Source organism: Staurois parvus, unplaced genomic scaffold (genome assembly GCF_062004578.1).
Source record: "Staurois parvus isolate SC_StPar_1 unplaced genomic scaffold, SC_StPar_1.0 ptg000748l, whole genome shotgun sequence".
NCBI classification, from domain to species: Eukaryota; Metazoa; Chordata; class Amphibia; order Anura; family Ranidae; genus Staurois; species Staurois parvus.
Genome location: NW_028318544.1, coordinates 1002162 through 1074250, shown reverse-complemented (window position 1 = coordinate 1074250; position 72089 = coordinate 1002162). Strand labels below are relative to the sequence as shown.

Sequence of the window (72089 nt, the reverse complement as noted above, 5' to 3'; positions counted from 1 at the left end):
ACAACAGGGAGCGGGCCTGCTGCAGAACAAGTAAAAGGGTCCTACTGCAGGACCATAATAAAGGGCACGGCGACAGGAATAAAGGTCCCCGGGCCAGGAGGGAAGGGTCCAGACTCAGAGGGAAAGGCCCCAGAACCAGAAGAAAGGGCCTGGGACCAATGGAAAGGGTCCCAGGACCAGTGGGTCAGGGAGGCCCTTCACAGTTTCTTGCACCAGGGCCCTGAAGGTTCTAGTTATGCCTCTGCCCAAGGTTTACAGCTTTCCTTCTCGCTATCAGCTGGGGAAGGGGGGGTAGGCTGCCTGAGGGAAGCAGAGCCTGAGAGGGAGGCTTGCGCTCCCTTTGTTATTTTCTCAGCTTAAAAGAGTGACATAGACGTTTTGACTGCACCACTCTTTGTTATTTTCCCAATGTGAGAAAGCAACAGAACACCTGCCAAGTTTGTTTTGCTATATGTCTCCCTGCAAAATAAATTGTTTCCCCCACAAAAAGGTAAAGGGAAATTTTCCAATGGAGACAACTTTTCTAGTGACAACTGTCTAAAAAAGAAAATTCCTTTAAAGCGATTGTAAAGTCAAAATGTAACTTTTATGAGTGGCCCATTACCTCCACTTCTGGGGTCCACCACTGGCACTCTCTGCTCCTCCTTTTCTGCATGTGCTGTGTTGGTACACATACAGGCACGCTAACCATCTGGGCTGTGTACGTCCATAGACACACACAGCATAGCTAAAGCCCCCACCCCCTCCTCTCCTCATAGATTTGATTGACAGCAGGAAGAGCCAATGGCTCCTGCTGCTTTCAGTGAAGCCTGTGAGAGCAGGAAAAAAAGAGAGAACAGCTGTAACACTGGACACAGCGCTGGATTGATGTAGGGCTTGGGTAGATGTTTGGGGGGGGGGCAGCTAGTGGAAGGTTTTTTATTTTAATGCATGGACTGGAACCAAATAGGTCTTCCATCTGTTCGTTTTTGGAGAATAGACAGCAATGTATTGCTATGGGCAAACATTTACAAACGATTTTCAATTGCTTCCACTCAGATCCGTTTTTTAAAATGAAACAAATCTGCATTTTTACTCCTTTAAAAAATGGAAGCGGACAAAAGAAGGATGTAAACCGATGGAAAACTGATGTAAATGGATGTACAATGAATCAATATTTATTAGAAAAGCGGAGCGGATGACACCCGGGTGAGAGGGGCCTAACCCTTTAGAAATTTGCTCTCACTCCCTGTTGTGTCTTCAGGATAGGAAGTGAAAGGAGAAATCATGCCAATGGGACACCGACAGGAAAAAATAAACTGATAGTGGCTTTAAGCCTTCCATCATCTATCCAAAACTAAAATAAAAAGTTGACTATACCTATAATGTATTATGTAAGACTGAAATAGATCCTGTAAAAACAGGGAACAGGTTGCTCATACTGTCAACTAGTTATCTAGAGCAGAGACACTATACATTTTTATGTTAAAACTCTAAGGGGTTTATTTACTAAAGCTGGAGAGTGCAAAATCAGACTCACTTCTGCATAGAAACCAATCAGCTTCCAGGTTTCATTGCCAAAGCTTAATTGAACAAGCTGAGGTTAGAAGCCGATTGGTTTCTATGCAGAAGGGAGTCTGATTTTGGACTCTCCAGCTTTAGTAAATAAACCCCTAAATGTCAGTAGTCCATTGGTTAGAAAAAAGGAAATGTCTTCAGTAATACCCAATAGAATAAATGTCATATACTGTACAAATGGCCAGTGCAACCAATTCTAATGTTTCATTTTGGATAGATGCAAGGCAAGATTTCTTTAGAAGAGAATTGTGGGATTTGAAAATAACAAACATTTACACTTAGTACTACTATTTACCTATGCTCTATGCACCCATTATTCAATGCTGCAGCTATCCACCCCCCAGCTCTACATCGAGAAATGAACAACCAAAGACTGCTGATTGATCACTTCTCAGTTTTCAGTGAGCAGAGAGCTGGTGACTGTCAGTCACCAGCTCTCTGCTCTCCACCTCCAGCACTCACTGGAGCGCTTGGCTGTGCAGAAGGTGGGAGCGGCTGGCTCAGGCTCTCAGTGGATCACTGAGAGGCTGGGCCAGCTGCCTGTCAAGCCTCTGGATGGATCCTGACATCATAGTCAGGATCCCTACAGAGCCTGTATCAGCTCTGTGACGTCAGCCGGCAGCAGGTTTTAGCCCACTGTCGAATGAATCTGGGTCACAGGAGTGACCTACAGGAGAAGTATGGCCAAAAGAACTTTGGCCATACTTCTCTTATAACAATCTGGTTATTCTAAAAATGTATTTACAGGGCCTTAGCTGACAGATGTCAAGACTGGAATACTGATTTAATATTTCTGTGCCCATCAGCCAATATCATGGTCTCAAATTGTCAGACTGCCTCCATGTACTTGACCTCTTCATAGCCATTACAGGTTTAAACTTTCAGATTTGTACATATGATCTAGCAAGTCTGTACATGAACTGTACATAAAGAGAGAATTAAATGCAATTTCCGCTTGTAATATGTTTATTGTTCTGTATAGTGACCCATATGCTTTGTCCAAATTTCTTGTGTATAAAATGTAATAAGCTATGTATGTGTAAATTGAAATATCCACAGGTTTATACGTGTCCCTTGTCTGCAACATGCTTCTTTCAAATTCTGCTGTTAAGTTAAATCTTCTCAAGAAGCTTTTGGCATTATTGACATTGTGCTTTTTAGGAATTTCGTATATTTAAGAGAATTGAATTGTCATGCCTGGCTGGAGGGCTGTGCTCTTTCAGTGAAAACATTTGCACTAAATGCATGCAACAATAGGCAAATAGTTTGTCATGTTAAGTGGCCTGTCAGATTGTGGACAATAGTCCCCATTTATCGAAAGTGATTCCCAGTCATTGGGACTTTTTCTTTTCATTTGTGCTCGAACAAAACATGGTAAGAAATATGCAAAAAAAAAAAAAATGTTCCATTGTTTTGTATCTGTAAAACAAATCCCTTATCATGACACTTTTTTCACACTAAATATGCTGTTGACAAATGGATATAAGGGAGAAATATTTAACTGTATTTACTTGAGTAATGCTGCGTGTATAGTTTAACCCCTCCAAGCCAAGTCAGGGAACAGAGGTGATTCAGTCGTATATTGTCTACAAATAAGTTTGCTGTGATGGGAGGATGATGCCAAGCAGTAAGGGACAGTGCCATCCATTTTGCAAAGGACTATGGAAACAGATGAGTGCTCAACTGCCGGAGAGCAGCTTCATGATGCTGGCCATGTTTGGGTTACTGCTGAATGGACTGAATTTTGTGTTGGTCCTGTTGGCACCACCTGGCTTGTCAATTTTTGCTCTAAAAACCTGACCAGAAAATTCAGCAATTTAGATGCAGCTATTGGTTCTGAAAATACAATAGCAGGCAGGGGAAATTCTTCCATCAACGCTATAAAAACCAATGACACTGGCTTCCTGCTTCCTAGCCACCAACGAAGCTGAATTGCCAGACTTGGATGAAATTTTTTTCCGAAATGTGTTTTAAATTTGTGGTTCACTGCAGAAACAAAGCAAAGTATCTGAACATGCATTCATGGACCAGTATTATATTTTCTACTAATTATGAAAGTTCTTCTGCAGTGATGGTTTTTTTTTTCTCCACCACTTGAGCTCCGGAGGATTTTAATTCCTTTGTGACCAGACCATTTTTTGTTATTTAGCACTGAGCTATTTTAACTGGTAATTGCGCAGTCATGCAACACTGTATCCAAACAAAATGTATATGAATTTTTCCACACAAATAGAGCTTTCTTTTCGTGGTATTTGATCACCACTGGGTTTTTATTTTTTGCAATATAAATTAAAAAACACTGACAATTTGGAAAAAAAAACCCAATCTTTGTTACTTTCTGCTACAAAACATATCCAATAAAAAATAAATAAATACATTTAGGCTATAATGCATTCTGCTACGTGTCTTTGATAAAAAAAACAAAATTTCAATAAGTGTTTATTGATTGGTTTGCATGAAAGTTATAGTATGTACAAACTATGGTATATATACTGGATTCGTTTTTATATTACTAATGGCCCTGATCAGCAACTTATAATGGGACTGCAATAGTGCAGCAGGCAATCTGACGCTAACTGATGCTAGGGGCAATAGACTAACTGCCACTGACATCACCAGTGACATTAATACAGTGATGATACTATACACTGTCACTATACTAATGACACTGTCTGGGAAAGGGTTAACATCTAGGGTGATCAATGGGTTAAATGTGTGCCTAACTATGTGTTATGCGTGTAAAGTGTGCTATTTTTACTAATATATTTCTTAGTGTCTCTTCCATGCTTTTCAGGGATGAGAAACAGAGAGATTGTTCCCTCTGTATAGAGCTCTGGGCTGTGATTGGACACAGACGACCAGCAGGTCCCAGACATGAATCTTTGTCTGAGACTTGCTGACAGGCTCCCGCTGTTTACAATCAGAGCGGGTGTCGGTGGGGGAGGGGGCGCATTCACACCTGAAACCCAGAATCAGTCACCGACGTATGGGCATGACGATTGGCCTGTGCGTGCCGCCCGTCTGCAGTACATTGCAAGTGGTTAAGCAGGTTTTGCATTCCTTTACAAGTCTATGGGAATGAAAAACCTGCTTGGAGCAGATAAAATGCATTTTAGAAGCAAAGTCCACTGCAGGACAAGTGAATGATCTCAGAAACACCGCAGGCTACCATCAAAATGATGCCATTTACACGAGCTTAAAGCCCATCTACACAGGTCCTTATAAATACGGAAATTGTTGCACAAAGCGTTTTGGTCTAATGTCAGGTGAATTGGCCACTGAATGACTTAAGGTGGGAATACGCGATTAGAAAATCAACCAATCGGTCATCTGACAACCAAAAGGCGTTCATTCATTGGTCGAAATCGTGGCCCACATTAACCAATCTAACAAAATTGTTTGTTGGGCAATACGTAATGTTGACGTCTTCCGTACAAGTGGAAGTGACGCAGTGTGTGTGTGACCTTGTAGCCATGCCCCTCCAGCCAGAACGAGAGATATACACAACAATTACCAGCAATGAGTATAATATAGTTTATTACAGTAACTATATATATAAATAGTGATACATAAACATATAATCTGCAGAATTCTGGTCTCATTATCTCATTAGGCCAATCTACTTTTAACATTTGGATTTTTCATTTGTGTTTATGAAGATTCCTTGGACATAAACATCTGGGTCATCTTCTGTTTCCGCTCATGCGTGATAGAGCTTGATTGATTTATTTCGTACGACCGTCATACCACCGCATAGAAAATCGGTCGTTCGTATGCAAAACGACAACATTTTTCACTGTTGTTCAACCAGATTTTTTTGTTCACAATATCTTATCGGTTAAAACATCCTGCTCATCAACGAAGAGAAAATCATTCAGTGGTTCCGCAAAATTTTTTATGATTTTCTTATTGTGTGTGCGGGGCATTATAACTAGTCCCCTTACTGTAGTAGGCATTCTTGTTCTACTGCATCCCATCAATATTGTATTAGATTCCAATTCAGTGAACCCATGACCACTGCAGCCTTGGCTTTCTGGTCTTGGCTGACGGGAGTGCACCCCAACGTGGTCTTCCGCTGTTGTAGCCCACCCACCTCAAGGTTCTGCGTGTTCCGCATTCTGAGATGCAGTTGAAAAAGGTGCCTATCTGAGTCACCATCACCTGTCAGCTTGTCTACCGCATCCCGTAGCCTGTCAGCTCTGGCCGTTCTCCTCTGACCTCTCTCATCAACGGCACGCTTCCATCGGCACAACTGGCACTTACTGGATGTTTGTTGTTTTGGCATCTTTGTGAGTAAACTCTAGAGACTGTTGTGTGTGAAAATCCAACAAAATCAGCATTTCATGTTAGATATGCTAAAAACAGTTCATGTTGCCTCCACCAACAATCATGCCATGGCCCAAATTACTGAGATCACCCCCCCCCCCCATTTAGGTGTTTGATGTGAACATTAACTGAATCTCCTGTATCTGCATGATTGTATGCACTGCACTGCTGCCACGTGGCTGGCTGATTGGGAAAGTGCAGAAATAGTCAGGTGTATTGCTGTTCCTAAAGGGCTGCATGGCTTAGTGGTTAGCCTTGCAGCACTGTGGTTCCTGGCTTGTACCCTGGTCAGGGCACTATTCACATGTTGTCCCTGAGCTTGTGTGGGTTTTCTCTGGGAATCCTTTTTTCCTCTCACACTACAAGACATGCTGGTAGGTTCCTTAACCCTATGGTGTGCATCTATGCATGTGAAATAAGGACCTTAGGCTGTAAGCTCCTTGAGGGCAGGGACTGATGTAAAAACATCAGTATGTAAAGTGCTGCGTAATTGCTGGCAACTTTATAAATACCTTAAATAAATAATATATATATCCAATCTCACTGAAACAACATGGCATGTTGGGCATCACAGTGGCTAAATGGTTAGCACTTCCGCCTGGCAGTACTAGGGTCTTTGGTTTGAATGCCAGCCACGGGACCACCAACCTGGAGTTTGCATGTTCTCCCTGTGCCTGCGTGGGTTCCCTCTGGGTACTCTGGTGTCACCCCACACTCCAAAGACATGCTGGTAGGTGAATTGGCTCCTGTCTAAATTGTCCCTAGTATGTGTATGTATGAATGCAAGTTAGGGACCTTAGATTGTACGCTGCTTGAGGGTTAGGGACTGATGTGAATAAACAATATATATGTAAAGTGCTGTATAAATTGATGGTGCTATATAAGTACCAGAAAAAAATAAATGTTGAGGCTTGTAGTTCCACAAGAGCTTTTGTTTATCTCTCTCAGCGCACACACAAAATATCTGTTGTGACAAATTACCCCAGGGTACAATCCTGGATAGGGTTTCCATTGCACCCAGACTATGACACTTCTAGACCTGAAAGACTCCACATCTGGTTTTGGCATCTGTATGGATGGCCATGGGTACTTGATTGAAGGTGGGGTCTGTGAGTGTTAAAAAAAAGGTTGCTGGGGGCTAATGGTTGTCTGAAAAGCTTATTAGAAAGTTAGCTGGCTACACTTGAGTATGAGACCTTTGGATATCCTCTGAATTACTGCTGAGATCTCTGTGTTGTGCCTACACATACCTATTTTTCCAAAGGTCTTTTGGCTGGTATGCTGAAGGTGCAGGTCCTCTTCTCTGGTAATGGATGCTCCTTGCTCCTGTTCACCTATGGTCAGTAACACTGACCCCAGGAAGTGTGAAAATGCACCCTAAGGATGCAGGATCCATGACAGCCTGGTCTCAAAGGAAGTAGGTTCAGTGATGGATGCTATTAATCAGCCTGAAAGACTGGTGTCATCAAGGGGTGAAGATTGCTTAATGCAGGGGCCAGGGCTGGACTGAAGGTGAATATTGCAGCAAAAACTGTTTAATAATAAGAGTAAACATCATATATATGCAACAATATTATTATTATGATTATTATTATTAATAATAATAAATATATATATATATATATATATATGTATTATTCATAATAATAATCACATTCTTCTTCTTAAAAAATGTATTATTAGTAAATATTTATTATTTTTCTCATTCTAAAGAATATTCTTATTTGTATTAATACATATTTTATTAACGCAAACAAAAATGTGTTATTATTAAGCTGGAAATACACTGTATCTAAGCACCACAAACCAAAAGCACTATTTCATTGTTCTTTAATATTCAAAACAAATTTAGCCATCCTCCATTTTGCTGAGAAATCCCCCCTAGCATTTCTGTATTTGACCATCTTGAGTAAAGGGCAAATGATTCATGTAGCATTTACTGGAATCCATTTGCCCTTAGCTCAGGCATTGCAGGCAGGAGGGTGTACTTAGCTGAGAAAACCCCTTTCCCCCTCCTGAAGGCTCCTGGGATGTATGATATTATTTGCCTAGGCATGGAAACAAGGAAGTAACTAAAGAAATGTAAAAAACTGTTTAAAACAAGTAAATATAATATACTTTCCTATTTACTAATACTAGTAGCATTACGATTAAAAATAATCAATGTTCATTGAGAGAGTCAAGTTCCACTTTATTTACAATAATAATTAATAATGCTATTGAAAAATAATGATGATAATAATTGATGATGATGAATATTATCGTTAGTAAATATGTACTCTTAATAATAAAATAATTATTATTATTACACAAACATTTCTATTAATATTATTAACAATAATAATTCATATTGTGTAATAATGCTGATATTGGGTAATAATGATAATATATTTCATAATATTATTATTAAAAACAATAGGATAATAATAAATATATTAATTTATTATGTATTATTAGTAAATAATTCTTGTTTAATAATAAAAAATATTATAAATAATAATAATACAAAATTACTAATATTATTTGTTTAATAAATGTTAAAATATTATTATTCTTAATATAAAATGCTTTATTATTAATTTTTTTACTACTAATAAAAAATAATATAAACAAATATATTATTATTAATAATACATTGAATAATCATACTACTTTACAATAATAATAATAATAATAATAATATATTTCACACTCCAAAGACATGTGTTGGTAGGCTAATTGGATCCTGTCTAAATTGGCCCTAGTATGTGTATGTATGAATGTAAGTTAGGGACCTTAGATTGTATGCCCCTTGAGGGTTAGGGACTGATGTGAATGTACAATATATATGTAAAGCGCTGCGTAAATTGATGGCGCTATATAAGTACCTGAAATAATAATAATTTCCAAGTAACAAGGTATTTAACCGTTTCCCATCTGCCCTATTGCAGAAGTACTGCTACAGGACAGCACGGGTGTGCAAAATCACGTATATATATACATGTGATTTTGCATTTCTGGGTAGGGGGCACATTTGAGGTGCGCATGCGCCCTACCTGCACTGCCATCTGCGGTTGTCAATCAATGGGTTCCGCCTGGTGATTACTTGCCAGCGCACGGTGATTGCCGAGCATCTCCGACAGGGGGGAGAAACGTTAACAAAACAGTTCTCCTCCCTGTCAGCTCCTGCACACTGCTTTGCATGGCTGTGCATAGCACAGCCATACAAAGCAGTGTGCTTACAGTGAAACACAAACACAGCCCAGTATGTAAAACAGCACACAGTTAACTCTTTGATCGCTCCACAGGTTAAGCCGTTCCTGCCTAATGCCATTAGTACAGTGTCATTGCTTTTTATTAGCACTGATCACTGTATTGGTATCACTGGGGATGTCAGTGACACCAAGTCAGTTCCCCCCCAGTCCTGCTATAAGTCGCTGAACGCCGTCATTACTAGTAAAAATTGAAAAAAAATCTCAGTATATATACCGCCATTTGTAAACGCTACAACTTTCACATAAACCAATTCATTTACACATATTGGGATTTTGTTTTAGCAAAGACTTGTAGCAGAATACATTTTGGCCTAAATTTATGACGAAATTTGATTTTTTAAATTTTTTTACTGGACACGTTTAATAGCAAAAAGTTAAAAATATATTTTTCTTAAAATTGTTTTTTTTTTTATAGCGCAAAAAATAAAAAATGCACAGGCGATCAACTACCACCAAAAGAAAGCTCTATTCGTGGGAAAAAAAGACATAAATTTAATTTGGGTTCAGCGTTGCATGACTGCGCAATTGTCAGTTAAAGTAACGCAGTATAGTGAAAAACCCTGTGGTGGGATTTTTTTTAGGCACTATATTCTGAATTCTATTTCAGAATATATTTAGATTTGACTGGTGCCTATATAAATCCCACCACAAAGAGGGTTTTTCAGTATATTTTCCTAGGGATGATGGCACTTCTTGTATCACACCCATTTCCTTTCTAGTTTGCCAACGCAAAAAAAAAAATGGCCTGGTCAGGAAGGGGGGTAAATCCTCTGGAGGGCAAGTGGTTAATCACCAGCGTTTCCTAGATTTGCCAGACGCTCACTTTTCTTTCCTTGCACACCAATTGTAAAAATCGCTTACGGAACAGCCAACTTGCCCTCAATAAAAATGGCCGAACGAGTGTGGAGTACTGTGGCTCTATGGTCACAGTGTTGTCTGTTCTGGCTCCTGGCAGGACTCTATGGTGGCAGTGTAGATAGGGCGGCCGAGCTCCTCCCTCATCCTCTTTGTGCCGGGCGGTGCAGCAGGTAGGATGTGTGTGGAGAGCCGCGTGTTCTTATCAGCCCCCATAGGATGGGCACACTGAGCTTATCTTCCCAGGCAGAGCTCGGATTGGAAAGGTCGTGCTTGATCAGAGAGAAGAACCCCACCGTGATTATAGACATGGGGTGGATTTACTGGAACTGGAGAGTGCAGAATCTGGTGCAGCTGTACATGGGAGCCAATCAGCTTCCAGGTTTTATTGGCAATGCTTAATTGAACAAACTAAAGTTAGAAGCTGATTGGCTCCCATGTACAGCTGCACCAGATCCTGCATTCTTCAGTTCCAGTAAATCAACCCCACTGTGTTCCCCAATTGGGAAGGTGGGGGGGAGCTCCATCCCATGTAGAGATTAGTGGGGTTACACTTGTATGAAGTGTTTCCTGTGTTCTGGGGGAATTGTGCTCTCTGGTCATCACACCTCTCTTCTATATGATACAAGGTCACCACACACCGTACAATCTGTACAGTCCTGGATTTACCTGTATTCATAACGCAGTGCATTGATTACATACTGGATGGATTGTGTGTATAATATATATTCTATTCTGTCCTCTTTTATTACATAGCTTTGGTAAGATAGATTGCATTGTGTATGGTGACCCTTAGACTGATGTTTCTCTTCATTACTGGGCAATCGGAGGATTTATTTATATGTCTGGCATCTTTATGTAACTTTATTAGTTGTGTGGTTTCTTCTTCCAGGTGTTTAGTTTTGTTTCAGCTACTCCATGAAATGTTTTTTAGGTTTCATTCACACACAGTAAAACAAATTCTGCTTTAGCCTTGTATTTACTGCCCACCAACAAGACAGCCAGAGGGGATCACACATGCTGTAGTGGTGATCCTGTGCTATGCAGCTGTGGCAGTTTATCTTGGTGTAGCACCGCCTGATACTCACCTGTTGAAGTTAGAAGTCATGCTACGACAGCGAGCCAAACACTTGGCACACAGTTGTGGTATGTTGGTGCCATGCAAACTTTCCATGCATTTGTAGGCATTTCCTGATCACTTGGAAGCTGCTGCTCTAATGTCCTCTGAAGAGTAGTCTACAACAGATCACTTTTCAGAGGGGCAGTGGATGCTCTCATGTGAACCTTGCCTTAATTTTGCAATAAAATGATCATCTATGTGGAGAATCTTCTTCCTGCACTCAGGCGTTAAAGTGGTATTAAACCCAAAAGCACACATTGCAGCATACCAATTCTTAGATATGTCTGCATTAGTTTTCTTTTTTTTTTTTTTTATTTTTCACCTGGTCCTCCTAGTAGCAAGTTTTTTGTTTTTCAAAAGAACAAGTTGTCCTGCAGGTGTAGTAGTTTATTTATTCCAGGTACTTGTATAGCATCATCAATTTACGCAGCACTCTACATATATATTGTACATTCACATCAGTCCCTAACCCTCAAGGGGTGTACAATCTAAGGTTGCTAACTCACATTCATACATACACATACTAGGGCCAATTTAGACAGGAGCCAGTTAACCTACCAGCATGTCTTTTGGCGTGTGGGAGGAAACCATAGTACCTGGAGGAAACCCACGCAGGCACAGGGAGAACATGCAAACTCCAGGCAGGTAGTGCAGTGGTTGGGATTTAAACCAACGACCCTAATTCTGCCAGGCAGAAGTGCTAACCATTTGGGCACTGTGCTGTTGGAGCATTGAGACAAACCATTAACCCTGACAGTAGTGCTTACAATGGTCAGATTTTTTTTAAATGTAAAACCTTATCCCAACAGAGGGGGAAAAGTTTGCTGTATTAGCTAGAATTTGGCTTCAATTAGTTAAATCTGTTAGTACACAACACTCCCCTCTGACAATGCTGCAGTCCAAAGGTGCCCACTGTGCTCCTTCATCCAGAGTAGCGGTGTTCTAATACAGGTGGTGTATTACTGCCGGATCACCAGCTGAAAACAGAGTGGAACCCCCCCCCACAAACGAATGCAGCCACCCCCATCTGATTGGTAATCTGCAATATATTAAATGTTTGGGTTTATTGTGTGTGAATGTATTGTAGAACATTTATCATTGTAATCCTTTCATCTGCCATGGTCACTGCATTCAGTATAACATTTCCTTTCAATGCTCTGAATCTATCCACTTTGATAATGTGGGGATATTACACATTTGATATCTTCATAAATCACTCCTGACATTTCATGACACGGAGTGTTCAGATTTTTTGTTTGTGACCCTGACCCCCTCCATGTCATGTCAGTGAATCACATCTGCTCCCACTAAATTGGATAAAGATGTCCCCGAGGTGGATATCCGTGTACAGTGACCTTGGATGAATACAAAGTCTACACGTCTTCTGTAGTGTATGCATGTAGCACTTTGGGCCAGGGTTACTGTGTGACCTCAGCTCATTTATCATGGCGTCTATGGTGTCAACGCTTGATGTAATTACTAATTCTATATGAGCGCTGTACTGACAGTAATGCAAAAGTGGTCAGAACTTTATTGCATGGGTCTTTCACATTTCACGTTGGTAGAGCAGCTCTTTACAGTAACACTTTTTCGTTGACGCTAAATAATGGTTTCCAAGCTGATGCAACGTGTTGGTGAGTTCTTGATGGAGGGGTGTAGGCTGCCTGCAGTTGGTCTCCCATTGCATGGATGGTTTTCATTGTTGGCTTCTCCTTCTTTAACTGCCTCCCGCCTGCCATATAAGGAAATGACGGATGGGCGGCGGTTCTGTTCTGGGAGGACATCATGTGACATCCCACTTTAACTGCGCATGCATGCTCCTGGTGGCGCACGGCGATCGGTGGTGCGCTGTTTCCCTGGAACACAGCGGATCACCTATCAAAATAAAGAGCCGATGACATCGGCTGTGTCCAATTATTGCTGATCACATGTAAACAAGAAAATGCTGGTTATCGGCAGTCCTCTCCTTATGCGCTGTCAGCGTGCGAGGAGGGTTGAGCCGGTAAGTGGCATTCCTCAGAGGAAATATCTACACTGATGATCAGTTTAGCCACATACGTTCCACATACCAATGCTCATCAATGCTACACACCAGTGCACATCAATGCCACATATCAGAGCTGCCTTTCAATGCCACCTATCAGTGCCATATGAATGCTGCCTTTCAGTTTCCATCAGTGATGCCTGTCAGTGCCCATCACTGCAGCCTCATTAGTGCACATCAGTGAAGGAGAAAAACTGCTTATTTACATTTTTATAACAGAAACTAAGAAGAAATGTTTCAAAATTTTTTTTATTTTTTTTTAGTTTAGCAAAAAAATAAAACCCAATGGTGATTAAACACCAGCAAAAGAAAGCTCTATCTTAAAAAAAAAAAAAAAAAAAAAAAAAAAAAAATTGTTTGGGTACAGTGTTGCATGACCGTGCAATTGTCATTCAAAGTGCAACAGTGCTGAAAGCTGAAAATTGGCCTGGGCAGGAAGGGGGTAAAAGTGCCCGGTAGTTAAACATCCATTTGCACATTGCTGTTGTCATTGGTTTTATCTCGGTAAACATTCTGTAGCCTTCTCTGGATTTCACAGCCTGCACCCTTCCTTTGTCAAGAAATCAAAGACATACCGTTGCTTCTGCTTGGGATCTATTTACCTGCAATGTAATAGTTACAATAGAGGAGGAGTTATGCTACCAACATGAACACCCTATGTAAATTGCTAGTTGTGTCTGGGAAGAGGGCGATTACATTTTTTTTTCCAGTGGTGAACTGTACAACACTTAGTTTTACTGTTTCATTGTTAAAGGGGTCCCATGATTAATTTTCAGCATGTTGATTGTATAAGGCAATGTGTACCTTTCATAAGTGTGATATATTACCAGTGTGATCACTAACATGCTGGCATGTAGATTTGATTGTGTGCAATATTTTATGCTATGTAAATGTGAAAGCCACGACACTTGGTCCACATGGTTGGCCACTATACAAAATTTACAAGCAGTCACCAAAATGCTAACACCACTTTTCTATGCCTTGTGTTGTCACAATTTCCTTTCACGTTGTTTCCCCTACGTAGGAAAGTCTGTAATAACTGAAGTCCTACACGGTTTTTTGGGATCCAGAATGAGGAGTGTCCAAAATGGTACCTTTTTCCTCACCTGCACTGAGCACTACATAGCAGGATGTAGGTAAGTTGTATCTATGTAGTACAATCGTAAAATAACTTTTTTTTTTTTTTTTTTTTTATATTGCGTGCCTTTTTCTTTAGACTTGGTCTCAAGCTTTAAAAACAAACTCCTGTGTGTTAGGATACAGAGTATACTCCCCTCTGGCAACCTGTTTCTCCTACCTCTCATCCGTTCTCCGTTCTGGCACTGCAGCCTCATAAAGCCTCTCTGGCTTTGGACCGTTCTGGGAATGTCAGATTCCCATGTCCCTCACTATGCACAGGTACCTTCTTTAGACTAGGAGGGAACAGCAGCACCCACAGGGGCACATGAGCAGCCAGAAGTGTTGAATGCTGAAGAGGTTTTTTTTGAAACTGCAGTGCTGTAATGGAACAGGTAGGAGAAATTAACTTCCAGAGACGCAAGCAAAGATTTAAAACCTGCGCTCTCCTGCAGTAAACTGTATAAAGTGGTAGTGAACTCTGCTTTTGAAGTTGTCCCTACAGGTAAGCCTTACCTGTAAGTACAGTGAACATCTCCTAAACTTGCAGTGTTGCGATGTTCACACTGGATGCAGTCAGTGACCTCACCGGCACTTGTGCTGTGAAGGGACAGCATATCTGCGCTGTCCCTTCATAGCGCTGTGCTGTAAACAGCGACTCCTGGGCACACTCTCGGGAATGATGTCATCACGTCTCGGCCATTCAAAGGACCAGAGCCAGTGCACCTGGCAGGAAGACTGGAGCAATATGGAAGCCCTGTCAGCAGTGACCGCGCACCACTGGAGGGCTTCGTTCTAAGGCGAGTATCTTATAATGTGCTTGTATCAGGGGCGGACTGACAACTCATGGGGCCCCCGGGCGATAGGGGATCATGGGGCCCCTGTGTCCCTGCCCAAACTCAAAAAAGCCTATGAAAAAGGTACCAGGGGCATCTCATGGGGGCCCCCTACTGACCCCAGGCCCTTGGGCAGTGCCCGAGTTTCCAAATGGTCAGTCCGCCCCTGGCTTGTATTCAGTGCATACCTGTATTCAGTGCATACTAGCACACTGTGCCATTGCCTTGCAGGGAAATGTTTTGGTTTTTTTGTTTTTTTCTTATAAGGCTGCAGTTTACTACCGCTTTAAAGATTGGACATCTTATCTGCGGTATATCCCTTCAGACAAAATTTATGAATATTTGTAGCTATGCTTTCTAGTAGTTTGGAATTACCATGTAGTGATAAAACTTATCCACTAATAACTTTAAAGTGCACCATGTTGGCAGCTTATGTTACACTTGTAGTATGTGCCCCTCTAAATTCCCAGTACACCAGAACTGGGGACAAAAACACAAACTCTATAGCACCAATTGAGAGAGTGATTAGGTCCCAAGCAAGAAGTCAGTCTCTGTATGGTAGATCCAGGCATTAATCCACTTCAATAATGGCTGCAGCTCTTCTAACAGGGTATTGGATATCTGTTCACTAAAACAATAAACAGAAGGTGCCGCCACCTAAAGTGTATCAATTTGATTATAAACAAGTAAAGGGAAGGGTTAAAATACTCAAGGATGAGAGCAAATGGGCGTATCAGTTCTTATTCGATGGCAAGCCTCATTGCACAGCAGATGGATGGATTAGATGTGTCCTTAAACAGCTCTGCAGGATAGGTGGAGTAAAGCTGGACTATGTCTTTTCCAGCAGCAAATGAGCTCCTGGTTTGACGAGTGATTGTGGGCTCCGAAGCATATTACCTCCCATCACGCTTTGACGTCAATACGTCCAGAAGTCACTTTTGATTCCAGTCTTAGCGCTGGCTTGAGTTTCAGCGTGGTTAAATTTGTTGCTGGAGAAAGACACAGCCTGTCCCTTCCCATTTTCTTATTTAACCGCCTTCCGCCCGCCATATAAGGTATTGACTGGCGCAAGACGGTTCTCTCTTTCTGGGAAGACGTAATATGATGTCCTCCCATTCTAACTACGCATGCGCGGCTCTGGGAGTGCGGAAATCGGCGATGTGCTGTGTCCCTTGGACACAGCGGATCACCGATCATCGAAAAGAGCCGAAGATGTCGGCTCAGTCATGTGATCAGCTGTGTCCAATCACAACTGATTGCATTTAAATAGGGAAATGCCGGTTATCGGCATTTCTCTCCTCACGAGCGGTCACGCTGACAGCTTGATAGGAGAGCCGGTAATTGGCATCCCTCAGAGGGGACATCTACACTGATCATCAGGGAACTGATGATCAGTGTAGCCCCAGCAGTCCCACCTATCTGTGTCTTTCAGTGTAGCCTATCAGTGCCCATCACTGCAGCCTCATTAGCGTACATCAGCGAAGGAGAAAAATCACTTATTTTACAAAATTTTATAACAAAAACTAAAAAAAAACTTTTCTAAACTTTCAGTGGTTTTTGGTTTAGCAAAAAATAAAAAACCGAGAGGTGATTAAATATCACCAAAAGAAAGCTCTATCTGTCACAAAAAAATAAATTCATATGGGTACAGTGTTGTATGACCGCAATTGTCATTCAAAATGTGAGCGCTGAAAATTAGCCTGGGCTCGAAGGGGGTACAAGTGCCCTGTAGGCAAGGGGTTAAGCTTTCTTGAAAACCTTGGTACATTTGGGTATGGGGCATGGCTTTTTTACTGAAATCCAGCACTGTCTGAACTGCCCATTAGTTTTGTGCAGGTGTTTGAAGGGGACACAGAAGGTATCTGACAGATGGGAGCAGGTGTTTAGGAGGGGGAGTTCTTTTATAATGGTTTCAGAGTAGTGGTGCACCAAAATTTTTGACCAATAGACTGCTTTCACACTGAGCAGTTTTGAAGCCCTTTTGCCTTTAAACTCCCCCCCCCCCCCCCCCCCCCACCCCCCCTGCAAGAAAATCTGAAGAATAATGCGTCCCTATAAATTCAATCAATGTCTTCGCACTGGTCCGTTGCGCTTCCCTTGTGGTGTTAAAAATCTTGATTGCTGTACTTTGGGTACATATTTGGCTAGTAGAAAAAAAAGCACCTCCCATTTGAGGCCTGGTTCACACCAATGCGTTTTTAGAGCTTTTGGTAGAAATGCACTACAGTCCATTTATTGGTTTCCTATAGAACTTTTTATGGTGTAGTTTTTTTTTTTTTTTTTTTTTTTTTTTTTTTTTTTAGCTGCTATGGTTTTGGAAAGGGTCGGACTTTTGTAAATGCAAATTGTTGCGTTTTTTGTTTAATAGACTTCGATGCTGCTGAAAACACATGAAATTAGTTGAAAACTCTTCAAAAATGCATACCTGTTGCGTTTTTGATGCATTTTGTGGCTTTAATCTGCCCAGCAACAAGTTTGCCAAAAAAGGCAAAATCCATCAAAAGCATGTGCAAAAATGCAAAATGGACAAAACATAAATGCATTGGTGTGAATCTGGCCTGAAACGCATTAAAAAATGCACATGTTGAAACGCATTGAAAACACATCAAAAACTTTTGAGTCACGTGACTTTTGAAAAACGCGCCCTAAACGTGGTAAAATTGTGCGTTTTCAGCTGCTACTTTTGGTAACATGCCAATAACACTATTTTTGCCCGATACATCGGTGCATTCCCTAGTTTAGAGAACTTAAGCAATGCAGAGTAAAATCCATATATTTACAGCATTGTTAAACAGGAATGGTGTTCATTGAGGGTTTTTGACCACAATGCATTTAGAAAGACCTGCACAGGTGTGTGTGTGTGATCTAAAACCTACTGTAAATAGACTGAGAATCAGCTGGTGCTTTTATATTTTAGTTTATAAAAACTGTAATAGGAGGACCCACCTGAACAATCTATTCAATTTGTATCAAACCAGACGGGTGCTTTTAATACATAGTTGATGGTAGATCTAAAGAAGATTTGTATAGTGTATGGTCACCATAAAGGTAGAAGTAGGAAAGTGGGTGGAAATAGGTGGTCCAGAGAGGTACCAATGCACCCTATTCTGGGATGCAGTAAGGCAGTGCATGATAGGATATAAAGTTTCCTGAAGCATCACATACATGATGCTACAGGAAGTTGGGGTTTAGAATGCTTTTAATTTTGAACAGAGGTGCAGACTGAAAGCTGCCATGGACTAGATAAGTGAGAGATGAGCTCATTGTGATGGTTTAGCTTGGGTAGGAAAGATATTGGAAAAGGCTTCTGTTTTTATTATGAAAAGTGAAACCCTGCCTGAAAAGGTGAACTTGGCCTTTGTGAATTGAACATAAAGTTTTGCGTATACACACTTAAAAAGACAAAAGCTAATTTAAAAAAAAAAAGCTCTTCCATTACACATGCTTTGCCGCACACAGAAACTAGTTAACACTTTGTCTAAGCCTATTGCTTTAAAGGAGAACTTTACTAAAATAATTTGGGACAAAAGATAGACTTGAACCCTAACTGACCTTTAGATGCCCAGTTACAAAGCCATAGTATAACCTTACCATGGCCATATCCCTGCTTTAAAAAAAACAAAACGCACTCAAGTTAGCAACTTTCTTTTCAGTGGGATGGGGGTATCAGGACAAGTAGAGCTTAGTTTGTTTCAAACCTTTTAATTTGATATTTTTCAGGATGTGCTTTCTTCTGCAATATGATGTGATTATAGAGAACGTGTGGTGCGACCTGTGGCCTTGAGGTAAGCAACTATCTCACTGCCTTCCCTCCACCCTTCATTGCAAGCATTATGATGATTTACTATTGCCGTTTACCCATCAGACTGTACATGGTGATACTTACATGAACTGAATGCTGGCAGGGTTTGTATGTATGGGGTATGTTCCTTCATGTATCACACTTTTGTAATGCTCTTCTGTTTTTGTGTAATAGGTTATTCAGTTTTGAGAATATCGAATTCACAGGGCATCAAGGTAATTTGCATGTTTTTTTTTTTTTTTTTTTTTTCCTACTGCTAATTATCTGCAGTGGTGCTGCCCTTTTTGTATGGTAGGATAGGTGCACAAGTATGTCCTGTAGCTAATCTGGTTGCTGGCTTTAAGGGTCATTCTTTGCTCCTTATTGCAAAGAATGAAAGTAAACGGTAAATTTCCCCCCCCCCCCCCCTTTCTGCCTAATAGCAGAGCACAGCAAATTTCATCCAAATTAACTACAAAAAAATAAAATAAAAAAAGGGATGTAACGGTAACATGTACTAAACCCTTACAAAGCTGGGTGAAAAAGCAGATGCTTGTTGAAAATTTGTTAAACTCTTCAAAAATGCACACCTGTTGCGTTTTTGATGCATTTTGTGGCTTTAATCTGCCCAGCAACAAGTTTGCCAAAAAAGGCAAAATCCATCAAACGCATGTGCAAAAATGCAAGATAGACAAAACACAAATGCATTGGTGTGAATCTGGCCTGAAATGCATTACAAAAGCACATGTTGTGTTTTTGATGCATTTTTAATCTGCCCAGCAACAAGTTGTCAAACAACAAATGCATCAAACACGCCAAGTGTGCGTGCAAAAATGCAAAATGCACTGCTAAACTCAAGCTGCATTATTGTGAGCCAAACCTGAAACGCATTGAAAACACATCAAAAACTTTTGAGCCACGTGACTTATGAAAAACGCGCCCTAAACGTGGTAAAATTCCGCGTTTTCAGCTGCTACTTTTTGGTAAAATGCCATAACACTATTTTTGCCCGATACATCAGTGCATTCCCTAGTTCAGAGAACTTAAGCCTTCATTGCAAGCATTATGATGATTTACTATTGCCGTTTACCCATCAGACTGTACATGGTGATACTTACATGAACTGAATGCTGGCAGGGTTTGTATGTATGGGGTATGTTCCTTCATGTATCACCCTTTTGTAATGCTCTTCTGTTTTTGTGTAATAGGTTATTCAGTTTGAGAATATCGAATTCACAGGGCATCAAGGTAATTTTTTTTTTTTTTTTTTTTTTTTTACTGTTTTTTCCTACTGCTAATGATCTGCAGTGGTGCTGCCCTTTTTTGTATTGTAGGATAGGGGTGCACAAGTGTGTCCTGTAGCTGATCTGGTTGCTGGCTTTACTTTCATTCTTTGCAATAAGGAGCAAAGAATGACCCTTAAACGGTTAATTCTCCCCCCCCCCTTCTGCCTAATAGCAGAGCACAGCAAATTTCATCCAAATTAACTACAAAAAAATAAATAAAAAAAGGGATGTAACGGTAACAAGTACTAAACCCTTACAAAGCTGGGTGAAAGAGCAGATGCCATAATGTTCAGATTGCAGCCATGACAGTTTGTCACACATGGTGAATAGCAGCATTGCCTCCCTTCTTCGATTGTCACTGGGATAATTTAAGTGCTCTCAGGCTGCTGGCACAGGTTGTGGTCCTGCAAGCTGAAGAATCTTTGTGCAGGGTGCAACTGTGAGTGGCATTGTTGCACAAGTGACAGCACGGTGTGAGACTTGGCTGGTCCTTTGTCACAAGTTGATGAGAAGGGCTGGAGTCGGACTCCGCGTTCGTCACAGGGAATGTGGGCAGCAAACACTTTTCCAATAAGAAGGAAGCTTTAAATGTTGCCTTTCATGTCCCCATGAGGGATATTTCCTCAAACTTCCTGTCCATAATGAGTGTAGAAATTTGTGGAAAAACCTGACAGTTGTTCTAACCCTTCACACCTTGTTCAAAACTTAACTTTGGCTTTAAATCTCCATTCACCCTTTGCAGGTGTGACAAAGCGTGTGTTTTTGTGCATTCCTAAGAGTCACATTTAGGGCAGCCCATTAATTTCAGTGGGCCTGAGAAATGTGCAAACTGTCTCTGACCCTTTTTAAAAAATTGTGCAGCACCAAAATGCATGATACCAACTGAAATTCGGCTGGTTCCTGGTGGACCAGCCAAATTTTGATCAGAAGCGGCTTCCCTGCATACTGTGCACCCTTAAGCTGGCCATACCGTTAACATCCAGATGCAAGAATTAAAAGGGTAGTGGAGATTAAAAAGCCATACTGAAAAAGATGTGAATTGGAAGGTGCTGGGGTACATCTATGAAATGGATACAGATGACTGCTGTACTGCTTTAAAAAAAAAAAAAAAAAAAAAAGTCCCAGTAAATTTTGGCACAGGGACAAATTGTCCCTTATGGGTTATGAAGAGTGCTACCATGTGCCTTCTCTAGAGATGCTTCTATTTGACTACATGATGATATACCTTTTGCCGTTTACCCATCTGAGTGGTAAATGCTGATATCTTAAAAATCTGATCAGTCTAGTCTGTTTAGTGATTTAATTGCAGGTACAGTTTACATCTTGTAATGTCCTGTGTTGTGTTTTTTGTTATCTTTAGATGAAAGTCTGAGGTAAACTAAAATTGACATCCAGGTTGCAACTATTTAAAAAAACAAAGTATAGTGAAGCTGCTGCTGGACAACATCCAGACACAAGAAGTATGGAAAAATAAGGAGAGGATAGCAACAGATGGAAATTAAAACACCGGGAACAGGAAGCTACTGAGGTATAGTATTTATCAAATGGATACAGTTGACCGCTGCACTTTGCTGTAATGTTTTTTTAATAAATGAGCCCAATAAAATTAACCCTGGAAGTGGGCCTGAAATTGAGTCCCTTGTGGGTTATGGAGATTCTTTTCCTTTTTTTTGTGCTGCTTCAGATGTTTTATTTAATATTTGACTCTATGATGATATATCTTTGCCGTTTACCCATCTGAATGGTAAATGCTGATATCTTAAAAAATCTGAGGAGTCTAATCTTTTGTAACAATACACATTTTGTACAGTTCGTATCTTGTAATGTTTAGGTCTGGACATTTTGTTCTTGGAAGATAGTGCCATAAATGTGTGTACATGTCAGTATAACATTTAGTCCCTGCCATAGACTTAAGGCTGTAGACCTTTTAGCTGAACACTGCACATGTGCCCCCTGGGTGCATGTAAATGCCAACTTTCATGTACAGGGTCTAGATGCCTAGTTATGCTATCCGCAAAGCAATAGCTAAAATTCCTGGGCAGAGTTTTCGTGGAAACGTCTTGTTGTAAAAATAATTGAAGAACTTAAGGAATAAGTTCAGGAACAAGTTATACCCCATTGCAAACATGTTGATGCTGAAACTTTGGCATGTGTGTCCCTATCTGTCATGGATACATACCAGTGGCCTATAAGCCTGCAAAGTTTTTTGTCTACCCAATCACCACCTGTTCTGTGTAGAATAGCCCACATTCACTATGGATGTGGATGAGGATTACTCTGTGTGTGTGTGTGTGTGTGTGTGTGTGTGTGTGTGTGTGTGTGTGTGTGTGACAAGTATTAACCTTTGGGTATTTACTTATTCAAATGAATATTTTAAACTTTTCTAAATGCAGAACAAATACTGTAGCTTTCACCCATGTGGGGAAAACATTTTTAATGGACAGTGGCTAAGTGATAGCAGACAAGTTTTTTTGATATGTTCTAGTAATTTTTATAGTGTGCAACTTTTGTAGTTCCAGAGGTTGCAACTGTACACCAACCTGAAATTTTTTTTCTCTAATTCTTTAGGTTTTGAAACCTTTAACAGTAATGTACAATCAGAACGGAGGTACATGGTTATCGGGACACGCTGACTTCATAGCAATTGAGGCTATAACATGAGGAAGCTGTGGCATCAGCAGGCAGAAGAAAGTGATCTACTTAAGGATCGGATGGACAGATTGTTGGAAGTTGCTAGGGAAGACTCCAGCTATCATGATGCAAAAAAAGATCCTCAATCTGATTACTGCCAGTACCATGAGCCACACCAGAGCTAGAAGGAACTGATGGCTGAGGGCCTGGTGCAAGGAGGGTTTTGGGTTCATAGAGAACTGGGCTGACTTTCTGATCTGTTGTTTGCTCTACAGCAAAGATGCAGCTCTGTTGGGGATGGAGATGGCCAGAAGGTTGGAGGAATTTATAAACTAGGATGCTGGGTGAGGGGAGGGGGATCAGAGAAGGGCATACTGTGCTGTGGGAAAAGAGGTGGGGCTGGCCCTAAATCTAGATGCTGGGGAAACTAAAGTGGCCAAGGTTTGCTAGATCTATTCACAATTCAAAAGTGCACATGGATGCATTATACTTTTATAAAATTAAAAGGCATGTATTACAAGCAGTAAACTTTGTTCTGGGGAAGACTAAGCAGTAAAATAAGAATTCTTTGCATTAAAATAGCATTGTACTCGCCTTCTTTCTGGAATGGTTATGCACAGAGCAGCCCTGAACCTCTTTTGGGGTCTCCCACTGGCAATCTTGGTGCGTTTTCTGTTTGCTCCCATAACAAGCACTTGCTATGGGTTCAGATGTTTGGGCTGGATCCTGAACCAGGCTGTGTTTGTCCATGAGAGAGGAGAGAAGATTGGCAGATGGGCACCACCCTGGATCAATACAAGACTTGGCCAAGTATTTAGTGGAATGAAGGACAAGCAAGTGGCAACATGTTTACTTTGCAAGGAATACATTAAGGAAAAAAAACTACATTTTTAAAACCACTTTAAGGCTGACTGCAATTTACAAGTCTTTGAATGGTGACTCTGGCGTTGTGGGTGAAACTATTTAGTCTAAGGTCTTGAAAAGACATGCAGCCACGCAATTAAGTTGGATGAGAAGCCGTTCAGTCTCAAACTGTATAAGGGGTTCTCTATTAGAGTGGTAAGGATGTGGAACTCCCTTCCATAGTTTGTGTCAGTGGGTAGTGTCGAACAATTTTTAGGGTTTTTTTTTTTTTTATTTTTTAAATGTTTGTTAGTGAACGCAGTGCCCAGGTTATCGAAAATAGTATTCACTGTTTGTGCTGGATAGACTGTCTTTAGTCTACCTCCCGACTATGTAATTTTTCACGTGAAATAAAAATTTCCCATGTCATTCCTTGTGTCGTCTTGGGGCTGGTTTTTACACCGTAGGAACTTTAAAACTGAAAGGGGGTGACCTTTTTGGAGGTATGCAACCAAGGGGTTGGAGAAATTGGGGAAGAGGGAGGGTCTGAGGTACAGAGGAAAAACCTGCTTGCCTGCATGCATTCCTGCCTCCAAACTTGTGTTTCGAAAAGTCAGAAAGGGCTGGACTGTATTTGGAGGAACAGGTAAATTCTGTCCAGTAGAACCAGGTTTCCTAAATTCTTTGTGGTTAGGTCTTCCATTTTCTAATTTTCTTGTACTTTGGCTATCCAAGTAATGATGGAAGGAGCATTTGGTTTCCACCAGAGCATATACTTTTTTTGAATTACAATGCAATACAGTGTTGAACACAATAAACAACTCCAGTTTTTGGTCAAATAGAAGTTGTGCTGAGTAAACGCCAAACATGTCGCGCTTTAAAATTATGCACAGCTGACGTTCATGGTGATGCACAGCTGTTTTTAAAACTCAATGGGATAAAATATTTTTGAATTTTAATGCATAAAAACACAATTGTTTTGTAAAATATGACAGCTGATGATGTTATGGTGACAAACTGTCACTTTTACTATCCACAGGCAACATTTGTAAGCCTTTACAGGTTACCACTTTTTGATTTACAGAGGAGGTCTGGTGCTAGAATTACTGCCCATGATCTGATGTTCATGGTGATGCCTCATGTGTGGGAAGATCGCTGTTTTGGGTGTGTGCGGGTCAGACTCGTACATTTGCTTTTGCACATGAGCACTGTTGCTTTAAATTCTTTTTTGATCACTTTTTTTTTTTTTGCTTTTAAATGGAATGTAAACATCCCTTGTGACACTAATAAGCAATGACAGGTACTTTTTTTAAGGAGGAATCTGCAGTGACAGGTACTCTTTTTTTAAGGAGGGATCTGAGGTCTGTAAGAGCAAACTAAAGGGGTTTGATTACTGGTACCAAATGTTTTCTCAGCATGTTAAGATCCTTTCAAGACTTACAAGAGCTATATCAAATCCATCTTGTAGGTTTTCAATATTTTCCACATGCACTGCTCTCCCAGGCCACATAGGCTAATTTAACACCACATCCTAGAAGCCCCATCTACAACTACATACAGTTTTTTTTGTTTTTTTTTTTAGATATAGATATAGAGACACACAGGCAAAATTTTAGTTTTTTTTTCAGGTGTTTACGAAAACATTCAAGCTATAGTTATATAGGGACCAAAAGTAATGGACAATTGAATCAAAAGCTGTTTCATGGCCAGGTGTAGTATTTGCATTTGAAATCTCTTGCTGTGAACCTATATTGTAAGGCTTCAAAAATGAAACCTCCATCAGAGAGCAACATTAGGAGTGGCCAAATAAACAGTTTGATCCATTCTGGGGAAAGAAGACCGCATGGGTGAGCTCAGCAACATAAAAAGTAATGGACATGCACGGAAGACAACGGTGGATGATCCCAGGATCCTCTCGTAAACATCCAGACAACTGAAGGACACTGTAGGAGGTGGGTGTATCCTTGTCAAAGTCTACAACAGGGGTCCTCAAACTACAGCCCGTGGGCCACAGGCGGCCCGCCGAGCATATTCATCCGGCCTGCCGGCAGGAGACACTAAGTACAGGGGCGGGCAGGGGGCTGCTGTCTCTTACTTGGCTCCAGTCCCATGACGATCCAGTCCAGGATGCGCTGCTTCTTCACTCCAGCCGCTCCCTCACTCGTGTCTGCTGTGGCTCGGCTCCGCCTCCTCACCGGTAATTGGGTGCCAGTACTGTAGCTCAGGAAAGGCACACAGGCAGCCAATCACTGGCGAGAAGGCGGAGCCAAGCGGCCCCGTGAAAATCAAGGGAGGGAGAGGCCGGAGTGAAGGAAGGAGGACAGCTGACTGCCCGGTAAGTGGGCCGTGCAGATGGTACTGCTGCAGCAGCACCATGCTGGAACGGGTCGGCTAGTTAAGTGTCATTGCTGTCAGTGGGAGGAATAGTGCCCCATCATTGGTGTCACTGATACCAACGATGGGGCATTATTCCTCCCACTGACACCAACGATGGGGCACTATTCCTCCCCCCCACTGACACGGCACTATTCCTCCCACTGACAGCAATGATGGGGCGCTATTCCTCCCACTGACAGCAATGATGGGGCGCTATTCCTCCCACTGACAGCAATGATGGGGCGCTATTCCTCCCACTGACAGCAATGATGGGGCGCTATTCCTCCCACTGACAGCAATGATGGGGCGCTATTCCTCCCACTGACAGCAATGATGGGGCGCTATTCCTCCCACTGACAGCAATGATGGGGCGCTATTCCTCCCACTGACAGCAATGATGGGGCGCTATTCCTCCCACTGACAGCAATGATGGGGCGCTATTCCTCCCACTGACACCAATGATGGGGCGCTATTCCTCCCACTGACACCAATGATGGGGCGCTATTCCTCCCACTGACACCAATGATGGGGCGCTATTCCTCCCACTGACACCAATGATGGGGCACTATTTAGCTCCATAAGACACACTTGGTGGGAAATGTCTGTGCATCTTATAGAGCAGCCGGCCCAGTATTCCCACCGCTGTTGTATGTCCACAGTCTCTGAACAAATGCGGACACAGTACAGGAGATGACCATAGTTTTTTCTTTAAAACTATAGTCCGGCCCTCCAACGGTCTGAGGGACAGTGAACTGGCCCCCTGTTTAAAAAGTTTGAGGACCCCTGGTCTACAATCAAGAAGACTTTGCAAGAGCAAATACAGAGGGTTTATCACAAGGTGCAAACTATTCATAAGCCTGAAGCATAGAAAAGCCAGATTAGACTTTCCCAAAAAAGCCAGACCAGTTCTGGAAAAGCATTCTTTGGATGGAAGAAACTAATAATGTGTACCAGAATAACGGGAAGAAAAGTGTGGAAAAGGCTTGGAATAGCTCGTGATCCAAAGCACACATTTCATCTGTAAAACATGGAGGAGGGAGTGTGATGGCATGGCTTCCTGTGGCACTGGATAATTGGTGTTTATTGATGTGATAGATGCAGCCAGATGAATTCTGAAGTGTTTTAGAGATATTGTCAGCCCAGATTCGGCCAAATGCAGCAAAGTTGATTGGACGGCGCTTCACAGTACAGATGGACACACTGCAAAAGCAACCCAGGAGCTTTAGAAGGAAAAGTGGCATGTTCTGCAATGGCTGAGTTAATCACCTGATCTCAACCCAATTGAGCATGCATTTCACTTGAAGGCAAAAAGACCCACAAACAAAGAACAACTGAAGACCGCTACAGTTAGAGCCTGGCAAAGCATCAGAAAGGAGGTAATGTCCATGGGTTCCAGACTTCAGGCAGTCATTGCCAGTAAAGGATTCTCATCAAAACCCACATTTTATTTATGATTACATTCATTTGTCCCAATTACTTTTTTTTGGTCCCTTGAAAAAGGGGGGTGGCTACTCTTAAGAGGTGTAATTGCTAAACCCTTCCTCCAGTTTGGATGTGCATACCCTCAAATTAAACCTGAGAGTGTTCACTTTCAGCTCATATCCATTATATAACTATAGCTTGAATATGTTTTGGTAGATACCTGGGAAAAAATCTAAAATTGTGCCTGTGTCCAAATTATATATGACCTAACTATATAAAAATGTTTTACGCTTTATGCAAGTACCTCTTAAAATGTGGATAACTTGACAACTTTCTGGCCATAGCAGATGGGAGAAGAATTTGGGGGAGAAAACTGATGAATCCTGGCAAACTATATTGAAACAAGTGCTTTAGTGTTCCTGTTGCCTCAGCAGTTCATTATACACGGAACTATACTATACTTTCCTGAACCACTAGCCTACCGGGCACTTTTACCCCCTTCCTGCCCAGGCCAATTTTCAGCTTTCAGGGCCGGGCACTTTGACAACTGCATGGTACCCAAACAAAATCTTTATATAATTTTTTTTTTTTCTTGAGAGAGAGCTATCTTTTTGTGGTATTTAATCACCACTGGGTTTGTTTTTTTGCTAAACAAACTAAAAAAAGACTGAATTTTGAAAAAATTTTTCTTATTTTGTTAAGTTTGTAAATAAGTAATTTTTCTCCTTCACTGCTGTGCACTAATGAGGCTGCACTGATGTGGGCATTGACAGGCAGCACTGGTGGGGCTACACTGATCATTAGTACCCTGATGATCAGTGTAGATGTCCCCTCTGAGGAACACTGCTTACTGGCTCTGCTTTCCTCGCACGCCGTCAGCATGAGGAGAGGACTGCTGGTAACCGGCATTTCCATGTTTACTTGCAATCAGCTGTAATTGGGCACAGCTGATCACATGATGGAGCCTGTGTCATCGACTCTTTACTGTGATCGGTGATCAGCTGTGTCCCAGGGACACAGAGCACCACCAATTGCTGCACATGCCCCTGGGGTCGTGCATGCGCAGTTAGAGTGGGAGGACATCATATGACTTCATCCCAGAACGAGAGAGCTGCTGGGCAGGAGGCGGTTCAATGGCGCTGTAGAGATGACCTATAATGTCATTGTCAAGGTTCACTGGTGGATCTCCTTCATATGTTGGAAGTGTTCCAAACTTTTTCGCTAGAGGTGTATGATGGTGAATACAATTAATAGTGGACCCTGTGGTATATCTACTAGGGAATCTGGATGAGGAAAAGTTCTTCCCAGAGATCACAGTGCTTAATGCTAGACTTATTTGTAGCACTCCAAAACTGTCACCTTTAAACGGCTTTCCCCAACCTTCCCATGTTTGAGGAATGGCATACATAGGTTAATATCACACTCCTGAAAGAAACAGATTTTGCAAAATAGGGGTAACCCAAACAAATTCACTAAACTCTGGGAGCAGTGGCTTGCTGTGCCAGATTTTGCTTCTGTATTAACACAAGAGCTATTGCAATACTGACTCTGATTCTATTGTAAGCAGTGGTTTGAGGGGTATGATCCTGGTATGAGGGGTGTGATCCACATTGACTGATGGTTAAGTGGTTGGGCAAGATTGAGCTAATTTGAACAAACACTTACGAAGGTTTACTTCTGTGCCAACAGCATGTTAAACTACTAATGCTCTCAACCTTTTAAAGTGATACTAAATCCAGGACCCTGCATTCACTATATCTGGTCTCCCACAGTTAACACAACATGGAAATACAATTATTTTAGTAAATACAGTATAAACTGCTAAATACCTTTTCTCATCAGCAGTTAGAGCAATCTTGTGGCTTCAGCAGAGCACTGGTTAAAGCTTGTAGGAGGAGTTTTCTTTCTGCTCTAGGAGGATGTGAAACCTCTGATTCTCTGTCTGGACAGTGCTGATTACATGCACCCTCTCATAAAGAAACAAAAACCTCTCTATCAATACACCCATGCATGTGACCACGACTTCAATCTCTATCAAGTGGTCATTTCAACAAGAGGAGGGGCTGAGAAGAACGGATCAAACAGCCTTTTAACACAATGAGTATAACCAGCATGGTTTACTGCATATACAGACTGATTTTACTGTTGTGGGTTTAGTAAAACCTTTTAAGTACAAAATTAATGCATTTTATTCTTGAAGCCTTCCTGCTATGGTTTACTATACTTATGGAAGACTGTGGTATTATGAAGAAATATCTGTTCCTCTTGTACCACTGAGACAACTGCTGTTACTGCTTTTCCTTATTGTAACTTTTTTGTGTTTTTGGGGAAAACTATTGATGGAGGCCTTTAGGAACCTCAATTTTGTGTATGGTGGCTTTTTTTTTTTTAAAAGCTGGAAGCACTATAATAAGCAATTGTTAAAAAAAAAAAAAGCAAACATTTATATTGCAGCTTACTGTATCTTAGATGTGATGACTGCATTAATTTTCTTATTTAAACTTCTATTTTCAGCTGGTGCTCTGGCCAGTAAGTTTATTTTTAAAAAGAGCAAGGCTTCTAGCAGAACTCATCTGTTGAAGAGATGAGACCATCTATTTATCACTAGTACATGTGCTTACAATAAGATTTTTGTTTATATAAACCTTTATCACAAAGAGAAAAACATGGTTTGCTGTAACTGCTCGTGAAGTGCAAAGTTTATCTTCAATTTGTTAGTGTATCTAGATCTGCTAGTATAGTTAACATGCCCTCAGACTGGCAATGCTGCTGTCCAAAGGTTCCTCCTGTGCTCATTCCTCCAATACAGCTGAAAATAGGGGGGGCTAACAGAAAACTACTGCAGCAAACACATCTAATGATTAACCAAAAATGTAATATATTGAACTTTACTAAATACACCTTGAACTACAGCATTACTGGAAGCATTTATCAGATGTATTTGCTGTTTACGTTAAAATGAGCATTTATTAAAAACTGTCCCTGGTCCTAACATGTCCCACACTGCACTTTGGTCCATAAATACAGAACCTCCAGCAGTCTATACATATTTAAGATTTTCCCCAGCAATGAAGAGAAACCTGAGGTGGTTAGAGTATTTCTCACTAATGGTCTACGACATGTATCTCCGTGTACTAAACATATTGGCCTGGTAACTGGCCTGTGAATGGTATACTTTTTTTGGGACTGTCCTATTTTGCCTTTATCTATTGTATTTGTAGCCCAACCTATCTGTGGTCTTAATTATCCAGATAAAGTTACTTGTTCCAAACTATGCCATTGCAAAGCTGAGCGCAGGCAGAAGCATTCCCTCTACCCGGTCATCAGACTTGTGCCAGATGCTTGTGTGCAAGTAGCAGGAGTTACATAGTTACATGTTTGCCATCAGAGTCAGCATCCCAAACATGAAGGCTCTTTTTGAAGAGTGAAGCAGAGGATACACTTACACATTACTGTGCATGCACTTGAGAAAAAGGCTGTTGCTAGATCCACTTGAGGGAAACAGTTGCATTAAAAATTGCTTGTTTGTCATCAACCTAGGAATACTTTTCTAGATTATGTTCTACTTAGTAGTATGTTATCCAATCCATATAGTTGAAATTGAGAACTATTTTTTATTGTTGAAAAGATCAGAAGTAACTGTTTTATGGAAACATGCAAATGTTTCTTGCAGTCCCGGGGCAATTTCTGTGTATGAAATATTGTCCTTATTCTTCAGAGATAGAAGCAGCTGCTGGTCCATATGTCATAATGAACTGTAAAAGCTGGCACTGGTATTCTCTTAGGTAATTATCTCGCTGACACAAACTACTCTCATCCACCAGCTCAACTGGAAACAAAGGATGATGGGATACAGAGAACACAGCGCTGCCTGCATGAAAAGACAGGTCTTTAAATCAGTTCTATAACTTCACTTTTGAAACTAAACAGATGAAAAACATTGAGTTATAGACTTTGAATACTTTCTTTTAAATAGGAGCATGAGATGCCGCTCCAGAATATTGTGTTTTGTTTTGTTTTTTTTAAAGATTACCTGGAAACAAGAGATACTATAGCAATTTGTGAGATTCTAGATTAGTTTGCAATGGATAGTATGATGAAACATGTTGTAATATGTTAAAAATCTTATGCTGAAAAATAGCTTTTCTGTCAAATGGTGTATCACTAAACAAAGTTCAGCTATGCTCTGGCCTGATTTATTTCTAAGTTAAAGGCTAAGTTCACCTTTCAGGAAGAAATTATAAATGCATATATTTTTGCAGAAAAGGGAGCCTGCAAAGCATTGCACTGGTGGCATGTGGGGCAGTGCCCGGCTCCTGCAGACACATCCTCCAGCTTTCTTGCCTTTAATTCTGTACAGGCTTTCTGATAAAAAGCTGAAAGAAGGGTCAGTGGAGTATTAGGGTGCTCATGAGTGCCCTCAGAGTCTATCGAAAACTGCACAACAGGATGTTGTGGGTGTGATTCCATAATGCCTTAAGCTGGGAATACACTGACCATATTTGTCTGAAACCGGTCTACTTGGCAGGAACCAGCCAACTTTTGGCCCATATGTACAGGTCCCTGTCTCATGACTGGCTTCTGTCGAACAGTCATGTTGGAAAACCAGCCTCTGATCAGCGCTCGCAGCCAGTGGATTCTTGTGTCCTGGGTGGGTAGGGGAGATCACGCACTAACATCACTTGAGTTAGTATGGCGATCTGTAATTCTTTTTTTTTTTTTTTTTTTCAGCCTGCTGGATTGAATGAAAAAAAATACTTGTGTTCTGAGAAACAGGCATTTCTCATTTTGTCATGCCTACCCTTCCCAGGCCTAGCAAGTCAACCTCCAGGAGAGTATATTATTGCATTGAAAAGGTTTTTTTTTTTCTTTTTTCCCCAGGTGTAAGCCTCAGATATTTCCTCAATGGTATGTCCTGGGATGCAGTCTGGCTTTGGCCTTGGCCATTCTGTTTCAGAGACCAAGATGACCTCTTAAACAGAATGACCACCTTGTCTTCTGAAAATTAAAAAAACTGACAGGGATACTCTATCCAAAATGAAAAAAGGTTTTGTCTTTAGTTCTGCTTAACCTTTTCCTACTCTATCCAGAATGAAATAAAATGTTTTGGCTGGAGTTAGGCTTTAACTAAAAGTCTGCACCTGATCTCTTTATCTGAGAAAATGCACCATCTGCCAGTATGTTCTTTCTTCTGTTTTCAAAAGCCTGTTAGTATAGATCAGACTTTTTAACATGATGGAACCCTTGAAATACCTTTCTGGTCTCAGGGATTCCCTGCTAATAATTTGAAATCTACAGCTCATGGTACATTAGTTTAATGGTTAAAAGGAAGTATGCGCCTCACAGTTAGGGTCAGTAGCAAGACTCCCCCCTTACAAAGAGATGAAAAGATCAAGGGTGTCAGCAGTCACCCATTTGAAAAGCAGAAGTTGCTCATTGGTATAGCAACCACTGGAGAAATCCTAGGGTTCCACAGAACCCAGGCTGAGAGGCTGGTATAGATGAAATGATTGAAGGTTGCATGAAAGAGCCTCATTTCAAATATATCTTATTCTTGTGGGTAGGCCGATATTTACATTTAAGACAATATAATGGTGTTTTACAAAGAATGCTGCAACATACACATCATTAAAGCACTTAATCTAATGTACACAACCCACTTTGGTTGAAGCCATTTTACCTATGAATACTCGACTATCAAAATCAGAAATCAAGAGGTTTCATGTTGCCTGACACACTAATGGGGCATTTTTATAAAATGGTGAATTTGACGTTCAGCGAACTTTCACAGGTGAATCTTTCAGGTGCACGTGTTGGTTTTTTTTTTTGTTTTGTTTTTTTAAGTACAGTAGTTGATTCACCATGAGAGAATGTTTGTTGAAATTCACATTCACTATTTTATAAAGACCCCAACAAACTGTTGACTCCTGTAGCTTATTGCTACCCTATACACAGTCCATAAGTGTCTTATGGTGATTGAAAGAGTCAGAATACCTTTTTCCAAAAACAAAAATGCTGAATTTTACTGTTAACCAGTCCGTAGATGTGGTGGCTGCAGCAGTTTTTATTTTTCATGTTAAGCTTAGCAAGTACTTCCTGTGAGATGAAAATACATAAAAAAACAACTTTTTATCTTTTGTAAACAAATAATTCCATCAATCCATATATAATGGAGATAAACAAGGCATACAGTAGAAAAATTAACATAGCTATAAAAAGGACAGGAAGTGTTATTTGGGGGGATTATTAGGTGAAAATAAAGGGAAAACGCCTGAAGAAAACACATGCAGCCACTACATCTAACGACTTTGTAAACTAATATGTTTAATTTTTGTTCTTGGGTTTGGCTATCAAGCAGTAAGGTAACAGTGGATGCGTATGATGGAAATTATATCTATTTAACCCATCTACCTACCCTAGGTTTAATCCTTTATCATGTATATATCATACTTTTATACATATGTCATATTAATTGCAGAGAAAAAAACATTTACCATGTTTCAGGGTAAGAGAAACTTCAAATAATAAAATGGCAACCAAAGCATCTTCTTCTGTCACTTCCCTTCTTAAACTTAACTTTGTGTGGGCTTCTGACATTGAAGATCTAAAAAAAAATGTGATATTATTGGATGAAGGATTCTATGACATTTTTCTTGTAATTATCCTCCCTCTTCACAATAAGCACTCCTTGTTTCACATGTACATGTATCTTTAGTGTTGATTATGTTATAATATAGAAAGTACTCACAGGTGTCTCAATGCTGATGCTGAGATTTTAGATCCACTACTGTCTGTCCTTATCCTTCTGCTTGCCAAATAATAACTCTGGAGTAACGTTTCGGCCCTGGAGCTAAATGTCACCTTTAAACTCTTTGCATAGGAAATTAGCTAAACATGTAAAACACAGCCAATGATTTATTCAAATGCAGAGTGTTAATTAGGTTACTGGTATTATATTTCTTTTTTACAAAAAACAATTTTTATTGAGAAATAAGGCACAAAGGTAACATATACAGGTTATAATCGGTTCATGTATACAATTTAGTAAATGTCCGTATCCCTAAGGGGATGTACATCTGAAGCATATTGAATGTCAACAATTAACATGGCTTGAAGTAAAAGAGATTTAGACGAGTGAAACAGAGAAAGAGGAGAACATACGTGTGAAACCCTTTTAAGTTGCATTACTGAAATAAATGAACTTTTGCACGATATTCTAATTTTTCGAGTTTCACCTGTATTCCAAGCACGAATCTATGTATCATGATGTGAACAGAACGGTTGGGTACAGAGATCAGCCAATCCTCATATGATCATCTTCAGATAGAGAGTGATGTAATGCAAAACGAAGTAGGAGGGTGGTGGAAATAGCAAATGATGAGGCATCTACCCCTAGGGGCGGAAGCTAAGAAGCTGAAGTTGTATCTATGGGTCAACTGATGTTCTAAGTTCATCTAGACTTAGAAAAATTTGGGGAAATAAATTTGAGAAAATAGGATATAGCGTGAAAAAGAGAGAGAGGGAGAGAGGAAAGAAATAGGGGGGGAGAGAGAAAGAGAAAAAAAAAAGGGGAGGGGGTAGATGTAGGGGGGAAGAAGAGGAGGCAGCTGCAACTGCTCCGGGTCAAACCATACAAAACAATCAGAGTAGTAGTCAGAGGTCTCATCTGGTAGTCTAGGTAAGCATGTGTAGCAATCTCGTATATAGGTCCGATTCCAATTCTTTATACCGTAATTTTCCAATCTTAGGAAGGCTAGGTGCATGTTACATGTGTGGTGCATGAGCAAAGGGTATTATATTTCTATGTTTATAAACTAAAATGTCTGCTGTAAGAAGCATCCTATGGATGTGATCTACCAACACAACATTCTAGAAAATTGTAAAATTACAGCAGTGTCTCCTCAGCCTGAATTTACCAGCAATCTAGAACAAAGGACTGCTAATCTGCAAAAAAACAATGCAAATACAATGACATGCCTGAAATATTGCAAGAAATTGTACTTTTAGTAATAGGTTTAACAGTTAAATATTATTGAGTAAAGCAGAGTGTACACATTCAGTTTTTTTCATTCAACTAGCGATTTCAAGAGAAAAACTTGACAGATCTCCCCATCAACACAATGGGGTTTATTTACTAAAGCTGGTTCACTCAGAATCTCATGCACTTCTGCATAGAAACCAATCAGCTTCCAGGTTTTATTGCTAAAGCTTAACTGAAGAAGCTGAAGATAGAAGCTGATTGGCTACCATGCACAGGTGCATGAGACTCTAACCAGCTTTATTACATAAACCCCAATATGCGATGCAGGGATCTCTTTCACTGAACTATTGTATTCTGACAGAGGGGACTCCCCCTCTCCAGAATACACTGATCAGTGCTGTAGCCATTGGCTGACCGCGCTAATCGAATGCTGGTTTACCAGCATAACCTTTTGACAGAAGCCTGTAGTTAAACGCCTTCAGTTCGCAGTACACTCGGGCTGATTTTCCATGTATACCATGCTTAAGATTATTATACTTTTTCATATAAAAAAATAATCTGAGCTAATAATCTGAGCTCCATCCAATGACTGGCCTAGGTCTAAGAGGATCAATGTCTGCTGCGAGCAGGAGGAATAATTTCTTCAACCTACCCACTCTTCTCAGGATTTGTTCTAAGGCTGTAACTTTCTAGTGTCTTATGAGATAAAAGCAAGCAGCAGGGGACTGACTTGTCTAGCTGCATAGGCAGAAAGATTCAGCTGAACTTCAAGGTGTGGGTGGCCCAGCCGACACCACCTGGCTTGACAGTATTCAACTGAGAAGTCAAATAAAGAGCTGGGCAGAAAAAAGTCCACTGAACAGCTACTACATACCATCAGCTGCAGTCACTGTCTGGGTATTCTGACAGCTCCAGGTGCTAGCTGTCAGAATGCAAAAGCTGTAGGAGATTCCTTGATGTACACCATTTAGGGCTCTTTCACACAGACATTCCGACTGGGTCCGCCTGCCCGTTTTTCAGGCGCACCGATCAGAATCTCCATTCTCTTCTATGGAGTGATGGATGTAAACAGAAGGGTGTCCGTTTACCCCCACTAACATCCGATCTGATAAAAAGAGACAGATGGGGATCCAATTCCCCTTCCTTCTGTCGGATCGGGTTGGATGAAAATGGACAGGCGGTCCGTTTTCATCCGACCGCCCATTGAGGAGAGCAAATTGCTCTGTCTGCTCAGCAGCAGCCGAGCAGACACAGAGCTGTCATCCGCTTGCTCAGCAGGGATCAGCGGAGAGATCCCCTGCAGAGCAAGCAGATCCATTAAACGGGTCCGCCCTGTGTAAAAGAACCCTTAATGTGGACAGGGGAGTCTATGGATATCTCTAGTTTAGCTCCAGGGCTGAATGAAAGAAAACTTTACATATGTGGCCAGCTATATACTTATCAGTAGATGCTAATTCTGGATTATGCCTGAATAGAGATGGTAGGGAGAATGGGAGATGAAGGTGTTGTCAAAGGGTAGTATCCATGAAATGCAATAAATGCCTTAGCATGCATTTAACACAAAATCATAAGTATGTATATCTGATGTTATCGTAAGGCTATATTCACACTAGTCTGCATGGTAAAACATGGCATTTTGCAGTGCAAGCAATTGTCAGGTGCCGTAGGAAGTGGTGTGCTCATTTTAGCACATTGTCCTGCTTGTTTTTTATTTTTTTTTGTTTAACTTTATTTGAAGAGTCACATCATGTTTGTACTTTGCTGGTGGCTCTTGTGTGAACAGTCAGCATATGTAGTGATTCAGTCAGATTTGTTTATACACCAAAAGAAAAGTAAATGTTATTGGTGTGTTTTTTTCTCTTCGTAGAGGCAGTTTCCAATATTTTATGTTTTAACATTCACATCAGTTATAAAAATAATGTTTAAAAATGAGAGATGCATAAATGGTTGATTTTTTTTGTTACCTCTTCAAAGTCTTGTGTGGTGAACTGTTCAGATGCAGGGCAGAGAGGTGATCCAGGATTTACTGCTCTTAGCAGGCTGTGTTGTACTAGAGGTACAGTTGGGTGACTGAGAGATGACTCATTGCAGTAAACCAACATTCCAAATGCATCCATGACACTGACGGGTATCATACTTAAATCCTGAATAAGTAAAGTTCTCATGGTAACCATACAACAGATTTACAAACGTATACACGTCTCTGACATGAAATATACTGTATAGCTTCCTGGGAAATTGCTTAGGTTTCTTGTAATATGTGGACCACCATTGGATTAGATATTGCACATCCAAAAGATATGCTGAAGTTGGGCAGGGCCGGAGCTACCTCTATGCAGGCTAGGTTGCCACCTTGGGCACAGCCATAGCAGCTGGTTTTCCCTGTTCCCTACTGGCTTCCTAACACTCCGCTGACTTTCCCACACAGTCCACCAATGTTCCCACATACTGCACCGATGCTCCGCATACCACTGCAGGATTGGATGATGTTAGCTGGAAACTTCAGCCTATCCATGAAGAAGAAGTATCTAGCCAATGCAGTGCTGTGCTGCGTGCAATATTGCTTCCTCCTAGCTCCCCAGTCATTCTCCTCATGGAGCTAATGTTAAGGAGGTGAGAAAGCATCCCTGCACAGGCTTTTTTTGGGAGAGGGGGTGCAAGTAGCTGGTCTTGCTTGGGGCGCAAAATAGTCTGGCACTGGCCCTGGGGTTGTTTTTTACTACATCTGCGGGGCTGGATCATATGATTATATTGTAGGGACCCTGCCATAAGCTGGAATGTACCTAACACATTTTAGTGTTTGAAGGCTTTTGTGGCCAGTGTTTCTGGCTGTAGCAAGCCAGAGCATTCTTTGTTCATCTTACATTGTGTCTGTTGGATTTCTTCTAAGCCCAGGATATTGACGGTATTGCCTGCTACTGGGGAGTGTTCTTCAGTAGATGGTGAGAAGTTTTAACCTATTGGGTTATGAATATCTATTCTCCCTTTGACACTCACTGAGGAGTTTATTACAATGATGTGGGCTGGGGAGTAGATAAACATTTGGAGTGACTGTGGAGGGACTCCATGTGAGATTAGTGTCCTTATCTCCCAGGTCTGCTGTCTGGGGAGGATGCCTGTGTGTAGTAGAGGTTCAACACTGGTCCTCAAGGCCTTTTGCCTGGAGGAGCAATCCAGAGTCCATGCTCAAGGAATCTGAGCTGGCCTGGAGAATCAAGACGATGGCAGCATGATGGAGCATATTCAGAGGAGTCTGCTGTGCGTAAAAATGTCCAGGAGAGCTTAGGGGAAGCTTGCTGCCAGATGCATATTGCATGGAGGCTTCAACTCTTTAAGATATCTGTGATTGCTCACCTTGGGCCTGAGAACCAGTTCCTATTAGAAGGCTGCTACTGCTGTAACTAGGGTCACCAATAATGGTACTTAAAGGATCCATTGTTTTTGGGAGGATGCTCCTGAAGATTTTAGGGACACCAATTAGTTGCTCTTAAAGAGATCAAAATGTAACTGGTAGGCTGGCACTGAGACATAATAACCACCACCACGTTTGCTGCTATTAAGAAGGCCTGATGTGTTTTTGATGATTTTGGGTATCCCATACCCCAAACCCTCTCTCCTTAGACACTGAGCCAATAACAATTGGCAAAAAACCTTTGGAGTCCTTGAAGCCTGTTTGTTTGCTGCCGCCAGTGGGTTGGTAAATATCTGAGTGCAGCTACACAGTAGATCACTGTTAGAAAGGCAGGAGAGCCTCGTAAAATCCGGCAATTCCTTTCAGGTCAGTGCTACAATAGTAAATGCTACCCCCCCCATTTAGCATTTTAAAAAATGCCCAACAAGAGACCTGGCAAGAATCATTTGTTTATGATGATACTCCATGCACACTGGGTGTTTTAATAATGCTGGTAACGTTAGCTGTTAAAAACGTGATTTTTTTTTAGCATTTTTGCAGTAGCGTTTAGCCACTTTTTTTCACATTTGCGGTTTTTAGCACTAAAAAAATTTTTTTTTGCTTATAAAAACATCCAAAAACGACGGTTTGCCATGTTAGAGCGTTTTTACAGCTAAAAAACTCCTCTAGAAACCCACTAGTTCTGGGGCTTTTTTCCAGCCAAAAAACACCCCTGCCAAAAACCGCTGATTACAGTCTATGCATGCATGGAAACATAGGATAACATGCTGGGAAGTTTACTGGCTGTAGAAAAAAAAATGCCAAAAGCCAAAAACAGCAGCTGTAAAAACGTCCATTGTACATGAGGATTTATAGTTATTATATGTTTTGGGGATTAAATGAAGAAAGCCTAGATTCCTTTAGGCCCTGTTCACATGAGGTGATTTCAAATTGGGGCAGAACGCATACGTTTCAGTGACATTATTCTTTAATAGCATGCCAAGTGTGGTGCAATTCTGGCATGATTGTCGCAAGACAGAAGTGTGTGGCAATCGTGGAAAAACATACAAAGCAGTATCTTCTTTTGGGTGACAAGCGTGCTTAAGGCAGTCCATTGAAGTGAATTTACTTATGCTTGGCACGCATTTCTGCATGCAAATCACGCTTTAAAAATCACAAGCAGCCTTGGGAAGTTTAAAATATATAGTGCTGACTCCTGTTTCCCCCGCTGCAGGACAGAGGAGCTAGATGGACTTATGCTCACAAGCTTTCATCAAGTACAAGGTTTGTCCTGTGGTCCATGGAAATGTATTATGGACGACTGAGTGTATGGATGAGTATCATTCCCTTTAAAGTATAACTAAAGGCAAACATTTTTTAGTTTTGGATACAGGAAGATTAGGACACCTGTTAGTTTTTTATTGCTGTCTGTGCCCCCATCAGGGGGATCCACACTCTCTATTTGTTATGTTTACCATTGTCAGTGAACGTAATAGAAAACCTTGAATTTTGGGTTGTCCCAAGGACAGCAATAAAGGGGAAATCTTCCAATGGGGACACTAGTTCTAGTGACCCTGGTGACAATTGGGAATTCCTTCACTTTGAAGGGATTTTCTCTCACTTCCTGTGTTGGCTATGGGACAGGAAGTGAAATCTCCCCAAACACAGATAGCAAAAATAAAACTGACAGGAGTTATAACCCTTCCTTACTCTATCCAAAATGAAATAAAAATGCCCTTTGTTCTACTTTAATTATTATAAGTTAATTTTAGGCAGAAGTGCTCACCATCAAGTACTCCTGTATGTAAAAGTCCTGTATTCTTTGACTACAAGATAAACTCTGAAACACACAGTATACAATGCTAAATGCCGGCAACCCCTTTTTGCTAATTTGCTACCATTTTTTTTTAATAATTCTTTTTTATCATGGGTATGTGTTCTTTGCAGACCATTCTTCACATTATGATGATATTCCATGCACACTGGGCGTCACTTACCATCTGTCCAATAAAGGTGTTTTCTCTTAAATTGCATTTCCTTAAATTGCATTTCTTATAAGAGAAATCTGCATATGCCCAGAAATTACACTGAAGAGGTATAAATATCTGGTGATCCACATCTACTCCATATTTCTTCCCAGGTATGAACATGGCTGTGTTTCTACTCTCCAAAACTATGGAAAAAACACTATTAGCAGCTCATCATTGGGAATCACCGGGACTGATTGCAATTTCATTATTTTATAGTTACCCGACTTCAAATGGTCAAGCTGGTCTTTTTTATGTGAATTTATATCTCCAATAAAGCAGGCTCCTCCTTTTGCCATTAAGGCACTGCCAGCATGGATGATAGCAGTTCCTGTCCCATGTTCATCTTTTCTTACAGTAGCAAAGATGTCATTAAAAGGCGTATGTCGGACTCCACGTGGTAGAAGGGACACACTGTAACTCATCAGCCTGAAAAACAGATTTTATCTTCCCATTTTTTATTGTAATACTTTATTGTAACACATTTCCCCTATTTTTGTAGAAGGAATCAATGTACACATGCAAATGAACAGTGAATATATTCAGAAGTTGGACATAGAGATTTTATGAACTAAATTCCTTTGAAAGAAAATAACAAAAATAAGGAAAATAAGGAATATGGGTGTATAATAGCTCTGAGATTAATTGAGAACTTTACTCTTTTTAAGTACTATTATTATTATGAATTGACCTAAATAAATACACAAAAACCACAATGCAATTCCTTTAACATAAGATATGGGAAATGATGAAGCTGGGTTTTAACTAGCATGGAATAAACATTCTCTCACACTAATAAAGTGTATTTAATAAGCATTTGTACATTTTAATGGGAAAGGAAAACAATAACAATGAACTTCTCTTATTTGCTGAGATTTGGTCTGTTAAATATAGAATTGAAAGTGTTTTATTATATCTGTCCGATACATGCAAAAAAAAAATACCTGTTGATATTTTCAGAAAGTTTGTTAGCTGAGAAGTTGCTTGTGCCCTCTGCCTGTGACTAATATCAGCTACATTGTTTTCATCTACAGTGAGGAACAGAAGTATTTTAACACCCTGCGATTTTGCAAGTTCTCCCACTTAGAAATCATGGAGGGGTCTGAAATTCACATTGTAGGTGCATTCCCACTCTGAGAGACAGAATTTAAAAACAAAATTCAGGAAATCACATTGTATGATTTTTAAAGAATTTATTTGTCTTGCACTGCTGAACATAAGTATTTGAACACCTGAGAAAATCAGTGTTAATATTTGGTACAGAAGCCTTTGTTTGCAATTACAGAGGTCAAACGTTTCCTGTAATTCTTGACCAGGTTTGCACACACTGCAACAGGGATTTTGGCCCACTCCTCCACACAGATCTCCTCTAGATCTGTCAGGTTTCGAGGCTGTCGCTGAGCAGCACAGAGTTTCAGCTCCCTCCAAAGATGTTCTATTGGATTTAGGTCTGGAGACTGGCTAGGCCATTCCAGAACCTTGATATGCGTCTTACGGAGCCACTCCTTGGTTATCCTGGCTGTGTGCTTTGGGTCGTTGTCATGTTGGAAGACCCAGCCATGACCCATCTTCAATGCTCTGACTGAGGGAAGGAGGTTGTTGCTCAAAATCTCACAATAAATGGCCCCATTCATCCTCTTCATAATACAGTGCAGTCGTCCTGTCCCCTTCGCAGAAAAGCACCCCCAAAGCATGATGTTACCACCCCCATGCTTCACAGCAGGGATGGTGTTCTTGGGATGCAACTCATCCTTCTTTTTCCTCCAAACATGACGAGCGAAGTTTAGACCAAAAAGTTCTACTGTGGTCTCATGTGACCAGATGACTTTCTCCCATGCCTCCTCTGGATCATCCAGATGGTCATTGGCAAACTTCAGACAGGCCTGGACATGTGATGACTTGAGCAAGGGAACCTTCCATGCAATGCATGATTTGAAACCATGACGGCGTAGTGTTCTAGCGACAGTGACCTTTGAGACTGTGGTCCCAACTCTCTTCATGTCATTGACCAGCTCCTCCCTTGTAGTTCTGGGCTGATTCCTCACCTTTCTTATAATCAGTGATACCCCACTAGGTGAGATCTTGCATGGAGCCCCAGTTTGAGGGAGACTGACAGTCGTCTTTAGCCTCTTCCATTTTCTAACAATTGCTCCAACAGTTGATCTATTTTCACCAAGCTGCTTGGCAATTGCCAAGCCTTGTGGAGGTCCACAATTTGGTCTCTGGTGTCTTTTGACAGCTCTTTGGTCTTGCCCATGGTAGTAGTTGGTGTCTGACTGACTGTGGGGTGGACAGGTGTCCTTAAAGAGCTCAGACAGGTGCTACTAAGTTAGATTAATGAGTAGAGTAGAGGTGGACTTTTTAAAGGCACAGTAACAGGTCTTTGAGAGCCAGAATTCTTGCTGTTTCTTAGGTGTTCAAATACTTATGTTCAGCAGTGCAAGACAAATAAATTCTTTAAAAATCATACAATGTGATTTCCCGAATTTTTTTTTTTAATTCTGTCTCTCAGAGTGGGAATGCACCTAAAATGTGAATTTCAGACCCCTCTATTATTTCTAAGTGGGAGAACTCGCAAAATCGCAGGGTGTTCAAATACCTCTGTTCCTCACTGTGTCTCTGAAGACTACAGAACCACAGCCTTCTGTGTTATGAAGACATGGAGAAGATGCTGTATTCCTATTCTGTTTCTTTTGTTCAGTGGTCTCAAAATTGCGGCCCGGGGTCCAGATGCGGCCCTTTTCTCGCCTTTATCTGGCCCTTAAGCCACTTTTCCTCCCACTGATACAAGACACTATTCCTCCCACAGACACCAACAATGGGACATAATTCCTGCTACTGACATCAGCAATGGGGCCCTATTCTCCCACTGACACCAACAACAAGTCCCTATTCTCCCACTGACACTAACAACAGGGCACTATGCCTCCCACTGACACCAATGATGAGGCACTCAAACTGACACCAGCAATAGGGCATTATTCCTCCCACTGACACCAGCAATTGGAGCACTATTCCTCCCACTGACAGCAGCAATGGGGCACTATTCCTCCCACTGACAGCAGCAATGGGGCACTATTCCTCCCCCTAATACCAAAGCTGCATTGTTTACGTCCACTGACACCAGGACAATTTCAACTCCCAATGGCCACAGACTGGCCCCCCTAAAGTCTGAAGGACAGTAAACTGGCCCTTTGTTTAGAGAGTTTGGAGACCCCTGCTTTTGTTATACAGAGAGGGGAGGGAGCATTGTCATCCTAGGGCAGGAAGTGTATTACTGGCAGAATCACCAAGTGAAAATAAAACAAAACTTGAAAAAAAGAGAATTAATGCAATCACCACAATTAAGGACTGGTAACCTGCAATATATTACATTTTTGCTTTTGGGTTTAGACACAGTTTATTGAAGATACCTCTCCACAATCAGTGTATCACTTGTCACTACTAAAAGGTCTATGATATTTCCAATGTCTTCATCTTCATTACATGTTTGCACAAGGCTGAGTAGCACACAGAGTTTAAGCGTATTGTAAGTCCCCACCGGGACAACTTGTGAAGCAAAAATATTTGCAAGTACTCCTGTGAAAATCCATGGGGAACCAAAGGTCTTTAGGTAAAGTTCTCGAATTGGCTCACTTATGGTCAGAGAACCTAGTGAGTAAATCAAAATATAAATATATCATCATAAGGTGTAGGCAGTTGTTACATTCAGGAACTTTCTTGTACAACATACTCTACAACATACTCTTTGTACATTAAATGTAAGATCATTCACAACTGACATTTCAGTTTAAACTAAATGCCTTAAGAGTGAATCTGTCTGGTAGCTATGGTGAACTAAAATGATAACATTTGCACACCTAAGTACCAAGTTCCACAAAGATGTTATGGCCAGAACTCAAGTCTCTTGCTCTAGAAAGGTTGGGGGAAAAAGAAAAGGCAACAGGGAAAAAGAAAAGGCAACAGGAAAAAGAAAAAAAAGTGCAAATACAAGACGTCTCTCTGTTTTGCACACAAATCTTCCATCTCATCCAGGCTCCAGGAGTCTGGTTATACTAAGCAGATGGTACAGGGTCCCATGAGAGAACACTAAATGTTTCAGAGTGTTGATCCCAATTGCTGGAGATGCAGGGGCACGCTGCTCCATATTTTTTGTTCAAGCCCACACATCTGACCTTTCTGGCTTGAAGTCTGTGCCCTAATTTCAGAATTTATTGGACTATCCCTTGCAGACAATCCTACGAACATTAGTTTACTCACAAGGTGGAAATACCACAATTCTTTGGTAATACATCTTATCAAGGCCATCAGGATCTGTATCCCTTCTCAGTGGAAATCCCGCATGGCTCCTATGATTGGTCAGTGTGTTAAGACAGTATATAACATTGTGAAAATGGAAGACCTTATGATGTCTCTTAGGAAGCAGGAGGACTGTTTTCACAAGATATGGTTCTGTTGTACCCAATTCAAATTCTCAGATAAATGCAATAAAATAATGGGAACCTATCTCTTAGATGATGGGATTGTAGAACACATTTTATTTCTCCTCCCTAAACCTCACTCCACCCTTACGTCCCACAACCCAATTCCATGCCACATTTTTTTCTGCCACCCCTTTCTTCTCTCTCTCTTTTCTCTTCACTCTACTCTTCACATCTGTGTTCAACTCATTTCCACTTCTAACCCAAACCAAACAATTTAAATAAAACCTTTTTTTGTCCTGGCTGGTGACATGCATTTCTATCTCCTTCAGCAGACCAATTACATGATACTTAACCCTGGGCTATTCTCCATTATTTATTTACCTGTAATACCTTTTATGTCAAAGCTCACCTGCGCATCCTCATCCAAAGATCACCTCTACACCTCCTGTCCAAAATTCACCTCTCTACCCTGTCCACAACTGTTGGCAGCCCAGCTCTGCTCCCCTGTCTGCAACTCTCCTCTGCACCCCTGTCTGAAGTTCACCTCTGCTTACTTCCACCTCTCACCTCTGCATCCCTGGCCATTGCTAACCAATGTCCACAGCTCACCTTTGCACCCCCTGACCTCTGAACACTTCCCCTCTTGCACAACTCACCTCTGCACCTCTGACCCCAGATCACCTCTGCACACTTACCCCCTTTTACATTTCACCTCTGTGCCTCCAACCATAGCTAACCCCTGTCAACAGCTAAATGACAGTAAATACTGTAGCAGTAAGCACAGAGCCAGTGCCAAAGGTGAAAATCCCTGCCTGTAATCATAACACCGTCCTAACTGAGATGAATATGCTTTTGTATAATGTGATCCTAGGCTCTGTAATTCTAGTAATTCTGAAATGGTATACTTGTCTGTATAGCTATATTACTGTGTTGTTGCCTTGGAAGTCTAAAATAACAATTGCAGTATAGGGATGTGATGTTAGTTATAAGAAACATTCCTTATTTATTTATCTATTTACTCACTGATGCAATATATATACAGTATATGAACATAGTATATTATGAAACCATTTATTCCCAGAAGGTACTGCACTTACTTTCTGCTATGTACTGATGAATATTATTTGCTTCTATGCAAATAGAAAGTTGAGAATCATTAGGCCCACATACTGGAATTCCTACTACTCTATACCTTCCCCCTATTTTCATCCTGTTAATTAACTCATCTACAAGAAAAAGAAAATAAATGTTCTTCAGATTATATGATTTTGAATGTTCAGTGCAGGTATTAAAGACGCTCACAATTGGAAAAACAAGATCAAAATGCATGTAACCTGATGTAATGTAAGTTTAGAGTGTCCATTTACACTGCAACGTGTTGGTATGCTGTGTTTCTGTGTTTTAGCATGCACTTTTCTCCTTACTTCCTGGAACATGCAAAGGGTCTACGGCGTGTCACAGGAGCCAAAGTAGGACGGGCCTCCTGTTTTACCTGTGGACTGAAGTGCGTTGCTTTGCGCTAACACGCATCACAATGCATGTCCTTGCACTAAAAAAAAGTGGGGCTTGCTCTACTGCAAAATGACTCATATCAGCGCAAAGTATCAGTGTGAATTTCTCCAATTCAAATACATTATTTATAGATTTTGCTTTGGCATGCACTGAAATAAATGTGCCAACACATCTGGTGTAAAAGGACCCTAATGGTGATTACTATTTTTAGCAAGTGGGAACATAAAGGACCAATAAATACAAAAGACTTTACCTCTGATGTAAACAGCATATGACTGGAAGCGGCTTTTCTGAGGGGTTGCATAATGTCCCTGGAGAACACGTAATGACTTTGCATCTGTTAACTCAACCACCTGTTTATCTGAGTACATGTTGTAAAAGTGAACTTGATTTTTTGTCTAAAGACAAATATTTAAGCTATTGTGAAATACTTAAAACTTCTAAAGCATAGCACATACCACCAAGAACTCTATACTTCATATCTTCCTTTAGTGGCGATGAGCATAAATCGCACATAAACTCCTGTCCTACAGTGGCTAATTCCGTAGCCCCAGGTATGTGGACTCGAATATACTGAAAATCTAATCATAAAAATGTAATTAGTAAAGTGCATTAGGATGACCTTTTTTTTTTTTTTTAAAGCAAACTTGTGTTTGCTAGGGAAAGCAACATGTTTACCTAAATGCTGCCTGCCCCTTCCAGTATGTCTTCACCTTCCCATTTCTACACTGGCAAAAGTGAAGCATAATATCCATATTTAGGTACAGAGCATAATTAGAATTCATAAGGCCCCTTACAGTTTACCTGACAGGGACCTCCCGCTTCCTGCCCTATGGCATTAGTAGAAGAGGTAAGCAGAATTTGGACTGACACTTTGCTGCTTTCTTGCACTCTTCTGGAATGATGCTGCACTTGGGACACCCACAGGCAGCCTCTGCTGGGCCTGTGCCCCCCTGCTTACCCACTCAGGACCAGGCCAGATACAGGATTACTGCCTATACTTCAGTATCAGCAGTCTTGAGCACAGTGATCTGCTATAATTACAGCACGGTGTACAGAGAAATAGTTATTTTAGTCCAGTGCATTGATATAACAGCATTACAGCACAGCTCACAGAGAGAGGTTAATTGCAACACAGTACATTGATATAATAATATTACAGCACAATGCACAGGTGCATATAATAGCACAGGGCACTATATTGGTATTACAGAACAGCACACATAATAGTTCTAACAGCACAGAGAGAGCTATGTAATATAGTATAGTACATTGATATTATAGCATAGTGCACTCATTTAATGGTATTATAGCACTGATCACATGGGCATATTATATAGCACAGTGCACTGATATTCTGGTATTACAGCACAGTGCACACAGGTACACATTCACCAGCCACTTTATTAGGTACACCTTGCTATACCCTCCATATCATTACACCACCACCACCAGCCTGAACCATTGATACAAGGCAGGATGGATCCATGCTTTCATGTTGTTTACGCCAAATTCTGACCCTACCATCTGAATGTTGCAGCAACCAGTCTGCCCATTTTCCTCTGACATCAACAAGGCATTTTCATCAACACAACTGCCGCTCACTGGATATTTTCACTTTTTCTGATCATTCTCCGTAAACCCTAGAATTGGTTGTGCGTGAAAATCCCACTAGATCAGCAGTTTTTGAAATACTCAGACCAGCCCATCTGGCACCAACAACCATGCCAGGTTCAAAGTCACTTAAATACCCTTTCTTTCTCAGTCTGATGCTCAGTTTGAACTTCAGAAAGTCATCTTCACCACATCTACATGCCTAAATGCATTAAGTAGTTGCCATGTGATTGGCTGATTAGTAATTTGTGTTTCCAAGCAATTGAACAGGTGTACCTAATAAAGTGGCCGCTGAGTGTGTATTAGCAGAGTGCACTCATATATTGCTGATAACTTAGCAATGTGTACAGAGAAAGGTATATTGCAGATGAGTACACTGATAAAATTGTTTTACAGGACAGCACACAGAGCTGTATTATAGAAGAGGTATATTTTAGTGCAGTGCACTAATATCATTCTATAACAGTACAGTGCTCTGATATAGGTATCTGATAGTACAGAGTGCACTGATACATTACAGGGCACAGAGGTATATGAAGCTACAGTGCCCCATTAACGATAGATTACTATAGGTGTCAGTGGTGTATCAGTGTATATTATAGTTGGTGATCTCAGTACTGTCAGGGCTCCTCTGCTGCCTGCTCTGCTCTTCTCCATGTCACCCAGCTGCAAGTTCCCAACACTGCTTAGCAGCAAGCAAGCCGATAACAACACAGGAAAGGAACCCCCTCATGTCTCCACCCCTTTGGAGGATCATGGTTTTTTTTTTTAAGCTACGCCTACACTATCCCGTCAGTACTCTACTGTCTGGAAATCTGTAGAAGATTACGGCTAGGTTAGACTCTATATTCTAGTTTACTGTAGAAAATGATAAAGCTTCCAGGCCTCCTGCTGTCCTGGTGGGGCCCTTGATCTGGTACAGGAGGTCTGCCTGTACCAATATCAGTGTCCCTGGTTAGGTGTATAGTTGATCATGTGACTCTCTACTTTCTTCCCACTATGCAGAATTTGGTGCCTGAAGAGCCAATTGGCAGGGCTAAATGCTGTCAGTTGGGGGTTTGGAGAGAGTACTTAGCCCTGCATAAGCTTCAACCAGACCAACTTGATGCTTACACGGGAATTCCTTGCATTGCTGTTGTGGTCAAATGGACCAGGGAAAGGAAGTGAGTATGTTGCTGTTCCCTGCCTAGACAAAATGCAAATTCAATTTAACCATCTTCAGCCACTGGAAGCGGTTCTTTAAAAGTTTGGAATGTCAGAGGCAATGCATGATCATTGTGATTGGCTGTTACAGTGATCACATTATTGAGTCCCATCCCATCTATTGAGCACAAACAAGGAAACTGTAACCAGGAGCTGTTTGTGACACCATGGTCACAGTACTGGGGAAGTCAAGTGAGCATGTTAGGAGAACAAACAAGGAACACTGGCTGTACACAGGGGCGGACTGACAACGCATGGGGCCCCAGGCAATAGGGGATCATGGGCCTTGCCCAAACTCAAAAAAGCCTATGAAAAAGGTACCAGGGACATCTCATGGGGCCCCCTACTGACCCCGGGCCCTCGGGCAGTGCCCGAGTTTCCAACTGGTCAGTCTGCCCCTGGCTGTACACATATGAGTGACAGCTTGGTGTTAAAACCCACCACACTGCTGATACATATATGCGTATGGCCGGTGGGATGCAGTTAAGATTCTAATAAAGAGCAGAATGTAAAACAAAATCACTGTAGAAGATGTTTACCAATTTAACCACACAGTGGGAGAAAGTGTAATGTTGCTGTTATCACTGGCCTTTGGATTAAAGAATAACTAAAGGCAAAGATTTTTTTTTAGTTTTGGATAAAGTGGAGAGGAATTAGAACCCATGTTCATTTTTATTGCTGCCTGTGCCCCCATTAGGAAGATTCACTCTCTCTATTTGTCCTGTTTACCATTATGATTGAAAGTGAAAGTTAAAATAAATCCCAAATTTTGGGTTGTCCCCAAAAAAGTAATAGAGGGGAAATTGTCCAATGGAGGCAATAGTTCTGGTGACCTCGGGATCCCGAAAGAATTCCCTTAATTTGCAGAGATTTCCTCTCACATCCTGTTTGGCTAAAAAAAAAATCTGACAGGGGTTGCAACCCTCCCTTGCTCTATTCAAAATGAAAAAAAAAAAGTTTTGCCTATAGTTCTACCTTAGGTGATTGCCCGCATAATAAAGCATTTGACATAGATGGATGGCCGAGTCCTCCTTGAATATTAAAAATGAATAAAACAGCGGTTTAATTTTGTGGTGCCCAGATATAGTATACTTCCACTTCAACAAAAGATCTCACTGAATATCATCATGTTACTACCACAGTCCTGAGGGGTGAAAAGATTAGTCAATATACCTTAACCAGTTTACTGGGATTTTAGTAGCGCACCAATTTCAGCATGTAGAAAAGTGTGTAATCACTGGACAGGCTTAAGACGGGCTGACTGATAAGTGAAAATTATACATGTAGACTTATATGTGCATTTTTACCTTGAGAAAAAGGACACTTTGTTTCTGAGCAGAGAAATTGTGCTCCTTGAGTGTACTTTGTCACTGTAGATATTGCAGTTACTGTTCCTTCCATCATATAAAGTCTCTGAGACTTGTAGTCTAAGGGGAAGTTGCTTAGGCTTAAACGATAGCCAGGCAATTCAGGCAAGTGCGTTAATTTCAGGACTACATTTATCTGCAGAGAAAGTACACGATTCATTGCTACAAGCACTGCAAAAAGATACAAGAATCAAGTTTAAAGTGTTACTAAACCCAGAACCCTGCATTCACTATATCTGTTCTCCCACAGTACACAGAACATGGAAATGCAATTATTTTAGTAAATATAAATTGGTGATTGGTCAAATGCACTCTCCGAAGAAAAAAAACTCTAGCAATACAGACTAAACTGAGCATGTGCAGCTTGCCTCCATACCTCTGTTCTATCACGGGATATATTGGGGACAGTAGAAGTAGGGGAGGATCAAAGAAGACAGGATCAAACATCCTTTTTACACAATGCAAAGGATTAACCCCTTATGTACCAAAGAAAGTATAAAAAGCATGATTTACTGCACATACAGACTGATTTTACTGTTGTGGGTTTAGTCAGAGCAGCACAGTGGCTAAATGGTTAGCACTTCCGTCTGGCAGTGCTATGGTCACTGGTTTGAATCCCAACCACGGCACCACCTGCCTGGAGTTTGCATGTTCTCCCTGTGCCTGCGTGGGTACTCTGGTTTCCTCCCACACTCTAAAGACATGCTTGTAGGTTAATTGGATCCTGTCTAAATTGGCCTTTGTATTTGTATGTATGAATGTAAGTTAGGGACCTTAGATTGTAAACCCCTTGAGGGTTAGGGACTGATGTGAATGTACAGCATATATGTAAAGCACTGCATAAATTGATGGCGCTATATAAGTACCTGAAATAAATAAATAAAATAAATAAGGGGGTACTACCAGTCCTCCTGTACAGGGCCCAGGCCAGCAGGGATCCCAGGGAGTTGGGTGAACCAGATGTGGGCATGGAGGGGGCAATTACTGGAACCGATCCTCTGTATGGCTCTCTCTGCAGCAGCTGAAAACTGGCTTCTTCTATTCTCCCTTCCACTGGCTTTCAGCTGATGCAGAGAGAGCCATACAGGGGATCTGTTCCAGTAATTGACACACCCATCATCCCCCATGTACACCATACATTTCCCCCTGCTGCCCAGGCCCCCCTGTGTGCCCCCACCCCTGCAGTGCTTCCTGCTTCTCTCGTCTCCTTCTCATCGGCAGCTGTAAGCACACAATAGGATCCTTCATGATGGAGAGTAGAGGATAGGTCCAGTAAAATATGTCACATTTATCAGCCCCTTCCTTCCCTGAATTAACACAGTTAATGATCGGTACCAATCACTCACTGTGTTCATTTATAACTGAAGCATAGTAAACTGTGTACTTTTTTCAGAGGGGTCCCTGTCAGGTTAGCTGTATGGGGCCCTGTTGTTTCTAACAGCAGCCCTGGGTTTATTAACACTTTAATTAAAGGTGTTGAATTACATTTAGATAGAAACCCACACTGAAACAGCTAGAGATCAACAGCATTAAAGGACAGAAGAGAAATCCCCAACTGAAGTTTCTTCAGAAGCTGACCAATGAAAATGAATGAAAGCATATATCAGTGTTCAGTCTCTGCTGGTTGTTGTGCCTAAAATACATTCAGCACTCACAGTCAGTAGGCATCTATAGGTCTCACACATTGATTCAATGTTTTGTGTTAGCTCATCAGTTTCCACAATATGGGTTTGCTGTAGTGAAATTTGCTATACAGCAGCTACATTGATTCAGTTGTTTTCAATGAGTCCGTGGTGAATATTTTATTACCAGCCCTTTAGATTGTCTACCTGTGCTTCAGTCTGGTATTGTTCAATCAAGGAAAGGAGTCTTATTGCAGCATCACATACCTAAAATATGAATAAGCAAGTCTCAGAGTGTAGTATACTATATTACATGATTAAATTATATTTAACGAACATTCAAGCCATACCGATTGGAAGATCTGTGAAGCTCTCAGTGGCTCATGTAGGATATAGTTTCCAAGTGTAGCATTGAGTTCAGTGATGTCTACAGGATTAATGGAGATTACAAATCGGAAAACTGCATAACTGTGTGTAGAGTCTGTCAGGATACAAGCAAATATAATTTAACAACAATATATATTTAGAGGAAACAGTCACAAAAAGAGTAGAGAATGCACAATGCTTATGGTCATAAGAGAAGCTACATGCAGTAACTGAGAACAACTTTTGAAGCAATGGCTTACATGGCTCTACACTATATTGCCAAAAGTATTGGGATGCCTGCCTTTACATGCACATGAACATGGCATCCCGGTTTTAGTCCGTAGGGTTCAATATTGAGTTGGCCCACCCTTTGCAGCTATCACAGCTTCAATTCTTCTGGGAAGGCTGTCCACAAGGTTTAGGAGGGTGTCTATGGGAATGTTTGACCATTCTTCCAGAAGCACATTTGTGAGGTCAGGCACTGATGTTGGATGAGAAGGCCTGGCTCGCAGTCTCCACTCTAATTCATCCCAAAAGGTGTTATATCAGGTTGAGGTCAGGACTCTGTACAGTCAAGTCAAGTTCCTCCACCCCAAACTCGCTCATCCATGTCTTTATGGACTTTGATTTGTGCACTGGTGTGCAGTCATGTTGGAACAGGAAGGGGCCTCCCCAAACTGTTACAAACTTGGTAGCATTAAATTATCCAAAATTTCTTGGTATGCTGATACCTTAAGAATTCCTTTCACTGTCCAACCTCTGAAAAACAACCCCACCCCATAATCCCCCCTCCACCAAACTTTACACTTGGCACAATGCAGTCAGGCAAATATCGTTCTCCTGGCAACTGCCAAACCCAGATATGTCCATGAGATTGCCAGACAGAGAAGCATGATTCGTCACTCCAGAGAACATGTCTCCACTGCCCTACTGCTCATTGGCATTATGCTCTACACCACTGCATCCAACGCTTTGCATTGCACTTGGTGATAAGGATTGGATGCAGCAGCTTGGCCATAGAAACCCATTCTATGACACTCTGTATGCAATGTTGTTGTGCTAATCTGAAGGCCACATGAAGTTTGGTGGTCTTTAGCTATTGACTCTACAGACAGTTGGAGACTTCAGCATGCGCTGACCCCGCTCTGTCATTTTATGTGGCCTACCACTTTGTGGCTGAGTTCTTGCTGTTACCAGTTGCTTCCACTTTGTTATAATACCACTAACAGTTGACCGTGGAATATTTAGTAGCAAGGACATTTCATGGATGGACTTATTGCACAGTTGGCAACCTATCATGGTACCATGCTTGAACTCACTGAGCTCCTGAGAGTGACCCATTCTTTCACAAATGTTTGTAGAAGCAGTCTGCATGCCTAGGTGTTTGATTTTATATACATGTGGCCATGGAGGTGATTGGAACACCTGAATGCAATGATTTGGAGGGGTGTCTCAATGCTTTTGGCAATATAGTGTAAGTATATTAAACTGCTAAATGAAAACTACAAAAATAATTTGCAAATATGGTGAAATGGAGGGATACTTTCAGGGGATACTTTTGCTTTTGTGACAAAAAAATAATTATTCCACCAATTGTCTTTTTTTCACAAAAAAGGTGAACTAACTCCAAATATCTTCCAGACCCTACTGCACCATACTGGTCATGATGCCCCATGTTACTGGTGTAGCGATCTATACACTGTACACTGCAAATAAACAGCCTCAGAAGGAGTATTTATAATAATCCCTTTAAAGGATGGCTCAGTCAGAAGTTTCAATCACACTCTGTTATGTCTCTTAACTAACACATAGGCCCCAAGAATTCTTTTAGCCTGCAACAAGCAGTATCTAATTCTTGTCTTCAGTTTGTTCTCTTATTGTTAAATGTATGCCTATTTACTGTGCAGTACAACACACTGTAAACTGTTAGAAAATATGATGGTGTTATGCTTAAATCTGAACTCCAGAAGGTCAGACACTTTCTATAATGTGCTGGCTTACTGTGAGTTATTCCCAACAAGGTGCATGCCACCTCATGGACTTATCTCTTACAACTGCCAGTTTTACTGAGCACTGGTATTACAGATATCTCTATACTCATGGTGCTCTGACAGGAGAGATATTACTTTTTTATACAACAGCAGCTCTGCCCACACCTCCCCTCTGCTGTTCATTCACAGAAGACTTTGTATTTTGTAAATGGGTTCACATAATACAAAATATTCTATGATTGGACAGGAGGAGGGGAGGGGCCTGCAGAGCTGATGCATGTGACTCTGCAGCTGCTGGAGCTGAGACTAAAAGGTTCACCATCGTAGCACCAGATTACTCCCGGCATGCAATAAAAATGTAAACAGTAAATTAAAGAGATATATTACAAGGTGGCATGTGTCTTGTTGGACTTAAAGTATAATTAGTTTTAGTTTTGGATAGAGTGGAGCGGTATTAGAACACCATCAGTTTTATTGCTGTCTATGCCCCTATTAGGGAAATTCCTCTACTTGTCCTGTTTAACATTATTATTGAAAGTGAAAGCAAAAGAAAATCCCAAATTTTGGGTTGTCCCCAGAAAAATAAGAGAGGGGAAACCTTCCAATGGGGACACTAGTTCTGGTGATCTGGGGAAACCCAAGGAATTCCCTTAATTTGCAGGGATTTTCTTTCACTTCCTGTTTGGCTCTGGGACAGGAAGTGAAGGAAAATCTCCCCTATGGGACACAGATGGTGAAAACAATCTGACAGGGGTTATAACCCTTCCTTACTCTACCCAAAATGCAAAAAAAAAGTTTTGCCTATAGTTTCACTTTAACCCATAACATTTTAGAAAGTGGCTGAATTTCAGCTTTAAAGTAGCTGTTCAGCTTTAAAGTACTTTTAAAATATCGGTGTTTTTAGCTTAACACACTGAACACCATAAAATACACATCCCTCAGTAAAGTATTGTTTACCTTTCTTACCCCAGTACTTGCAGTTTAGAACTTTCAGTGCTGCTGGTTCCTTCTCTATTTGTGCTGCTTCTCTGTAATCCTGGTTTCATAGGAAAGATCTAACACTGGATAGTGCAGTCTGGAGACAGTCTGTAACTTGGAGGAGGAGGGAAAGGAGCTGCAAAGGGGGGTGGCTTGCTATCCTGGAGCTATGTCCCTTTATGCCAGGGTGGCTCCATACAAGTGTAAGGAGCACCCCTGAACAGGAAACCTGGGGAAGAAATCATGGCACCAGCTTAAACAGGGACATGGGCAAGGATTAAAAGATAAAGAAGCTGCATACTTATTAAGTGATTAACTCAGATGCTGAAAGTGCATAAAAAACTGAGGATTTAATATCACTTTAAAAGACTGTGAAATCAGCACTGTGCCTACATAGATCTCAGAGGTTTTTTTTGTTATTGTTGTTTTCATTTTTAAATTTTTAGTGTTTTCTGAAAAGCATTAGATGGCGACTGTTTTCATTTACTGGCAGCTAACTTGAGCTCTGATTTATAAGCCCCCTTCAAACTGGGGCGATGCACTATGACGCAGTAAAATACATGTTACTGCATGCTACAACAATGCACAGCAACGCTGTGACACCGCAGTGCACCGTTACAGTAGACAGCAACACACCTACAGTGCAGCATTGCTCATGGTGCGCATAATATAATGGGGACCTAAAGGAAACCTGTGCTGAGAGAAATACAAAGACTGCTATCGCTGAGAAAAATACAAAGACTGCTGTCTGGCAGGCATACCAGAGTTTTCAATGCTTTCTGGGACACTTGACGTAAAACAAGAATGCAGTTAAGTGAAGTTAGAATGGAGTCAGAACTGCAGATCTGCATAATTGTTTTTGGTCAGTGACCAAGAAGATTATAAAACCACAGAACCAGCATGTTAACAACCATGGGAACCCTGAAGACAAATGCTGAAGATAACTTAATGTGGAACTTTAGTCAGAAAATGAAATCCTGCTAGATCAGTTAAAGCTGGCTTGTTTTGCAGATATACAGTAGCTATGTAAAACATTAAAAATAGTGTCTATACTGTTTAACTGCTGGCCACATATACTTCAGGCTGGTGGCTCCCTTGTGCCAGATCACATACATGTACAGTACATGATTTGAAATTTCCGAGTAGGGGGTGAGGACGCCGCCTCAGCTCTACTGTCATTCAATACAGGAAAAGCCAATCAGCGAGTCCCAGCCAATGATTTAAGACCAGGACCTGCTGATCGGCTCAGTGAATGATAGAAAGATCCCAGTGTTGGTAAGCAACACAGGGCTCTCAACAGACAGCAGCAATGTGCTGTTTATTTTCTCCCTGCAAAGCAGGGAGTAAAAACTGGCACATTGCTTCGTAAAAACAGCACACAGTACACACTGTAAACAATGTTAGGCACACAGTTAACCCTTTGATTGCCCCTAAATGTTAACCCCTTCCCAGACAGTAACATTAGCACAGTGACAGTATGTAGTATTAGCACTGATCACTGTATTAGTGTCACTGGAGATGTCAGTGACAGTTAGTCAGTTCCCACAAAGTGTCAGTTAGTGTCAGATTGTCCACCACCCTATCAGAGTCCAACTATAAGTCTCTGATCACTGCCATTACTAGTATATATATATATACACAAAAAAATTCCATTATATATACCATCCTTTTAATAGATACTATAACTGTCACGCATTAATACACACGATTGTGTAAATTTTTTTATTGGATATGTTTTATAGCAGACAGTAAGCATTTTTGTTTTCAAAATGCTTAGTCTTTTTTTCATTTATATGTTAAAAAATAGAAAAAAAGAACAGTAGTGATCTATTAACACCAAAATAAAGCTTTGTTTGTGTGAAAAAATTATTTAAATTTAATTTGGGTACAGTGTTGCATGACCGCGTAATTACCAGTTAAAATATCACAGTGATAAATAACAAAAAATGTCCTGCTCACGAAGGCGGTCAAATCTTCTGGAGCTTAAGTGGTTAAAATCCAGTAATACACTGTGTCAGTTGCGCTTTATTTTTTTGCCACTGCTAAAATTCTAGGAGCAGAACTGCTGACAGCCTAAAAATTTATTGTTGTTCGGGGGCTCTGGACTTCAGCAAAATGTCAGCCTCTAGCAAGAAGAAACCGGAGGAATTTTGGAGGCAAGTTACAGCACACACTCATTTTGGTAGCATAATTATTAATGTGGAATTTATGTTCCTTGCTAAACAACATTATTTTTTATCAAGTTGTTATGGATAAAGTTCCATTTTAACAAAAGACCAGCACATTCTAGTATGCTTTCTCCCCACTAGATGTCAGCAACTGCTCATGTCACCATCCAAAATATGGCATTTGAACTAGTAAATGATTCAGAAAAAAGAAGATAGTAAGAGATGCAAATAACTTTGTTACAGATATGAATTTGATATTGGGGTTCTTGGGAAAATTAAACATATACATTAACATTTCAGTGGCTAAACTTTGCTTTCATATAATGTAAAGACTACAATCACACTTATGTATGCTGAGCTCACGCATTGTACCTGTAGTGCATGCACTGTCACTCATCCCTGTGGAAGAAGCACTGCTTGGAGGCAACCTACACAATGTAGCAAGCAGATTTTTTGACACAGTGAGTACATGCCATCCCACACCCTCCACTGCTAAGCTGCGAGTGGTAGCAGAAGGCCCTGTACAATTTTTTGATTCGCATAACACAGCGGCTAACTGGCTGGATCGCAATAACGGTGTCCACGTCCATCTCCTGCTTGACTCGGTACTGATTGGTGATTCCACTTTAAATTCAGCTGTTGTCTCGGGGCCCGGTAACAACCTGTGTCACATCTTTCCCACTGGACGTCCAGAAGAAGGATGCATCATCTGGGACTTCCTCATCGGTATGAGCATCTTCCAAGCGATAAACAGCCTACAATTTCTCTGGGGCACCAGACACTCAAGAAACATTCTTGCTATTCCTATATTCTCTCACTGCCCCATGAGTAGTCATAAAGTCGCTGTCCTCTCTTGGAACGTTTGTGGGTTACACGATCTAAAGAAGAGGACTGCTATTTTAAGTTTTATCTGCCATCAAAACTCTTTGATAGTACAGTCAGGTCCATAAATATTGGGACATGGACACAATTCTAACATTTTTGGCTCTATACACCACCACAATAGATTTGAAATTAAATGAACGAGATGTGCTTTAACTGCAGACTGTCAGCTTTAATTTGAGGGTATTTACATCCAAATCAGGTGAACGGTGTAGGAATTACAACAGTTTGCATATGTGCCCCCCACTTCTTAAGGGACCAAAAGTAATGGGACAGAATAATAATCATAAATCAAACTTTCACTTTTTAATACTTGGTTGCAAATCCTTTGCAGTCAATTACAGTCTGAAGTCTGGAATGCATAGACATCACCAGACGCTGGGTTTCATCCCTGGTGATGCTCTGCCAGGCCTCTACTGCAACTGTCTTCAGTTCCTGCTTGTTCTTGGGGCATTTTCCCTTCAGTTTTGTCTTCAGCAAGTGAAATGCATGCTCAATCGGATTCAGGTCAGGTGATTGACTTGGCCATTGCATAACATTCCACTTCTTTCCCTTAAAAAACTCTTTGGTTGCTTTTGCAGTATGCTTTGGGTCATTGTCCATCTGCACTGTGAAGCGGCGTCCAATGAGTTCTGAAGCATGCTAGCAATGCTAAAATTTATTACCCTCCACCATTTAACATGGAACTTGTGAAGTGTCTGTTTCGATTTGTAGCCGCTCATCCACAAACACCAATACTGATGGTGGGAGACTTCAATACTGTTTTGGATACCTGCTGTAAGGCTACCCGCTTTCCCCTTAACTATTTGCCTTGGCAATAGCCATTAGAGGGGATCCAGGCATTATGGGATTTTGTACAGGAGATCAGATTGAGAAAGTGGCATTATACGCTGATAACACCCTTCTGTTCCTAGGAGACATGTTGTCCTCCTTGGTGTGCCTAATGGCATTAATCACAGAATTTGGCCTCAACTGTACCATTGGCAATTGCTTAAAGATTTTTGAATGCTGAGTGAAGAATTCAGTCTACCCAACTCAATCTTCTTTCAATATTTACAACTTAGACATGCCATCTCAGCACAAGCAGAAAACCTCCTCATGGAATCTGGTTAACCCTACTCTATTTAATCAATTAGTGCTCTCCCCATCTAAGAAGGGTCAGATATCCCTTTTATATGGAGCACTGATACAACCGATATATAGGGTCTTATCCCTTAAATGCAGAGTGCAGTGGTCTAGGGACCTTAATTACATCTCAAGGAATGGTCAGCAATGCTCTCCAATGTTTCATCAGTATCTGTATCCTCCTTCCAAAAGCTCACTCAACTTTTCATATTTCATTGCACGTACCGCACCCCACAAACTATTTGGCATAAGAGAGACACCCCCCTATGTCCACTTTGTGCAGTAGAGAATGGTATCTTGATACATATGCTCTGGAAATGCCCGGAATTGGTGTCTCAGTAATTAAGCTGATTAATAATATTTTTTTCTCTCACTCTCCCTGTGGAGCTGAAATTATGTCTATTGGGATGGTTGGATAAGGAGAACTTTGAGCCTCTTACAGTGAAGGAAATAAGTATATGATCCCCTGCTGATTTTGAATGTTTGCCCACTCACAAAGAAATGATCAGTCTAAAAATCGAATGGTAGGTGCATTGTAACACAGAGACAGAATAGCAACAAAATATTCAAAAGAAATGCATGTCTAACAAATTATGCACTGATTTGCATGTTCATGAGGGAAATAAGTATTTGATCCCCTTCACAAAACATGACTTAGTACTTGGTGGCAAATCCCTGGTTGGCAATCACAGAATTCAGACGTTTCCTGTAGTTGGCCACTAGGTTTGCACACATCTTAGGAGGGATTTTGGCGCACTCCTCTTGGCAGATCCTCTCCAAGTCATTAAGGTTTGGTGGTTGACGTATGGCAACTCGAACTTTCAGCTCCCTCCACAGATATTCAATCGGATTAAGGTCTGGAGACTGGCTAGGCCACTCCAGGACCTTAATGTGTTTCTTGAGCCACTCCATTGTTGCCTTGGCCGTGGGTTTTGGGTCATTGTCATGCTGGAACACCCATCCACGACCCATTTTCAATGCCCTGGCTGAGGGAAGAAGTTTCTCACCCAAGATTTGACGGTACACTGCCCCGTCCATCGTCCCTTTGATGCGGTGCAGTTGTCCTGTCCCCTTAGCAGAAAAACACCCCCAAAGCAGAATGTTTCCACCACCATGTTTGACAGTTGGGATGGTGTTCTTGGGGTCATAAACAGCATTCCTCCTCCTCCAAACACGGTGAGTTGATGTCACGTACCTGATAGGAGACTGAAATTACAAGGTCGGCCTCACTTGTGTCACTAGCCCTGACCCCGCTGAGGTTGGAACAGATTGAGTCTAGGGACCAGGGGGACAAGAGCGCCTGAGGTGGTTGCTTGTGGCTCTTGCAGATGATGGCCTGAGAAGGCAGTGTATCCTCTGATTTGAGTATTGTAATAGCAGACAGAGCAGGTTCTGGATAATGCCTGATGTGCAGCAGAGCAGGTAGGTAGCCAGGACACAGCAGGGTCAAAGGAAGCCAAGGTCATCAACAGTCAGGCAGCAAGGTACAGAATCAGTAGGAGAAGCCAAAGTCAGGAGCAGAGCCGAAGTCAGGAACCAGGAGCAGGAGAGCAATCAGAGTCGGGTCAGGAACAAGTCGGGTCAGCACCAAAGGAATCACACAGGAACAGCAGGACACAGGGGGAGGCTGAAGACCAGTCAGCAGTGAATCATCATTGAGGTGCTCCTTAAATAGCCCGCCCAGCGCAGACAGGCGCACCTGGGTCCTAGTGCCTGCCAGTTCCGCCATTGGTGACAGGCGCGCCTGGGTCCTAGTGCCTGCCTGCCTGTATGCTTTGTCGGGATCCTGCGCCTGTGGAGATTCATGTGCTGCAGCGATCTTCTTGTTCCCTGACAGTTGAGTTGATGCCAAAGAGCTCGATTTTGGTCTCATCTGACCACAACACTTTCAACTAGTCCTCCTCTGTATCATTCAGATGTTCAATGGCAAACTTCAGATGGGTCTGGACATGTGCTTTCTTGAGCAGAGGGACCTTGCGGGCACTGCAGGATTTCAATCCTTGTAAGCGTAGTGTGTTACCAATTGTTTTCTTGGTGACTGTGGTCCCAGCTGCCTGGAGATCATTGACAAGATCCTCACATGTATTTCTGGGATGATTCCTCACTGTTCTCATGATCATTGACACTCCACGAGGTGATATCTTGCATGGTGCACCAGACCTAGGGAGACTGACAGTTGTTGTGTTTCTTCCATTTGCGAATGATTGCACCAAGTGTTGTCACCTTCTCACCAAGCTGCTTGGCGATAGTTTGGTAGCCCAGTCCAGCCTTGTGTAGGTCTACAGTCTTGTCCCTGACATCCTTGGAATGATCTTTGGTCTTTGCCATGGTGGAGAGTTTGGAATCTGATTGTTTGATTGCTCCTGTGGACAGATGTCTTTTATACAGGTAACAAAATGAGATTAGCAGCACTCCCTTTAAGAGACTGCTTCTAATCTCAGCTTGTTACCTGTATGAAAGACACCTGGTAGCCAGAAATCCTGCTGAATGATAGGGGACCAAATACTTATTTCCCTCATGAACATGCAAATCAGTGCATAATTTGTTACAGATGCATTTCTTTTGAATGTTTTGTTGCTATTCTGTCTCTCAGTGTTACAATACACCTACCATTTGATTGTTAGACTGATCATTTCTTTGTGAGTGGGCAAACATTAAAAATCAGCCGGGGATCAAATACTTATTTCCTTCACTGTAGATATATTGCTATTACCCATCTCTTATTTATGGCCAGGAAGATTATTGCACAAAAATGGTTGTCTTCGATCCCTCACTCCAAAGCATGTTGGGTTAAAGCACTTAACAAAATATTACACTGGGAGAAACTAGTCTTTCAGCATAGGAGTGCTGGTAAACTTACTAAACTCTGGGAGGTTTGGCTGAGTACTCTGGGCCTGGCACTGTTTCATTTGGTAAAAGATGGAATTCTGAGTAGAGGCTTACCTTCCAGCCTTGTGTCACACTTGGCAGAACTTTACTCCAGAAACCCCTGCATGGAAACGCCCATACTGTTAGGGAACAGTACGCCATTACCCTTCATACTTAGATTGGGTCTTATTGAGATTCCTGAGCATACTGTATCTCACATCAGTTACATATGGGGATGAGTGCCACTGTTACTGAGACAACAGGTTAAGAGCAGATTAGTTAGAGTTCGTGTTTCATTGAGCTTTTTTTTTTTTTTTTTTTTTAGGATTGTCAAAGTCATTATTGCTTCAGAGTAAAATATTTATACAGGTAAATGAATCACAAGTGTGCTATATATCATAATGTGGAAGTCCTGATTGATGACCCTATACATGCATTTGCATGATATGGAGAGTTTGATTGACATTCTGTTTTCTCTCCTGTTCTTTTGTTTTTTTCTCTTTTTATCTTCACTGTTTTTCATTTTTTTACTTGAGTTTTGTATAGAAAAGTCAAATTGAAAATGAAACTTGTTGGTTATCTGATTAAAAAATAAAAATGTAATTCTTTTCCAATTCATTAACTCAGCAGGTCAGACTTGTTCAAGAGGGTATTTGTCATGATTACTTTCAATATACATTGTGCTGTTCATAAGAAACATTCAATTTTGTTGTGAGAAACATTCTTCTGCATTCTTTTCTTAAGCAGACCTACGTTGTATATTACTTAACGAAGACTTAAAGTCCAATTGCCGTCCCTACACCTTCTGTGAATTTCAGCCACTTTCAACCCTAATCTATCCAGTCATTCTCCTTAGCAAGTTTGCTTTAACACTGAGGGCATTTTGAAGCACCTTTGCATTAAAAAGAGCGCAAGAAAAGCTGAAGAAAAATGCTTCCCTATATATATATATACAGGGCTTTTTTTCAGAGAATAGGTGCTGGAACTTGCCCTTTTTGAGTAACTCATTGTCTCGGCCTCACCCACCTCTGAGCACCATCCCTTGGTTTTACCCCCTACCCAACTTCCAGTACTGTCCGTTTTAGAGAATACAGAACTATGTATCATTTTGTGGTACTAAGTAATTTGTATGGAAAAGCAGTAAAATAGATCTCCTATAGCCAGAAACAATATACTCCCCCTCCCCCCTATGACAATAGGTCTACCCAGCAACAAAGGATCACCTGCACCAAATTACCCCCTCAGCAACAATAGACCCCTGACTCCAGCAACAGATCTCCCAGCAGCCAGCATCAATAGATCCCTGTCATTAAGCAACAATAGACCCTGCCCTCAATAATAGATCCCTTTCAGTAACAATTTGCCCCCCCAGTAATATAAGACCTACCAAGAGCAACAATAAATCCACCACCAACAACAATAGACCCTCCCTGCAAAAATAGAATAGATCCCCTCCAGGAACAATAGATCTATCAGCAGTCAGCATCAATAGACCCTCCTGTACAGCACTCCTTGACATTACATACATTAAGTGCTGGGGATGCTGGAACTGCGTTCCCGCACGTTTCCGCTGACAAAAAGCCTTGCGTCTATGTATGTGTTCACACTGGTCCGCTTCCGCTGCAATGTAAAAAACCCTGCTTGCCCCAATGTTGGGCATATTTGATCAGTTTAAATGCACTAAAATTGCACCACCCCATTGAAATGTGTTGAAAATGTGGCAAAAACGCACCTGTGTTGCTTTTTCTTTGCAGTTTTTTGTCACATGTCCGGTGAAAAATGCACTGGAATTGCAGTAAAATTGTGGGAAAAACACATATGCATTTTTACCATGATTTTGCTACGGATCAGTGTGAAAGTGCCCCTAACCATTAATAATATTTTATTACACTCTACATCCCCTGACATCCTTCAAGCGGTATTAAACCCATAACCAAAAATGTAATATTTTGCAGCTTACCAATCCTCAGATATGGTGGCTGAATTAGTTTTATTTTTGTCTTACGTGTCTGCATTCTGGATGAAGAAGTAAAGCAGACACCTATGGACAGCAGCATTGTCAGTACAAGGAGAGGGTAGTGTTACGCTGGCCATACATAGGTCAGTATTTTTTTCATTCAATCACCAGGTTGAATGAAAAAATTGACCCAGTTCCTCCATCCACACATTTGAAGCAGATGGGGAGTCCTCCCCACTGTGTCATTGTTTTCTGACAGCAGAGAGACTCCCCTGCCAACAGTATACAGATCAGCACTGCACCCTATTACCTTCAGTACTGACCGAGCAAAAAAATTCCAACAGGGTTGATTGGTAGATCGACTTCTGTTCAGCAACAGTAGCCACACATGGATCTCTATAGCCACCCACTTTCACCTACAAGCCAGTAGCCTACTGAGAAAGGTAAAAGCAAGCTCATGTCTGCCACTGCATGTTCAGCAAATGCAGAGTTGTCCTGCTGTAATCTGCCATTCCGACACCAAACACTGGGTCCTGCTCTACCATCTTCTTTGTTTGTGGCTACAAAAACCCAGAATTGACACCTGGATCCCCGATGATGCATCACAATGTGACGTGAGCATCTCAGAAACCATCAGGCAGCTGAGGTACATCACTCTTGCCTAGGTGACAATACTAAATGTGGCAGCAGCTTAGATGAAAAAAGGTATTTATGAAAAGAGAAGTATGGAATATGGAATTATGGAAAGTGGGAGAGGAGGGTGAAGGTCTGCTTTAACCAGTTCCCCGCCTCCGTATAGCAGAAGTACTGCTACAGGGCGGCAGGGCTGCTCAAAATCACGTGTATATATACATGATTCTGAATTTCCGGATAGGGGGCAGGGGCCATTGCCGACTACAGCTGTTGATCACCACGTTCCAGTCGGAGATTCCCCGCCGTCACCCAGCAATTGCTGAGGAACAGTGACAGGGGAGAAGTCTGTATGTAAACAACACTGATCTCTCCCCAAACAGCACCAACATGCTGCTTTGTATTGCTCTTCATAGCAGAGCAATACAAAGCAGTATGTTTCCCTAGTAGAACACACACTGCACACACAGTAAAACAGCACACAGTTAACCCTTTGATTGCCCCACATGTTAACCCCTTCCTGCCCAGTGCCATTAGTATAGTGTGTGCTTTTTATTAACACTGATCACTGTATTAGTGTCACTCGCGATGTCAGTGGCCATTAGTTCCCTCCCAGTGTCAGAATGCCTGCCGCAGTCCCGCTATACGTTGCTGATCGCCGCCACTAGTATTAAAAAAATAAAAAATAAAAATTCCAGTATATAGACCGCCATTTGTAGATTCTACAACTTTCACGTAAACCAATTAATTTACACGTATTGGGATTTTTTTTTAGCAAAGACATGTAGCAGAATACATTTTGACCTAAATTTATGACAAAATTAGATTTTACACAGCAGCATTTCCTTGCTGGCAGGAGAGAGACCTGTGTTGTTTACACACAGCTCACAGGTCTCTCCTCTGTCAGTTTTACTCGGAGATCACTGAGTGCCGGGGGGAATCTCCGACCGGGACCCAGTGATTGACATCCGTAGCCACGTACCTGGAAATGCAAATCACGTGTAAATATACGTGATTTTGCACAGCCCTGCCACCCTGTAGCAGTAGTTCTACTATAGGGCGGCAGGCAAGTGGTTAAAAACATTGTTACAGAACTGCTGAAGCAGCCCACAGATTATACCAACTACTTTCCTTCCACCATGGGTTGAAGAAAAGAGAATTGTTTGCTTCCCCCATCAACAGTTAGTGTTGAGGGGGAAATCCCTACTGCAGGGCTATTGTGTTTTACCAGTGGGGATCCTTCCCTGCCGGCAAAACACAATGATAACTGCTGATGGCTATAAGAAAAATCTGACAGGCTCATTGTCCTGAAGTCAATGCATCAACTTTAGTACAACCAGCCTACCCATAGATGGATTGAATCTCTGGCAGTCCCTGCTGAACTGACAAGATTTGATCCATCTTAAGTCTTCAAACACGTACAAGATACATTTTTTATCCATGACCCACTCAAAAGAATATTGATAGAATCTGGGCAAGAAAACAAGGGAACTTCTGCACTTTGAGAGACAAAACTCACAAAACTGGAGAAACTGAACATTACTGGAACATTATACTGTAAGACATAAGCATGCCAGAAGAAGAAATACAGTTTGGGAAAAATATGTGTGTCAGGGAAAAAATCTCAAAAGCACAAAATAAGTCCTATTTTTGGTGTGCTCCAGATTTCCAGCATGTTCTAGATTTCCAGTGTGTTCTAGAATTTCACCGTGTTCTTGATTTCCAGCGTGTTCTAGGCCCCTTTCACATGGGCATTCCGTGTTTTTCATCAGTTCAGTCAAATTTTTTCCAGGAAAAAATGGATCAGTTTACATCTCTTTTTCATCAGTTTTTCATCAGTTTACATCTGTTTTCAATCCTTTTTTCATCCGTTTTCATCTGTTTGCATCCATTTTTCGTTCGTTTACATCTATTTTTCGTCCATTCTGTTTTTTTTTTTCAAAACAATGGATGTTAACTACTTCCCGACCGCCCTATAGCCAATATATTGCTACAGGGCAGCACGGGTGCACAAAATCATGTATATATACGCGTGCCCTACCCGTGCCACCATTCGCGGCCAAGGCTGTCAATCACCGGGTCCCGGCTGGTGATTACTCACTGTGCCTGGTGATTGCTGAGCATCTCCAAAGAGAAGGAGACCTGTTTCTAGCATGTTCTAGATTTCCAGCGTATTCTAGATTTCCAGTGTGTTCTAGAATTCCAGCGGGCTGTAGATTTCCAGTGTGTTGTAGATTTCCAATGTGTTATAGATTTCCAACGTGTTGTAGATTTCCAGCATGTTGTACAGGGGCGGACTGACAACTGATGGGGCCCCCGGGCAATAGGGGATTATGGGGCCCCTGTGTCCTTGCCCAAACTCAAAAAAGCCTATGAAAAAGGTACCAGGGGCATGTCATGGGGCCCCCTACTGACCCCGGGCCCTCGGGCAGTGCCCGAGTTTCCAAATGGTCAGTCCGCCCCTGATGTTGTAGATTTCCAGCATGTTCTAAATTTCCAGCGTGCTGTAGATTTCCAGCGTATTCTAGACTTTCAGTGTGTTCTAGATCTCCAGCGTGCTGTACAATTCCAGTGTGTTTTAGATTTATAGTGTGTTCTAGATTTCCAGCATACTGTAGATTTCCAACGTGTTCTAGATTTCCATCATGATCAAGATGTCTGGCATGTTTTAGATTTCCAGTGTGTTCTAGAGTTCCAGCGTGCTGGAGATTTCCAACATGTTCTAGATTTTCAAACACTCCCTGTGATTTTTATGCTCAGTATTTTCTTATTCCTATCCCCCTGAATTCCTCCTGCCAGCTTTCTTTCATGAATCTCATCTACACAGAAATATCATTAGCAATGAAGGATTCAAATAAGAATTAAAAAGTTTCCTTAGCAGCATTTCTTGGAAAATGTTTTCACTTTTTTTTTATTTTGTATTGTTTCTGTTGTATTAAGGAGCATCTAAAGCAAAACGGCTTTGTTTTACTTCTAATGTAGATGGAGTGGTGATGGGATAAAACCTCTGTCAGGTTTTAACTGCTGTGAGTGTCCTCGTTAGGGATATTCACCATATTTGACCTGGCAAAGTTCTGAGTTGTCAGCAGTACAGCAATAGAGTGCAATCCTCTAATGTGGGAATGTTTGTTCTGGAGACAACTGCTTCAGCAAAATTGTCTTCACTTTGGAGAGATTTCCTTTCACTTCATGTTCTATGCACTGGGACACAGTTGGCAAGAAAAGGTGTATTAATCCCCCCCCTGCTATACAAAATAAAAAGATAAAGTTTTGACTTTAGACATACTTTACTGACACTGGGAAGCCATGCCTGTGTGCATGGAGGATATGAATACAGAACAGACGCTTACAGAACAAACATAATCTCTCTTAAATGTTTGTGGAAAATGATGCGTCCATTTCTGTTGTATTTACCATTGTATCTCTTGCAGTCCTCCATAAATTTCTCCAGTCCACCACTCCTGTCCATGTAGATGAGAGCCGCCTGCCTCATGAGGTTCACATTTGGGGCCTGGCTCATGGCTGCCGTCCTGCCGCCTCTCCTCACTCCCTGTCAGTCACACAGCTGTTCTCCTCACACACAAGATTTGGCGGGAAACAGGTCAAGCAGCCAGCCTTCACCTCAGGCTGTATGGTACTGTCTGTGGTACCTCAGAGGAAAAGAGAGGTCATTTATTATCTCTTAGCAGTCACAAAAAAAAGCAATAAAAACAATCATAAAAAGCAATCTATGTACTACAGCGTTCATAAAATATACATATATTTAGTGGCAAAAAAAAAAAGAAATGTGTTTTGAGAAAGAGGCTGTCAGGAGCCGACTGGTGGTAGCCTCTAGCGACCCACTGGCCGGTGTCCCTTAGGGCACGGAGTCTAAGCCTTAGTCTGCTGGTTCATCAGAGCCCCTGATGGTGGGGATGGACTTGAAGCAGCCTGAGACCAGGTCGCGACCCCCGAGTAACACCAGCTGTGGTAAAGGCAGCCGCCAATGGCGTAAAGCAGGTAAGAGCCAGATGTGAAGAGGTATAACGTAGTCAGACAGGCCAGGTTGGTAACAGTGAAGCTGGCAGTACAGAGCGGCAGGCAAAGAATAAACAGGTCACAGGCCGGGTTCAGCAACAGGAGGTCAGGCAATCAGGATCAGGCAGAGAATAGTCAGGACGAGCCAAGGGTCAGAGCAGGAGAGGACAACAGTATCAGGATCAGGCTGGGTCGGCAACAAGGCAGTCAGGAATACAGGGAACAATCAGGAACACAGGAACAAGACCATAAGGCAATTTGGAGATGCACAGGGCTGGTTTAAATAGTGCGCCCTGTGGTCTCACTGGTGCTAGGCACGCGTGCACATGCGCGGCCGCCGCTGCGATCGCCCAAGTCCCAGTGCTCGCCGGCTAGTGCGCATCGGTGATGTGCGCATGTGCGAACCCGCGGGCAGCCAAGATCCCTGACAGAGGCACTAACTATGACTATTCGAGTAGATGGTGCCATGTTATGTGAGTGTCTCTGCGTGCATGAGAACAATTTTAGGGCTTATTCACAGCACTTCACTGAAATAAAGTGTTTTGTGTGCCCTGTGGTGCCCTTCATTGTAATTGGCACCTTTAACCCTTTCACTGCCAGAGCAGTTTTTGCATTTTTGCACATATGTTTAAAATATCATTTTAGGCCTGAAGATTACACAAACCCCCAAAACATTATCTATTTTCTGAAAGCAGACACCCTAGAGCAGTGACCTCCAAACTGTGGCCCAAGGGCCAGTTGCGGCCCTTTGCTTGCTTTTATCCGGCCCTTGGGGTACTATTTCATCCACTGATACCAACAATGGGACATAATTCCCCATACTAATACCAATGAAGGGGCACAATATGTCCCAATTACATCAATGATCGTGCCCAATGACAACAGTAATGGGGGACAAGTCGTCCTCCTAATGACATCAACAATGGGACGAAACGACAATAATGATGAGTCACAATAACCTCCCAATGACACCAATGATAGGGCACTATTCCTCCCACTGACACCAACGTTGGGGCACTATTCCTCCCACTGACACCAAAGATGGGGCACTATTCCTCCCACTGACACCAAAGATGGGGCACTATTCCTCCCACTGACACCTAAGATGGGGCACTGTTCCTCCCACTGAAACCAATGTTGGGTCACTATTCCTCCCACTGACACCAAAGATGGAGCACGATTCCTCCCACTGACACCAATGATGGGGCAGTATTCCTCCCACTGACACCAATGATGGGGCACTATTCCCACCACTGATACCAAAGATGGGGCACTATTCCTCCCAGTAACACCAATGATGGGGCATTATTCCTCCCAACATACCAAAGATGGGGCTGTATTCCTTCCACTGACACCAAAGATGGGACACTATTCTTCCCACTGACACCAATGTTAGGGCACTATTCCTCCCACTTACACCAAAGATGGGGCACTATTCCTCCCACTGACACCAATGATGGTCATGAAAACTTTAGTCCAGAGGGTCCTGGAGAAGGTGACCAGCGAAGGGGGAGAAGACTGGCTATCACGGTGCCTGCAGTTAGCTGAAGTTGTCTTGGTGCCGGGAAGAGATGAGGAGGATTCTTTTAAATATGAGAAAAAAATCTGATGATTCTAATGATGATCATAGGCATTGCCCTGTTGCCAGAACTTTTAAAAGTTGGTTACAGGCTTCTTGCATTTTTTCGGCTATTATGGGAGAAAAATTCCCTGAAAAATATTTCGGCCTTTTTCAACACATTGAAGATGGTGTTGGAGGATTACAAAACAGGATGGTTCCATTGTCAGAAGATTTCGCTATACCCTAATCCTAGATGGGGAATGAACGATGTAGGTCTATGGTTGAACCTTACCCTTCCTCAAAGAACTGTTCCCCCAAAACAGCCAGCAGTTAATTCTAATACCACTTCTGTATACTGTAACTGTGTTTGTTATGCTTTTGATGAGACTCAGGGCAAATGGGCTTCAGCATGCTGATACAGCATGCTATAAAAAAGCAAGCCTTTCTAATCAAACTTCCAAAGATATTTTTCCCAAAGGTCCGCACTTCAGTGAGGCTGGAAAGAATGTGCCCATGGCTTCTTCTTTATCCAAACAAGGTTAGGTTTTAAGTTACCTGATTTCTCTAGTTCTGGTTGCAATGTAGAAAATTTTTTTAAAATGAGTTGATCAATTTAAATATTAACACAGGTACTTATATAGCGCTGTCAATTTATGCAGTGCTTTACATATATATTGTACATTCACATCAGTCCCTAACCCTCAAGGGGCGTACAATATAAGGTCCCTAATTTACATCCATACATACACATACTAGGGCCAATTTAGACAGGATCCAATTAACCTACCATCATGTCTTTGGAGTGTGGAAGGAAACCCATGCAGGCACAGGGAGAACATGCAAACTCCAGGCAGGTGGTGCCGTGGTTGGAATACGAACCAATGACCCTAGTACTGCCACACAAAAGTGCTAACCATTTAGCCACTGTGCAGCCCCTATGTTGACACTTCTTTAATAG

The 72089-nt window shown here is 41.5% G+C and overlaps 1 protein-coding gene and 1 long non-coding RNA gene across 2 annotated transcripts; one reads left to right on the top strand and one right to left on the bottom strand.

The window, feature by feature from the left end:
- The first annotated feature begins 10137 nt into the window (after positions 1-10137).
- LOC149445042 (uncharacterized) lies at positions 10138-24078 on the top strand. The gene is made up of 7 exons (XR_016306472.1): positions 10138-10165; positions 14181-14292; positions 18829-18893; positions 19085-19125; positions 20098-20137; positions 21536-21703; positions 22744-24078. It is a non-coding gene; the product is annotated as an uncharacterized LOC149445042 (long non-coding RNA).
- A 7076-nt stretch (positions 24079-31154) lies between these two features.
- On the bottom strand, positions 31155-69198 carry MCMDC2 (minichromosome maintenance domain containing 2). The gene is made up of 14 exons (XM_089654255.1): positions 68968-69198; positions 52939-53069; positions 52796-52855; positions 50907-51102; positions 47241-47363; positions 47036-47143; positions 46368-46496; positions 44260-44497; positions 41070-41275; positions 40817-40992; positions 37393-37572; positions 34196-34335; positions 33942-34051; positions 31155-31318 (listed from the first exon to the last, which is right to left on the bottom strand). The coding sequence occupies exons 1-14, from the start codon at positions 69071-69073 to the stop codon at positions 31155-31157; spliced, it is 2067 nt and encodes a 688-aa protein (XP_089510381.1). The 5' UTR covers positions 69074-69198.
- Between the last annotated feature and the right edge of the window lie 2891 nt (positions 69199-72089).

Coding starts and splice junctions, on each gene's coding strand:
- MCMDC2 (XM_089654255.1), bottom strand. CDS start 69,073: ATGAGCCAGGCCCCAAATGTGAACCTCATGAGGCAGGCGGCTCTCATC. Junction 41,276..44,259: donor GATACACTGATTGTGGAGAG/GTATCTTCAATA, acceptor TCTGTTTTTCAG/GCTGATGAGTTACAGTGTGT. Junction 31,319..33,941: donor TTCTCTTACCCTGAAACATG/GTAAATGTTTTT, acceptor CTTTTCATGCAG/GCAGCGCTGTGTTCTCTGTA.